General features: G+C 41.5%; 2 protein-coding genes across 2 annotated transcripts; both read right to left on the bottom strand.

The window, feature by feature from the left end:
* Positions 1-128: 128 nt before the first annotated feature.
* LOC126331994 (uncharacterized) lies at positions 129-15,840 on the bottom strand. Its single transcript, XM_049996539.1, has 3 exons — positions 15,774-15,840; positions 5,850-6,050; positions 129-407 (listed from the first exon to the last, which is right to left on the bottom strand). Exons 1-3 carry the CDS (start codon positions 15,799-15,801, stop codon positions 250-252), a joined length of 387 nt encoding a protein of 128 aa, XP_049852496.1. The 5' UTR covers positions 15,802-15,840; the 3' UTR covers positions 129-249.
* Positions 15,841-48,968: 33,128 nt separating this feature from the next.
* LOC126331978 (greglin-like) lies at positions 48,969-68,270 on the bottom strand. Its single transcript, XM_049996537.1, has 3 exons — positions 68,195-68,270; positions 62,515-62,709; positions 48,969-50,224 (listed from the first exon to the last, which is right to left on the bottom strand). Exons 1-3 carry the CDS (start codon positions 68,223-68,225, stop codon positions 50,028-50,030), a joined length of 423 nt encoding a protein of 140 aa, XP_049852494.1. The 5' UTR covers positions 68,226-68,270; the 3' UTR covers positions 48,969-50,027.
* Between the last annotated feature and the right edge of the window lie 3,819 nt (positions 68,271-72,089).

The raw sequence follows: 72,089 nt of genomic DNA, 5'->3' as shown, positions 1-72,089 counted from the left end.
GATATATCCGAGGAATGCCGTAATATTGTACTTCCAGCTACAAACACTACTGAGAATTGTATTCAAAGCTTGCACGGCTGTAGCTAACAAGGCGTTTCTAAAACAATTTAATACGCAACAAAGATTAGTTCATTTACATTTGCTATTTAATGGACTCCAGAAGTAAGAGTACTTCAGTTCTTCTGTACACAGAGTTGAACAAATCAGCCTCATTGTTTCGTTACGGATGAGACGGTTGGGGCGGCTGCGCTACTCTGACGAGTAAGCTTCGTCGCTGTTTTCCTGTCGCTCCAGCAACTTATGTTTCCAGCTGAGTGAGCGTGGCGGGATGACAGGAGGGTACATGGGACACAGGTCCCACTGCGCGTCTCGCTGCCGGCACACGCTCTTCTCCCGTACGGTCAGCGCTGAAACCAAAGCGGGCCACATGTCAGGCAGCAGACACCCTCAAAACGACGAGGCTTTTCTTAAAACATCAGAAGCTCTACATATCATTAATACGAAAAATATCATAACAAATGTGCTGATTCTAATACTACAAATAGACGAAGATGAAGCAAAGTTACCGAAATCAAATAAAAATAACATCAAGCTAGATATCATTAGGAGTACTTCAACCCATCCATCACACCCTTCCCCGTTCTTTCCATACAATTCGCATCATACACTAAAGGACCAAAACATTCGAGACTACTGTCCATCGCCAAACTGCATGCCGTCTCGTTGTGCCGCGCGGATAGAGACTCCTGGGAAATATTCTAGCGAAGATACGGGGCGAAAGTGGGGAAATACTCTGACATAAGTCACTTGGAAGAGGGCAGACTTTTATGGATCGGCACCAGGGAACTTGCGTCTAAGAAACTCCAGTTTTCTTCTCCCTCATGGTAATGCATGCTGGCCATACATTTTAGCAAGTTCATAACCGCAGTTACACGGCGAGAGTTTCTCCTGCTTTTCTTCGTGTTTGCCAAACCATACCTTGGCCATCAAGTTTTCCAGACCTCTCGGCAATTGAGAACGTTTGGAGCACTATGGGCACTGCCCCCCAACCAGTTCTGGATTTTGACGATGTAAAGCCCCAATTGGAAAAAGAATTTGGATCGATATCCCTCAGGAGGACATCCAACAACACTGTCAATCAGTGAAAAGCAGGATAACTGCTTGCATTAGGGTGAGAAGTGGACCAATTTGTTGTTGACTTCCTCCGTCTTTGAAGCACTTTCTGTAGATTAAATTATGCAATTTTTCTGACACTGTCTCATTTGTTTCTCTGTACATATACACACATCAAGAAAAGTTTGCATCACCTCGGTTCCGAGAGTTCCGGAAGGTGAACAAAAAAAAAAAAAAAAAAGGAATAGAGATTAACATAAATATCATTCCCGCCCTTTTTATTGCTCATCAAAACTACACATTGCATGGTGTACCACTGTACAGAGAGACCTTCAGAGGTGGTGGTCCAGGTTGCTATTCCTCAACGGTGATTCGGGGTAGATCCACTAGAGTGGTTGGTGGGTCACGTCGTCCATAAACAGCCCTTTTCAATCTATCTCAGGCATGTTTCACACGGTTCATGTCTCGAGAACATGTTGGCCACTCTAGTCGAGCGATTTCCTTATCTTGAAGCAAGTCATTCACAAGACGTGCAAGATGGGCGTGCGAATTGTGGTCCATGAAGACGAATGATTCGCCAATATGCTGCCGATATGGTTGCACTATCGATCGGAGTAGGGCATTCACGTATCGTACAGACGTTAAGTCGCCTTCCATGACCATCAGCGGCGTACGTCAGCCCCACACAATGCCACCCCACAACAGCAGGGAACCTCCACCGTGTTGCACCCCCAAGGTAGTGTGTGTTAGGCGTTTAGCCTGACTGAGTTACCTCCAAACAAGTCTCCGACGATTGTTTGGTTGAAGGCATATGCTCCTCTCTGAAGAGAACGTGAGCGGTTCACTCGGCATGTTGTTGGGCCCATCTGTACCGCGCTGCATTGCGTCGCGGTTGCAAAGATGGACCTTGCCACGGAAATCGTAAGTCAAGTTGCGCATCATGCAGCCTACTGCGCACGGTTTGAGTCGTAAAATGAGGTCCTGTGGGTGTACAGAAAGCATTATTCAACATGGTAGCGTTGCTGTCAGGGTCCATCCGAGCCATAATCCGTAGGTAGCGGTCATCCACTGCAGTAGTAGCTCTTGGGCGGCCTGAGCGAGGCATGTCATCGACAGTTCCTGTCTCTCTGTATCTCCTCCATGTCCGAACCACATCATTTGGGTTCACTCCTAGACGCCTGGACTTCGGTTGTCGGCAGCCCTTCCTGGTAGAAAGTAGCAATGTGGGCGCGGTCGAACCGCGGTATTGGCCGTGTAGGCATGGTTCATCTACTGACAACACGAGCGGTGTACATCTGTCCTGTTGGATTGACTGGAACTGGTCGCTGTCGGAACCCTCCGTCTAATAGGCGCTGCTTATGTTTACATCCTTGGACGGTTTAGTGACATCTGTGAACAGTGAAAGAGACTGTGTCTGTGATGCAAAATCAACAGTCAGCGTCTATCTTCATGGGTTCTGGGAACCGGGGAGTTGCTAAACCTTTTCTGATGTGTGTACATCACCACTACCGAATTCCGTCCCATTCGGTTATTCGATGGTGATGCGTCGTTTTTCGTGAACCACTAAGTAAAGTGCTTGACGGATTGTGAAGTCGGAATTTTGTCCGCTCTGTACAGTAAGATGGACGGCCTTCTGTGCCAGATCTGACGACAGAGTGCCATGTTGATGCAGGTGCAAGTGTTGCGGAGCACACTTTCAGTGAACATCTTTGTTCATGTAGCTACGCAGCATGTTGACATTATGATTCTTGTGGAATCATCGAGACTTGGCTGTGGATCACTGGAAGCGAGTCGGTTGGTGGGATGAATCTCGTTCCATGATAAACTTTGGAAATTTGTGGTAAGGTCGTGTTACACCAAACTGCTTAGGTCATCGGTCCGTAAACTTACACACTATTTAATCTAATTTAAACTAACTTACTCTAAGGATGACACACACCCTTTCGTAAGAGAAGACTCAAATCTCCGATGGGCGGAGCCGCACGGACCGTGACAAGACGCTCATACACCGTGCGGCTACCCCGTCCTGCTTGTTTCTTGATACACAGGTCGACCGTCGCATCCGGATAAGCGCCATCCAGGCAAGCGGTTACCCGAAACATGCACCACGCCTCAGGTGCAGGCCTATGTGGGCAGTTTTATGCTACAGAGGGCCTTTACTGGGGCTTTCATGTGACCTGTGGCAATAATCGAATGGTGGGGATCACGTGGGCTTTACTGCTGGCCACCTGCACTCTCCCTTTTTGATGTGGTCTCCGGCGGCTGTGGTATGTTCCATCTAGTTGCTGTAGGTGTCAACAGGCCAAAATTGTGATACTATTTTTATAAAATAATTTGGCCGCAGAGTGCGTCATTATGAAAGACTAAATCAACTACAGTGCCCACGTATGTAGCGAGCTTACAACACTCCTCATCAAAGCCACTGAGCAGTTATCCGCAATTAAAAGGTTCGTTGCAAAGTCGTTCAAAATGAGGGCATTTTCATGATTCTAGTGGGTCATAATGTCGCGGACCACTGGTTTAAATGATTTTGTGCACATTGATACTGGTCGTGTGATACAGTGATTTCAGGATCTTCATAGTTGATGCCTAGACCGTCACACACCCTTGACCTGTTCTCGACGGAGCACTTAATGTGTAGAAAAAGTGGCCCGTAATGTGTAGGAATTAAACATCGGGTGCCACGTATCTCCGAAAACCTACAAAGGAGTTGTCCAATCCATGTAATGCAGAATCGCTACTGTATTGCCTTCCGATGATGACGAAACACTCTATGTAGGAAGTGATCTTGATGTTTCGTCTTACCAGTGTATATTAGTACATTCTAGTCCATTCCTAAGGGTAGAAGAGGCAATAATGCCCGATATATTTAATGACAGTACGAAACGTTGAAATGTATGAAATTTCTCTAGGCAGTAGCCCGAGATATATTAATCAGACTGAGGGGTCTTCCGGACGTTACACGTTATTAGCACTGTAGAAGTAACTTTTAGTGAATTCTGCACTACACTCCGAAATAATACAGATTCAGGACACTATTTCCCAACGTAGTTAGCAAGTCTCTGTCACCAGTGGTCGGTACATTCTGACAGCAGGTCAGTATGACGCTGCCTGGTGACGGAACCTTCGAAAACCGCTATGTGAGCGTCCTCTTCGTTGGAAAATATGGTAAAGCTGTTCTTTCAGCTCACCAAAGAGATGAAAATAGCATGGTGAACCACCTGGACCTCAGGATAGATTAGTAGCACCTATAACTGTGCAGCCTTAGTCAAATTTTTGGCAGCAATTCAGTACTGATAACGCATCATTGGTCCAAATACCGCAACAATGTGTAAAAGTTATACGTTTTACCCACAAGAATCGAATGATCCTGCCTACGTGAGCTTTGGAGTATCGTTCAGTTGCCGCGACACTTCAGAAGCACACTCAGATGCACCCTTCATAAATACAGCAGTAGGGTTTTCTGCAGGAAGGCTGATACACGCAATCTCTTGTGGCCGTGTGCCACTCTTTTTGTGGTATGGTCTTCACGTGGAACAACATGTATACCTTACTTTCTAAAATCCCTACCTATCCCACCTTTTATTTCGATGAGTAGCCTTTTCCAAGTGGGTGCGAAGTGCCTTTAGACATTTCACAGACTAAAACGAATGTGTTAATTATTTGACATAATTACGAGCGAAGATACGGTTGACGTATTTAATTCTCCCATACATAACCACGAATTGTGACGATGTCAGATGTTTGGCAAGTCTGTCGTTTAGTGTTGGCTAAGGCACTCCATTTGAAAATGGCTCTATTGTAAAATGGATAGCTGAATATTTCGATTACCATAGTATTCATCACTTGTTTATGAAGCTCTTGTAAATGCTCTGTTTCAGATAAAGTCAGAAGATATTGTTTACGTTACTGGCGAACCTCGTATCCAGTAATGATTATCGTATCTGAAACAGCGACTGTGGCGTGAATTAGAGTTTTAACTTCTGTCATGAACTTTTGTTCGTTTAATTTTCCTTACGTCTTAACGTGTCCAAATGGTTCAAATGGCTCTGAGCACTATGGGACTCAACTGCTGTGGTCATTACACCCCTAGAACTTAGAACTGCTTAAACGTAACAAACCTAAGGGCATCACACACATCCATGCCCGAGGCAGAATTCGAGCCTGCGACCGTAGCAGTCGCACGGTCCGCACTGCACGCCAAGAACCGCGAGACCACCACGGCCGGCCTCTTAACGTGTCCATACTGTTTTTATAACAACAACAATCTTCGAAATGATTGTAGAAACGCTAATCAACAGATTGCTTAAAATTAATTTTCTTACATGATGTCCTTTGTAATAACAGCAAGCAATATTCGCAATACCATTTCCAGTATTCCAGGTATGAAACTTTTATTTCCGGTTTTTTTTTTTTTTTTTTTGGTAGAGACCGATGCAGTTTTAATGCACTTGCATGATTCATGATTTGAGATGCTATGTGCTATGTGTTTTGGCGTTAGTCTAAATTTGTTCTTGTCCGTTCCTGCTAGTCAAGTGGATCTTTTATTCGTATAATGTGCATTATCTGAAGCTGATGAATAAAAAAGAACACTAAATTTTTTATATTATCTCTCGTGCTTGCCCGCCGTGAATAAGGCGATGTTTTTAGAGCCAGAACTTAAAATTTATAAGACGACGCCAAGACGTTGATTTTCTGATGGTATTGCTGGTGTTATAAAGTCCCAAGAGACTCACACTTTCCCAAACGGCACTCGCACATGCGCTTGAAGCAGGGGTTGCTGAACCAGATGGTGTCACGGGGCCAGTGGCTCTCCGCGCACACGGCCCGGTGTACAGAGGGGCAGGTGTCGGGACACGGCTGCTCCGTGGGCTCCGCGCTGGCAGCGCCCCACTCGTCACTGCGGTCGGCACTGGAGGCAGACAGCAGTCCCAGGGCTGCAATAACACCGGAAAGCATCAGGCTGACAACCGTTCAGTGACGTACGTACCATGACAAATTTAAGTGCCCCGGCCGTGCGGTTCTAGGCGCTTTAGTCTGGAACCGCGTGACCGCTACGGTCGCAGCTTCGAATCCTGCCTCGGGCATCGATGTGTGTGATGTCCTTAGGGTCAGTTAGGTTTGAGTAGTTCTAGGTTCTAGCGGACTGATGCTCTCAGATGTTAAGTCCCATGGTGCTCAGACCCATTTGCACCAATTTTTTTTTTGCTGCTAATTGATTCATCTGTCTGTTTCAAAGCGAGTAATGAAGCAATTCCTGGACTACTGCAGGTACTATCTGCAATTTCTAGAAGACCTTTTCTTGAGATATTTAGCTTTTGTTACATATATGTCTCACATATATCATCAGCGCTGAATTGGACGGAGCACAATATACATGTGTAACGGGTTGACTATTTGAGTGAACTGTAACCTCCACTACATTAATGCCAGTAACTGGCAAAAAGTTATTATTCATAACTTATAGTATCCATATTAGAGCCTTTCAAATTGTGATGACAGTAATGACCTTTTGAAAACAATTGACTGACACATAATCGAATCGTTAAGTTTTTACCCCTCAGAAAATTTCATTTTAACCCTTAGGGTTTAATTACCCCCGGGCTGGGAACCACTAACCTAAACTGTAATTTTAGTTAACTCTCCAACACATCGAAAAATCACCATCTTCTGAACAATTTCTCTTTACCTTTGGAAGAATGGAGGAAGACAGGGTCACTTTCTAGCTTACGATCTCCCTAGTTCACAGGGAAAATGACTGAAATAGAAATACCACTAGCCACTGCCTACTGCCGGAAAAAACCTTAAACTTGGTGACTTCAATCCTGGAAGACAGAAGTATACTTTTTCGTATGTCTCACATCTAATGTCTTACATCCTACAATTATAAGTCGTCGACCAAAAGTTAAGTGCATGCCATTCGTAAATTTCCGTAGGATTGTTCTTGCCATGTTGTCGGAGGAACTAAAACCCAGCCCAACAAAATATTTGTAAAACGCAGTCTGTTTCGTAATGTTGTAAAGAAGCAGTCTCTCTCTCTCTCTCTCTCTACCAAAATCCCATGCAGCTGAAAAATAAGCTTTTCAAACACCAAGCAGTGGTTAATGATGCATAAGAAGGTGATTAAGAATTGAACAAGTGTTAGCGCTATGGTAATAGTCTTTCGCTGTGCTAAAGACATTTCCTCTATTGCATATCGTTAGTTGTAAGTTCCAAGGAATAAGTAAACCATCACAATCAAAATATAATGAATAAGTCGAAATTAACTTCTCATGTTCGGAGTTCAGTCATGCAGAGTTTTTTAAAAGATCTCGCTTCCATTGTAGAAATAATTTGTTTCACTGTTCCAGTTTTGGAGTTTGGACCATTGCGAATCAGCACTACAAAAGGTTTTGTTTCAGCACATGTCAGACTTTTAAACCATCGGACAGATACACAGCCGGCCGGTGTGGCCGAGCGGTTCTAGGTGCTACAGTCTGGAACCGCGCGACCACTGTGGTCGCAGGTTCGTAGTGCGGAGAGCCATTTGAACCATTGTACACGTGTCATCATCAGACTTCAGACAATGACAAGTAGCCTATACATGTCGGAGGATTTCGAAGCCTGACATGTGCTGAAGCTCAATGTTTGGCTGTACGACTTGATGTTGGCCCAAAGGCCGAAATTGCGATAGTGACTCAATTATTTCTGCAATCGACGGAGCAAGTGTTTTAATTTTTTTACTGTAAACTTCTTGAAGACTGCTGTATTAGCTGTAAATTTACTGCAGATGAGTGACACGAACCTCTTTAACCACTTTGGCCAACCGTTCACACAGTAAGTACACTATACTGCATAACTAACAAAGAGCGACTGGGTTTTATGTATAGATGTATCACCTAATGCTTTCACCGCAAATAATACGGAAACCGAAGGTGCTATTGATGTGCGGTTTTCACAGACTGGATTGGTAGTCAGAGGCTCGTATTGTTAGATAGCTAACATATTGTAGTAGTACTCAGCGTATTTTTTGTGTGAACATGCACTTTTTTAAATGTAACAACCCATATTGACATTAACAAAACAGAAGAAGCGTAAATTACAATGTCAGTGCTGTTTGTCGCAGAATTCTAGTGCGAGTCGCTTACGGGATATCGTATTTAGGAACATTCCCGCATTCACATTAGTACAATACCTGTGGTAGCACACACTAAAGCCCTAATTTCCGATATCTTATCTTCGTGTTCCTTACGCGCAATGTATGTTGGTGGCGGTACAAACGGTCGACAATCAGCTTCAAATGTCGGTTCTCTAAATTTTCTGAATAGTGTTTCTCAAAAAGAATGTCACCGTCCCTCCAGGGATGCCCTCTTAAGTTCCCGAAGCATCTCCGTACTAGTTACAAGTTGTTCTATCATACCTATAACTAATCTAGCAGCACGCCTGAGTTGCTTCGTTGTCTTCCTTCAATCCGACATGATACTGATCCTGAAGACTCGACAGTACTCAAGAGTAGGTCGCACGAGAGTACTACCCGCTATCTCCCTCACACGAGAACGGCGCTTCCCTAAAATTCTCCAAATAAACCGAGGTCGACCACTCGCCTTCCCTGTCACGATTCTCACATGCTCCTTCCACAGCATATCGCTCATCAGCGTTAGACCCAGATAATTAAGCGATTTTACTGTGTCAGGCAGGACACTAGTAATACTGTATCCGACCATTACAGCTTTAATCTTCCTACTCATCCGCATTAGCTTACATTTTTCAACATTTAGGGCTAGCTGCCATTCATCATACCAATTGAAAATTTTGGCTGTCTGGTACATGTATCTTCCAACAGTCACTCGAAGTCCACACCTTACCGTACAACACAGCATCGTCAGCAAAAAACCGCAGATTGTTGACCACCCTGTCCGCCAAATCATTTATGTACATAGAAAACAGAGGTCCCAAAACACTTCCCTGGGACACTCCTTGTTTCCGAGGAGCACACGCCGTCGAGGACAACATAATGGATTCTATAACCAGCACGTTGAGTGTTCCACCTATGAAAAATGGACCTATAAGCTGTGATTCACTATCCCACGCTGCACGTTTACACTCAATGGACTCAGGCGTATCACCTGAAGCCAACGAGAACTCTCAACAGACTAATAGTGCGTGTTTCGGCGGTTTACCTTGCCATGATTGACTGAGCAAGATACGTGGTACATCTAGAGTATTCTGTTTTAAAGCCCATATACAGAAGTTGATACGATTCTTACAATCGTTTCCACGCTCTCTTGATGGAGAGAGATGTGACAGGGATGGAACGAATGTCGACTGAGAATGCGTAGAACTCTCCTTTGACTCATGCCGCCTCCTCATGCGATTGCACGTGACCTAACGTTTGGAGGACTGTAACAGCAGAACGAACATTAATTTCCCCCTCTTTTGTCGTCACTTGTTTCGTTCTGTTACGTTATCTAGGTGTTAGATTTTTGCTTTGGTAAATCTCATCGTCCACTCACGACCTGTTGCTTAGGCCTTAGACTGTTACACACAGACTGGCGAGCATGCTGCAATGCACTCAAGGAGCACGCAAGCACACTAAGCAAACATGACAACATTGAGCGTAGCAACTACGCAGACTGAAAGGTTCAAAGAATTGTTTGGGTGTAGACTTTCCAAAATGCGGTATCTCGTTAACGACTCGCCCTAGAATCCTACAAAAAACGGTATTGACACACTATTTTTCTCGAATTTTATAACAATAAAATCCGTCATATCCATCGTTGCAGTACAAACAATGGATTTCACTGTTTGTAATTTCGGCCTTTGAGCAATCGTATTTTACTTTAGCACATGTCAGACCTTAAAATTCTCAGACATATATAGTTCACGTCCTATCGCCAGAAGCATTATGATGACATGTATACATCTCAAAGGATTTTGAGGGCTGACATCTGCTGAAGTAAAATATTTTGTATTACCGTCTGACAATGTCATAAAAGCGGAAACCGTAATGAGGAAAAAATAATCTTTTCAGTCAACAAAGGATATGATGTCTTTCATGAAATTTTACTTGGCTCTGAAATCGTACCATGACAAGTTGCTATACATACCGGGTGCAAACCGTCTAAGGTACCAAAACTATACTGACGGTACGTGTTGGTATGCCTGACAGAAAGGTCTAACGAAATATGGTTGTATCATGTTATTTATTTTGTATTCCTAAAAGACAGAAATTTGAAGGGTTGATAATAGACGCATTTCTGATTTCATTTTCAACTGATGTTTCAGGAGATTTCTTATATATTACCCACATTGACACGGCTGACCTGCAGTCATGGACTGTGCGGCTGGTCCCGGCGGAGGTTCGAGTCCTCCCTCGGGCATGGGTGTGTGTGTTTGTCCTTAGGATAATTTATGTTAAGTAGTGTGTAAGCTTAGGAACTGATGCCCTTAGCAGCTAGGCTCCATAAGATTTCACACACATTTGAACATTTGAACATTCTGACACGGCCGTCGAAGAAAGGTAACGGTAGGACCAGAGTATTGGAAACTTTGGACGTGTACAAGGACGCGGCGCGACGATCACGTGCAACCGAAACAAGCACTGTAAACAGTCAGTGGGTTGTCACGAAATTGTAATTAGTTTTCCGTGAACAATGAATCAAGTACAATCAGATGTTTATTCTTTTACAACATTACCATGACGAAGATCGCGTTAGTAAAGAAAAGCTAACATCAAATAAAAGATGTTTCCCTTAGCACAAACTCAACGAATTACCATGTAATTCGCTGAGCATTACTTCTTCTTTCCAGCACAATACAACACGAATTTTCCTTTTGTACAACAGTACCATAACGAAAATGAAACCTACATTACTTGTTCCCTCTTAAGCCAATTCTACACTACTGGCCATTAAATTTGCTACACCACGAAAATGACCTGCTACAGACGCGAAATTTAAACGACAGGATGAAGATGCTGTGATATGCAAATGATTAGCTTTTCAGAGCATTCACACAAGGTTGGCACCGGTAGCGACACCTTCAACATGCTGGCATGAGGAAAGTTTCCAACCGATTTCTCATACGCAACAGCAGTTGACCGGCGTTGCCTGGTGAAACGTTGTTGTGATGCCTCGTGTAAGGAGAAGAAATGCATACCATCAAGTTTCCGACTTTGATAAAGGTCGGATTGTAGCCTATCGCGATTGCGCTTTATCGTATCGCGACTTTACTACTCGAGTTCCTCGAGATTCAATGACTGTTAGCAAAATATGGAATCGGTGGCTTCGGGAGGGTAATTCGGAACGCCCTGCTGGATCCCAACGGCCTCGTATCACTAGCAGTCGAGATGACAGGCATCTTCTCCGCATGGCTGTTACGGATCGTGCAGCCACGTCTCGATCCCTGAGTCAACAGATGGGGACGTTTGCAAAACAACAACCATCTGCACGAACAGTTCGACGACGTTTGCAGCAGCATGGACTATCTGCTCGGAGACCATGGCTGCGATTACCCTTGACGCTGCATCACAGACAGGAGCGCCTGCGACGGTGTACTCAACGACGAACCTGGGTGCACGAATGGCAAAACGTCATTTTTTCCGATGAATCCAGGTTCTGTTTACAGCATCATGATGTTCGTGTTTGGCGATATCGCAGTGAACACACATTGGAAGCGTGTATTCGTCGTACTAGCGTATCGCCCGGCGTGATTGTGTGTGGTGCCATTGGTTACACAACTCAGTCACCGCTTGGTAGCATTGACGGCACTTTGAACAGTGGACGTTACATTTCAGATGTGTTACGACCCGTGGCTCTACCCTTCATTCGATCCTTGCGAAACCCTACATTTCGGCAGGATAATACACGACCGCATCGTGCAGGTCCTGTACGGACCTTTCTGGATATAGAAAATGATGGCCAGCACATTCTCCACATCTCTCACCAATTGAAAGCATCTGGTAAAGGGTGGCCGAGCAACTGGCTCGTCGCAATACGCCAGTCACTACTCTTGATGAACTGTGGTATCGTGTTTAGGCTGCATGGACAGCTGTGCCTGTACATGCCTTCCAATGCCCAGGCGGATCAAGGCTGTTTTTACGGCCAGAGGTGGTTGTTCAAGGTACTGATTTCTCAGGATCTATGCACCCGAATTGAGTGAAAATGTAATCATATGTCAGTTCTAGTATAATATATTTGTTCAATTAATACCCGTTTATCATCTGCATTTCTTCTTGGTGCAGCAATTTTAATGACCAGTACTGTACATAAGTGTTCAAAATTCCCAACATTCGATTCTACACGTGCTTCACTACGGAGAACCTAGATTCGTCACACTTAATCACGCAATTGCACATTTGCCTTTGTGGTGCTGATGTTACAGAAAATCCTCTGCTTAGGTTCATCCAAATTATTTACTTACTTAGCATAAGTAAGTTCTTTCATACAGCACGAAAAGTAACAACCCAGTTGATTTATATCATGACTGTGTGCTGCGCATTGGCTTCGACCAAACCGACCCGAAAATTGCCTACTCAGAAATCTTCTTACTCTGTTACCAACGTGATATGGCGCAACACCGTGGACGAACCACGTGTTTTGACGTACGGCTAACACAACCTCTTCTAATAAAGTTGGTAGCAGGGTTCCCTGTGGAATGTTTCGAGAATTGTTAAGTCAATCGTATTGTGGTAAAACATACGGTCCAGTAACGTAAACGTCTATTATACCCACCCATACTTAAACGCTGAAGCGGCGCTGAATGTGTGTCGCTCATACTTTGCGCGGATTGTGTGCAACCCACGTTTGCATGTTATGGAAAGTAATTATTCAGTGACGAGTGACATACGCTTCATCTGTGATGAGTATTTTGTTTACAAAATGATGCCGCACCCTTTCTAACAAACACTACTCTGAGAATTCCCGTCGTTATGAGAAATCTTGCTCTTTCAACACTTATAAATGTTGAATTTGTTAAGGCCACAGACGCTCCTCTTTCAAAGTGCTATGACCGAAAGCGTGCGGTGCACTCACTTGGCAGGTGACGCTGCTTAAAAAATGTGGAGAAATGGGAAAAGGCATCACTCCCGGAAGGAATGATTAGCATGCAGAAAAGTCAAAACACCGTTTGGTGAAATGAAAAACAATGGTGGTAAAACGACCAGAGTAACAGAAATTCCACAGCTAAATAGAGAGGAAAGAGACGATAGATGGGAGAGTACACTTAAGGGCACTACGAGAATAAAGATGAAGCAGGAGTAATTTATGAATTATATCTGAAAGAGCTTTTGGAAACTTAAGATCAAACAAGGTAGAAGGGATAGATGACATTCCGTCAGAATTTTTATAATCATGGCGAGAAGTAGCAACAAAACAATTTCACGCTGGTGTATAGATACGCCATCCGACTTCCAGAGACACTTCACTCACACAATTTCAAAGACTGCAAGATTCGACGTGGGTGAGAATTATACACAATCATTTTAACAGTTCGTGCATTGAAGTCGTTGAAAAGAATAATATACCGTGGAAGGGAAAAGAAAATTGAAGATGTGTTAGATGACGATCCGTTTGGAATTAGATAAATTAAAGAAACCAGAGAGCCAACTCTGACATTGCGGTTGGTAATGGAAGCACGAATAAAGAACAGTCAAGTACGTTCATAGGATTTCTCGAACTGGTAAAAGCGTTTGATAATATGAAGTGGTGCTAAATGTTCGAAATTCTCAGGATGAGGGTATGCGATATTGCGAGACGGGTAGTGTGCAGCATGTAGAAGAGCCAAGATGAAATAATTAGGCTGGAAGATGAAGAACGAAGGACTCCGGTTAAAAAGGGTGTAAGACGGGCGTGTAGTCTTTCCCCCCCTCCCCCCCCCTACCCCCCACCCCTCTGCTGTTCAATCTGTACAACGGAGAAACAACTATGGAAATAAAAGAAAGATTCAGGAATGAAATTAAAAGTTAAGGTGAAAGTATATCAAGGATACTATTCGCATAAAAACATTGCTATCCTCAGTGAAAGTCAAGAAGAATTATATCCTCTGCTGAATGGAAAGAGAAGTCTAATGAGCACAGAATATGGATTGAGAGTAAACCGAAAATAGACGAAACTAATGAGATGTAGGAGAAATGAGAACAGTTAGAAACTTGAGAGCAAGATGAAAATGAAGTTAATAAATTCTGATACCTTGGCAGAAAAATAACCACCGACAGAGGAGCAAGGAGGATATCAAAAGGAGTCTAATACTAACAAAAAAGGCATTCTTGGCCAACAGAAGTCGACTAGTATCAACATAGCGATTACTTTTAGAAAAACGTTCGGAGAATGTACGTCTGGAGCTCAGCGTGGTATGGTAGTGAAACATGGACTGTGGGAAAATCGCAACGGAAAAGAATTGAAGAATTTGAGATGTGGTATTACAGACGAATGTTGTAAACTAGGTGGGTGGATGAGGTTGTGCTCAGGATCAGAAAGGAAAGGAATACGTGAAATACATTCACATGAAGAAAGAACAAGGTGATAGGACACCTGTTAAGACATCAGCCGATTTTCCATGGTTTTGATGGAGCTGTAGAGGCCAAAAGCTGTAGACGAAGACAGAGACTGGAATGCATGCAGCCGATAAATGATGACAGAAGTTGCAAGTGATACTCTAAGAAGAAGAGTTTGACACGGAAGATGAATTCATGGTGGGGGGCATCAAACCACACTGAAGACTGACGACTGAGAAAAAATACTGTTGTCGACGCCAAGCGAAAAATCTGATAAAAGGGGACTGTCACTACCGTTTCAAGAATGCAACAACGGCGATGCAAGATATTTGGGCAAACACACCCATGTATGTTTATTTTACTACAGGGCATGCGCTGTTAAACATAAATTTGAGATCATGCTTATCTGAAACGCATGAGAGTACAATGCTATCTCTTTCGATAAAATGAAGGATTTATTTGTTTTATTTAGTACTGCATTGATTACTGTGAAGCACAATGTGAAATCTTTGATGACTAAAGGATAATGCGAAAATTTTCTCATTGTATATATCTATATAATCTGCTTCCAAGCAGGTAGAATTTTAGAAATTAATGTGCAGTTCTATACAGAAATAATTGTTTACCTGAGACAGTGATTTTCCCACGTAAAAATTGCCTTTATTTTAAATAATAGATTTATGAACAATTTACCTGTTTCACGCCTCACGAATAACCTGGTTTTGGCACATTTTTGTAGATGAGAGACATTTGTTTCACCCTTGACAGGGGATTATTGACAGTATTTACCTGTGTATCGTGTGTTGTGTGTGTGTTTGAGAGAGAGACAGAGAGAGGGCGTTGGGATGATTTACGACGTAGTGATTACAGTCAAACACCCTTTCAACATGTGGTTTGATTCTCTACTCAGCTGTCTTCATGTTAGCAAAGGGTCTGCGCATATCATTTCAGGTGGAAGCAGGCTCCTGCAGACTAACGCAGATCGCATTACGCATTGGAGTCATTACAGAACTATAGAATTATTCACAGCTTCATTAGCTGAGTACTGTTTACTGAACGAAAACAGAAAAGTTGATCGGATGACAAGACCATACCTTCTCTTACTGGACGATCTTGTCCGATATGAGACGTACAGATATTGAAGAAAACTTGCTACCTGAGAGATTACGTGCCGCGTCCAGCTCCTTACCTGCGACACACAGCAGTGCTAGCCTCATATTGTCCAGCTGTCGGCAGCGTGCTCGGTATCAGGCAGAGGTCGCTGCTTTTATGCAACAGCTGTTGGCCTCACCGTAAGCTATTTCTCACGAGGCAGATAACCTCTCATTTGCAGCAGACGTCGCTTGGCGTGAACGGACTGTGTTTCCGCTGCCTTATCAGTTCAAAGAGCCGCATTTGTGATTGCAAACCAGTAGGTGCCAAATACTCGCACTATAACACACATCACAGTTTCTCGTAATTCAATAAGAGATATAATGAAAAGAATGAGGAAGTCGACATTTCTTGTCAGTGTGACTACACCACACTTCACATTTTTTCCTAATTCATAACAGAAATAATGAAACGAACAAGTAGTCGTGTATTGTTCAAAAATGTATAGATATTCGAACTAACGTGTAGCAGGAGAGGTCTATAGGAATGCTCTACTAGGTGGAAGGACAGGTTTGTAGTACATCTACAATTTGTTCAGAAATATTTTGCTTTACTGTTTGTTGCCGATGAAGCATTGTCGACGATGTGACGATGTGACATAACTAAGACGAGGAACGTACTCCTGAATGACAAACTAGGGAAAACAAGTTTCAATAGTCAGGATCACATAAACTAGGCTTTATTGTCGACAACCAGCTTCGAAAATTGTAACTGTCATCTTGTGATCGAGAAACGTTTGCTATAAAACGTGTTCCGTTGTGAGTAGGTACCTCGCTCCATGTGGTGGGTAAAATATAGTACCTTATACTTAGGTTTGTCGACAGTAAAACCCATTTAAGTTAGAAAGCATCTAGTGCACATGGAAATGTTCGCATGCGTAGCACCCAGACAAGTTTTTTTTTTTTTTTTAAACACGCAGTATACAATGAAATGGAATTTATGTGATCTTGGCTACTGAAAGTTTCTTCCCAAGTAAAACATAGATCGCTCTTCCGAAGTTCTAAGAATGACAAAATTCAGTCTGAATGACAAACATAACAGTATATAAATGAAGACAACGCAGTAAGTACTTAATAGGAACTAATGTGGAGCTATAAGTCTGCACAATTATGAAGAGTAAGCGTTATTGTATTACCTACCTTACATAACATTATCTGCCAACAGGTAGTGGCGTAAGGCCATAGGTGCACAAATGCTGGTCCACCGCTTCTAAGGATCTCCGTAATTCTTGTGTGCTGTTCGAATCTAACGGTAACAAATCCCACATCCCGTCTCTGAATTGCCTCAATGCCTTTCTCTGTTCCGACCTCGCGTGATTCCCAGATATCTGATCAGTTCTCAAGAGCTCACCCTTTCATGTGTAGAGAACAACAGCGGTCCGTCACACTTCTCTGGTGCACTCCTGATAAAACCAGTGTGTATGAGGGACACTCGCCATTGAGGAAAACGTATTACGTTCTCTTACTTAACAAGCCTTCGATCCACTCATATATCTGGGCATATTTTCCAATCCTCGTACCTTCGTTCACAGTCTGCAGTTGGGCACTGTTTAAAATCCTTTTGGGAAATTTAAAAACACGGGATTTGCATGTTGCTCTTCACCCATAGTTCGCAATCTATCAGTTGCAAAATGACGAACTGAGTTTAGCATGAGCGACGCTTTCTAAAACCGTGCTGATTAGTGGACATAAGCTCACAAGATTTTAGCTCTCAAAGAAAAAGGATATGTTCTAGAATTCTACAGAAAACCTGCATCAAGGAAACTGGTTTGTCCTTATGAGGCTCCATTCCTGTACGCAGCAGACACGTGAATTCTTTCCAGTCACTTGGAACTTTGCGCTGGGAGAAAATGTCGCGATAAATGCAAGCTACGTAAAGGGCCAGTGCCGTAGAGTACTCTTCTTAAAACCGAACTGGGATTCCATCAGGACCTGACGATTTATTTATTTTCAACTCGTTCAGTTGTTTCTCTGCGCTAAGGATACTTACGACTACATCATCCATCTGGTAGTAAGTTCGATGATCAAACTACAATAGATTTTTACGGCTCTCCTGCGTCAGCGATTTCTTAAAAGCGAGATTTAAAACTTTGCCTTTCGATCTGCTGTCTTCAGCTGCAACACCATGCTGGCCAACGTGTGCATGGACGGAAGCTTTAAACCCGCTTAGCGGTTTGACATACGCCCAGAACATTCTCGAGTTCTCGCGCAGATCTTTTGTTAAGATATGACAGTGGTAGTTGGTGTAGATCTTCTAACAGGTGGACCAATCTCTACTAACCTTTGCTTGTCGTCATGTGCACGTTCGCTTTTGAACTTTTGAACCGAGGGTGCAAGAGCCTTTGCATCCTCAGAATTTCCAGAATTTCGTTGCTAAACCACGATGATTCTTTTTCTTCCTTAATCCAGAGTACGATTTACAATCTGTTTAAACTTTTCTCAAAATTCCTCTACGTCCATACACCGGAACTAAATGATGTCAGTTAGCATCGTCTAAAAGAGATGCTGACAACTGCTTATTTGCAGTTTCTAGCGGAAAAACTCTCCTAGCCTTCTTGAGTAATTTATTATCTTTCATAACTTCATAAGGCTGTAATTCCTGCCTCTGGACAGGCTCATCAGGCCGAGTTCATTCTTTCAGTAGGGATATTCTTTCACTTCTCCAGTGCAGTGGTTTTATTTGTGTGGCTTTAATTCTCTACAGGATCATTCTACGAGCTACCATGAATGGTTACACTTCAACTCACAAAACCCTGCTTCTCGACTCGTTCTGGGAATTACGGATATGATGTGAAATGTGAAATAATTAGCAGCAGGTCCGCTAAGTATGCTAGATATGTGCAGATAACTTGACAGTTTGTTATGTGGCTGGAAAGTAGCCGTGACGTGTGTGGGCCAGCTAAGCCAGACTTGGCTATGGACAGAGCGCTATCGTTATTGTAGCGAGCTGTGACGGGTCGTGCGATCACTCAATGGATTCCAGCGTCTCAGTGACTTGGAAACACTGAAGAGATAATGGAAGACTGTGCAGCTGCATGTTTCAGGACGTGACACAAAATGACCCAGGAAATGTGAATACTAAAACTGAAATGTAAAGGGGTCCAGAAACACTAAAGTTGCTTTGAAACATGCTATGAAAAGTCTACAGACTGCTTCACATTCACTATAGTACGACGGGTTCACTTTTAATATTACCATGTGCATAAAATTAAACATCAAGCAGTTTATGAAAATAAGAAGATATTAGAAAGACACATAATATAAGGATGTGACACACTATTAAGTAGACACACCATTAAGTAAACTCTAGCATCAGTTAGTAAATAAATATATTACTAGTATGTTGAAATAATAAATTATCTATTCAATACCTTGAAGAAGGATTGAAAAACAAAGATTTCTCTACATGTGCACAGCTCATCATCACCAGTATCAGAATGTTCCTCCTTTATCCTATGAATCCGTACACCTGATTTTGTCAACTTATATATAATTTAATATATGTAACATAATGTACAGGAATTACTTAAATATGTGTAAACATCTGAGTTCTGGTACTTTTTTTCTCTGTTGAACAGTGTCCCCACAAAAACGTCGCAAAATTTGTGACTTGATGTTTTCCGTGTGGCCGTACCGGGTGGCAATGTGAACGGTGCTTCTCTGTATAGATTTACCTTGATTATGCCACGTGCACTTGGAGATAGTAACCAACCTAAAAACGTACGACTTGTAATAGCTATTATTGTTAGTCTGCAAATAAATGTATACTGTTGTAACGTTGTTCAATACACCGCCCTCAGTCGCTAATAGAAATATCTGCAGTGCGCTGCCCCTGTGTGTTATTTAATATATTATGCAACTTAAACCTGTTGCACTAACGTGAATGAAGTCACCATGTTGATAAGCTTTTATGCAGTTCTGCTTTTGCGTGTAAAACTGAATAAAGCTACTAATACAGCTATGTTTGAAAGTGATCAGTATGATAGGTAGTTCATAATCAAATAACAGTATTTGGCGTACTTATTTGAACTATGTATATGTTTCAATATATCTATTGCCGCGAAGAATGGCGGTCAATTGTAAGCTGCTGCATTCAAAAAGATAGCGGTTCAGTGACCAAGTTTTTAAACAGGCAGGAAGAGGAAGCCTTGGTGACTTTGGTCTTTCGTCTTCGAATTTTCGTCTTTGTGTTCTGGTCGGTGAGGCTCGTTTTGGTAAAGTACTGCACTCCAGAAATTCTGTTGTTATTTGGACATCGAAATACTTTCAGCATGTGGCCTTTCAGGCCTTAGAAATAACTCAAAGTGTACCACTTCGAGACTTAGTGTTATAGATATTTGGAACTCAGCGTTGGGTTAGCAGTAAATATTCTACCGTGTTAGATTTGTTACTGCATCAAAAATACGTATACACAACTGCTGAAACTAGAGATTAGCCTGTTTTTTATTATTTTACTGTTCGACACCAAGCCTTCAGTATACATGCGCTGCTGCTCGGGAATAACCTAGTTATACTGCAGAATTAATCATTTTACCTTAACTTGAAACTACTGTATATTTTGCACAGCTACATCATATGTGGGACCACTATTCTGATAAACTTGTGTGTTATTTCAATAAAAAATAATCAAAATACTAACAGGTAAGGCACAGATAATTATCCTACGGGATCATTTTCTCAATATATGTATAATGATATGTTTAATTATATCACTTATTGTAATTGCCAATTAAGGTACTTCTTTAATATCGATGCTTGAAGAACGACTTAATACTAGGCCTCTGATTGTTATGTAGCAGCGAACTGAAACTGACTGGCCACTAATTTCACATTATCCTTACACAAAAAAACACCGTCCGTACTGGCGTTGAAGGCTCAACGCTACAGACCGGCCGCTGACTCATCCGTAGTCAATAGGCGTCAATGGATGCGGATAACGGAACGAAATGAGGTAAGCGTACCACTCTCCCGGCTGTTATCAGTTTTCTTGAGTGGTGCCACTTCTCCTCAACAATTAGCTTCTCAGTTGGCTTCACAAGGGCTTAGAGCATCCCCGTTGCCAACAGCACTCCGCAGACCCGGATGGTGACCCATCCAAGTGCTAGCCAGGCGCTTAACTTCAGTGATCTGACGGGACCCGGTGTTACAACTGTGGCAAGGCCGTGGCTGTCGTTACACAAACCCCCATTCCAAACAGACATGTTACAGGTTTAGGAAATAGAGGCTTTGACTTACAAGCAACAATTGTTACTTTATTTATAATTAACTGGTATATATATCTCCGAAAGTGCTTCTATAATTTGAAGAACCCTGAAATTCGTACGTACTGTTTACGAGCTTTTCATTGAAAGCTGTTCGAGTACACCTGATGACGGATCCCTGATTATGCCTATTGCAGTTCACTTTGTCTGCAGTACGAATGCTCTAAAATTGTCAGTTTCGTTGTAAACTGAATAACATTAAACAAATTTAGCGACATTGGAATTTCACAATACACTTAGTGATACGCAGGTTGTGGCTTTTGAGATACAAGAAAAAAAGGGAGTTTTGGAACGTACAACAGAACCTTGCGCATCAAATCTAAACCTTTAATTTATCAAAATTGAACCTTCCAAATTATTTATACTAGAAATGAACACAGTTATCTCTGCTGTGCATCTCATTATTTACTGATCGCCGGCCGCGGTGGTCTCGCGGTTCTAGGCGCGCAGTCCGGAATCGTGCGGCTGCTACGGTTGCAGGTTCGAATCCTGCCTTGGGCATGGATGTGTGTGATGTCCTTCGGTTAGTTAGGTTTAAGTAGTTCTAAGTTCTAGAGGACTGATGACCACAGCTGTTAAGTTTCATAGTGCTCAGAGCCATTTGAACCATTTGTTTACTGATCAACGTTCAACCCTGTTAAAATACACTTGGGCATGATTCAACTAATAATAGATCAACCAGTGCGAAAATAGCGAAAGCGGTTTGTGTAAAGATACCGTCAATTATCAGTTGTCTATGGTTACTTACACACCATCTTCTGTGTAGAATTATCTCTAAATAATAGTAGAGCTTTTCCGATCTTCAGATCATCATTTGTTTTAACGAGTGTTAATATCAGTATTTCTAATTTCCTTGATGAGAATTATTACACGTGTTTTCAAGAAAGAGAACGGGGTTGGGTTACATAAATATTACATAATTATAGCGAATCGTGAGTTGCAGTGAAACATGTAATGAGTTTGCATTTCCTGCCAATGTACAGAAGAGGGCATACTGCTTCGCAGGAACTGGTACAAGAAGAAACGAAATAGACAGTCCTTTTTATGGAAGAGTTACCGATATTACTTTGATTTCGAGGCGTCTCTTTTACTTCAGTTCACGCCAAATGTCGCACAGCTTCCGACGTCAGCCTGCTTTCCTGCTGCCAGGAGACGGCCGACCAGCCTTGGTGCCAACTGTTGCCTTGCGAGAAACTTTTGTGACCTCCTCCGTTATTAACTTGATCGCTTCGTCGTCTGATGTCACTATTTCTTTATTTTCTCGGTCAGAGACAGCAGGGGCCGCTGAAGTTCCTCTTTTCGTCTGGCGGGGCTCATGACACTGGCCGCTTTAGTCCTGACACTGCTGTTATTACCCTAAATTTTCGACATCTAATACGGACATTCAACTTGGAAGGCAGCTGTTAATTTCTATCGAAGTACCTGCATCCGTGAAATAGTAATGCCGATAAATACCGTAGATACAATCTCTTTCCACTCTGTTTCATACCTTCGCGAACAAGTTATCTGTCTCCATTGCAACCATACGAAATCCTCGTGAATGCTGATATATACTCCTCGCCCACAGTCATTGTAGCCGTGTCTTTTAATAATAAACTCTGCCACTGCCGGTCCCAAGTTCGGGGTTTCATCTCACAAGTGATGAGGAAGGAGGAGGGTGAGGAGTAACACCTCGTTCAAAACCTGGGTCCAACTGGCTTGGGATGGTAGTACCCTGTGAGCGCCCTTGCCTAGGGTTGCAGGTGAATCCCACCCAACGGTCTCAAAGGCGGAAGAGGAATCCTAGTTCCAAATGGCAGAGGAAGGGGAAGAACATATTGGAGAAAACTGTAAGAACTTATCATTTCGCACTAACAATCCAACCTTACGTTGGAATTTATTTTCTGCCATGCGCTATGTACAATTTCAATTGCAGAATGGAAAACCAGCTAGAAGAAAGCACTACCCTAGGTGGTAACTCGAAAGTGGAATCCACCAATGTTTTATGGATTGCATCGGGACCTTGGGTTCTCGGGAATCCCAGCATCTGCAGTAAGGATGAGTTGGATCATCCTAGGTATCCTTCCAAACTCAAGTTCAAAAGGAAATTCTTTACAGGCACCTTGAACGTAAACTCATTACTAAAAATTGGTAAATAAAAAGAACTTGAAATTCTCTTAGATAAGCATGAAATACAAATTTTAGCAGTTGAAGAAACAAGATTTTTGGATTAAAATGTTACAGAAACCAAAAACCATAGAATTTTGAAGGGTAAACCAGTAACGAAAATCATGAAAGGCATGCCAATACTTGGTATCGTTGTCTACGGTGACAAAAATTTTATAGATAACATTACAGAATTCAAATCTAGTTCAGAAAGACTACCTCTTCCCACAGTTAAATGCAAAAATAAACAGTATAACTTTCTTAATTACCATGCGCCAATCAATGATGAAAATAAGAAAAATCCGAGTAAAGTAGGATTCTGTAAACTTCTGGTAGAAGAAATATCAAAAATTCCAAAATCAAACGTTATTATACTAATGGGGGTTTTAATGCACAAATAGGGAGGGAAAATCGTTTCGAAAAATAGTAGGACATTATCCAGCACATAAAAGAACCAATAAAAACAGCACAACACTAGTAAGTCTTTGTAGAACGTTTCAGTTGAAGGTAATGTCTACCTCCCCCAAAAATTAGCAAGGGAGGCAAAAACATGGATCTCTCCGAATCCAATGCTTGGGGAGTTCCAGTTAGATCACGTGGCTATTTATAAATGCAATTTTAGAGAAAAATTGAATGTAAAAGTAGCAAGAAACAGGAAATTTGATTCTGATCATTACCTGACTAAAATTAAACTGAAACTTCTTCCCAACAAAAACCAAAAGAGACAGCACAAATTAATTAAATATAATAGAGACAGGCTGAACATCACTAAAGAGGTAATAAAAAAATTTCAGGAAGAAATTAAACTAACTAAATCAGGGAAACGGAAGAAATATCGAGAGAAATCAACAGGACAGCGAAAAATGGAAGGAGAAAGTCTGGTGGAATTTAATCTATGAAGAAGCAGTTACAGAAAGAACAAAACAGTGGAAGAGATGAAAATGTTCCGGGAAGCTTGAACACCTTGATGAATTTAGAATGCAAATGAAAGAAATAGCAGTAATAATAAAGAGTGCTAACTGATGTTTTGAGAAATCACAACGTCTTGGCGTACAAAATAACTTAGTAAAAAATGGCTCCCTGAATTTCTATCAGATGTTTAAAAGTTATCTAAAGGGATACCAAGCGCCAAGTATTTGCTTCACAGATGAAAATGGTAAAGTAGGCCTAAGCAACAGCCATAGTTGTGAAATACCACGAAAGTAGTTTGAAAAATTGTTGAACTGTGAAGAACTAAACTGCAAGCTAGAATTTCTAAATCTCCAAGAAATACATACGCAGATCAACCACCTACAGTTGAAGGAACTAAAATGGCATGAAGTACCCTGAAAAATAACAATGCCTGTGGAGAAGACTCTATTACAGCCAAACATATTCAATGGTTTCAACCAAAAATTATAACTAACCATCAGCTCGAAGACTGGAAAGTGACTCTCATCCATCCCTTGCACAAGAAAGTTGCTAGGCAAAATACAAATCTTTGTTGACAGTGGGTTATAAAATATTTTCAACAATACTAGTAAACAAGGTAGAAGCAGCACTTGATAACCATTTAGGAGAATATCAGAGTGGATCTAGAAAGTTCAAATCTTGTTCAGACCAGATTTTCAACCTAAAGTCCATAATTCGTCACATACCTACAAACTCCTAATATATAATTATAACAATTGTAGATTTTAAAAAGGCTTTTGATTCGGTTGACAGGAAAAAACTAGATAAAGTGATCAGAGAATTTGGCATTACAATTAAATTAGAAAACCTTATTCGTGAAACACCCACAGACTCCAAATCAAAAGTAAAGTTTTGGGGTGAGATATTGAAGGCATTCAGCATAAAAACAGGTGTAAGGGACGGTGATGGCCGGTCTCCACTCCTCTTTAATTGTGTACTAGAGAAAACAGTAAGAGAATGGAAACAGAAACTAAAAGAACAGAAGCTATTACCAATGAGACTGGGAATTAAAAACGAAGCTATTGAAATTCAGCGTAGCATCTGTGGATGATTTTTCCATTCTTTCTGAAAACCTAACTAACGCTGGAATACAAATTAATCTCTTATAAGAAATATCCTACAAAGCAGGTTTAAGAACATCTGCAGAAAAAAATTATGACAAACACAAAAAGTACTCTGGAATCCCTAGAAACAGATATTGGTCGGATAAATAGGGTAAATAAATTTAAATATCAGGGAGAAATTATCCGGGAAAATGGCTTAGAAAAATTCGCTGTAGAAGAAAAGTACATAAAATGGAGAGAGTTCGTGGAATAACTAGAAATGACTACATCAAAAGGTGAGTGTCTAAAAATTTTAAGGTACAGCACTACAATACAGTAATAAAAGCTTAAAGTCTCTATGCAAGTGAACGTTTAGTGCTGAAGCAAAAATTACACAACTTGGAGTCATAGACAAAAAAGTATTCGAAAAATATTTGAGCCACCAAAAAACACAGAGGTATGGAAATTATGAAGTAATGGAGAAGTTTATCGCAACATAGGAAACATATATAAAACACTACGAAAGAGGCAAATGGTATTATTTAAGCACTTATACAGAATGAACGTCAACAGGGTAACTAAACATATTTTTAAATATCTTTTGGATAAGAAGTCAACAATAGCCTGAATTCAAGAAGTTAGGAAAGATTTGGAAAGAAACAACGTAAGTGAAAAGATGCTAAACACAGAGAGATTTTCTAGAGGAACGTGTTAAAAATGGAAGGATTCCAAGGTAGGAGGGAGAAGAAGACAGAGTCAAAATGGTCCAAGGAAAGAAAAAGGATACATGGTGAAAAGGTGTAAGATTACTGGAGGAAAAAGAAAGATCAATAATGAAGGAAGTATTGAAATTGGCTCGTGCTCCTTAGATGAGGCAAGCGAAGAAAAAAAGGAGAACAACAATAATAATACTAATTTTACTCACTGTGTGAAGCAACAATTCCGATTTTATATGTTTGGATCTCTGTCCAAGATCCAGTAATAATTGGTCTGTTCAAGACTTAGGATGATTAGCTGTAAGTATTATTCAGAAATGCTGGTTTTAAAAAATGAGAAACGTCCAGCAGCGATGGATGTTAACCCCCGATGAAATATATCGTAACTAAGTAGAACATTACTAACGAAAGTTTTCTGTTTTCTTTAATTGTTACGAGCGGTTTAGAGATGTTACAAACAATGCTACTGTACTTCATTAACTCTTATTTAAAAGTGCAATAATCGTTTGTATTTCTGTTGAATCTAATGAAACTGAACTGATCTTCATATCAAAGAAAAATAAAACGAAATCATTGGGTTCTCCAGCAGGGGAAAGGAACTCTCGTTTCTGTACCCTAACCGAACTCAGTAACCGCTTTAATACATAATTTGATCTTGTGCTGATCTCGTTCGTTTCATAGTTCAGGTTTAGCGTAACGCGCTAGTAAATAACAATCAATGACATCAGTTGAAAGTTCCTATGAAATTCATAGAAACGGGATGGAGTTGTTTGAGTTAATGTGAATAATCCTATTGAAATAGAGAATCACCGTTCTTTGCCTCTCCAGCATGGTGGTGGTGGGTGTTGGGATGTTTTAAGGGGGACTAAACAGCTAAGGTCATCAGTCCCCCATCTCCAGCATGTTTTAGTTATACAGAATAATGAAGGCAAGAGCAGTTCAGTTATCTAGGCTCACTCATGCCAATTTATATTTACAATAGTCCACTTATTGTAAACTGAAAGCGTGCATAAAACACCAACACAGAGGTATAAATAGTTTGCCTAAAGAGCTTCCCCACCTAAACCAGAGTTAATAGTGATAAGTGTTCATCTGCTCGTTTCATGCAGCATATTTTAGTTTTGTCACTTGTGCATCATATTGTGTTAAACTTTATTAAGCCTCTGGAGAACTATAAACCAAGCTTTTATTTCATTTCACTTGTTCAAGTGAACCTGTTTCCGTATATTCTGATTTCCATGAATGATTGCCGTTTGAGAGGAAACTGTCGGAGAAGAAAGAGGATGGGAAAGCTAGGCACGGAGCGAGGAATCTGGTTGCGAATTTCACAGGAATCGAAATTCCACCCATCACTTTTTACGCAGAGAAACCTGTCTCTAGCCAGCGTCGTTTTACATATGAGACAAGGGAAAAAGGAATTATAAGAATGAAAAAAGCCAAGCATGACGCGAGAAACCTGGTTGAACATTTCAAACCTTTGCTCTCCACACCACTTTTTGAACAGAGGAAGCAAATCACTAGCAGGAGTGATTTTCAGACTTCTTGGGTGGTTCGGTAAGTTGACAGATGTGCTTCTCAGAGCGGTCGTTTCTTGTCTTGGGAGAAAAACACCAATATGTGTTAATTCTGTAATTTAGTTTATCTTATGTTTGTTTAGTTATTACAAGGAAGTGTCAGTTGTTATTTATCCAATTTTAACGGTATTGTGAGTTCTTAATTAGCCAAACCGACTCGCATCGATCAATCGATGGCTAGATGGCGGTAGCGTGTACAATCTATGGAGGTTCTCCACCCAAGGATCATCGATCAGCACGAAGGATAGCTAGAATCTCCTGGCCGAATTAGAAGGAGCACTTGCAGGGGGTTTACCTTTGCCATCTGGAGTCGATAGTCAACGACTTTTGCAGATAGAAGACCTCGTCCCTCGAATACTGAGTTTTGGATTGGCAGTGGGGACGATGTGATTCTGGAAATTTCACTGTGACGAGCTTATGCAGATTTTGAGTGCCGCTTCTCTACCGATTCGTCAAATATTTTGGTGAGATTCTTTCTGAGCCGTGCATTGCTCGTGTTCCCGCCATATGGTATTTTAATACCTGTTTTCTAACGTACTTCCACTTCACTACGTTAATTTAAATTACTAGTCACTGAGTTGCTGCTTTGTCTGACCGCGAGCGACGTTAGCAGCATGTATCGATATATCCCCTCTCATAGTGTCTTTGCTCGACTGCTATTACTTCCAGGTCGTTGTCTGTCGTAAGCGAGTTCGGGTTGCGAGTTCGGGCCGTCAGTCGGTTGGAACGCATCTGGAGCGCAGTCCGGGTCTGCCAGTCGGGGAGTTGCAGTGCGGCACTACTGCACTCGGGTTGGAGCAGCAGTGAGGTCTGCGTCGACATGGCTCGCCCGACCATTGCCACCATGCATCACTTGAGCCTGGCCACGGTCTTGGTGGATCGTCGGCCGGTCGTCCTACCGGACGACGCGATTTGGCTCGCCGATCGTTCGTGAATCGGCTGTATGTGTGTGCATCGCCTGCAGATTTGTCTTCGTGCATGCCTAGTTAGTGTTGTGTTTCGTTCAGGTCTTCGTGCAGTGTTTGTCAGGTTGCGTGTGTAGTTGGCGTTATATCCACTGGCAACTATTTTAAATGTTGCCGTCATTATGAGGGAGTCACTCGGTTGCTGCAGACCAGGGAAGTTATCTACACGCGGTGCAGTCGGCTGGGCCTGCTGGCCATCCCTGCGCAGTGTCGGAGCGTGTGTGAAACTGTCGGATCGCTACGAGCTACGTGGTTCACCGACCCAGGACGTCAAAATTGACTTGTGGTTTCAACTACCCAAGCCACGTCCATTAACGTTGTGGTTAGTTTCGGTGGTTCACTGTTGGGCAGGTTTATCTGTGAGCAACACCGAGTGCTTCTGTTGCTCAAACTTATCCGCAATGCGGTGCAATTAACTATATTGGTTGATTACAATTCAAGTTCACCAGCGGAATTTTCTGCCTTTGTTGCCATTAGTGTTTTGTTACCTGCCCTGGCCACTAACCGAATTACAGGCAGCGTCCTTTCCTCACCTGTTGTCGCTGTCGAAAATGGTGTGTAGTTCTACGTATTTCATTGTGGATAATCTCGTTCGTAACCTTTTGTGTTTGAGTTCTCATGTACCGATTGGTGGAAAGCAAGTCGTTTGTCGGTCAGTCCGTTGCTGTCTCCTGGTTGGGTTCCGACGGATAAAGTGTAGTGGCGCCTACCACCTGTCTCAGAATAGTAAACAAAGTTTGCCATCTGAGATTCAGTTGCTAAGCTATTTCAAATAGTGGATTTTGCCTTAATAAGAGCTACCCGATTCGTTACTTATGGATAGTGTCTTATTGCAAAACTTGTTTTAAGCCATCAAGTTTGAATTTTCTTCCATTTCAAAATAGTGTTTAATGATTGTTCCTTCTGCATATTTGGTAAGAGTAACTGTCTACCAATTAATATTGGGGGAGAATAAACTTTATTAGTTTCGTCATTCTTGTAATAAGTGTGCTACCCAGTTGATAAGTGCTTTGTTACTTATCACCATATTCTGTAATGATTGGGCAGATGATTGTTTCTTTATCTATTTATTTTTGACTCATGAACTGCACTATTATAAAATATGTGTCGCCCTCTGTTAAGCAATGTACTATTATTAGTTTTCTAAGGTTAGTTCTTAGCTATTGTAGTGCACGTTCTGAGGGACCTGCGCCATCCATTAGCACGCCTGTGGGTGGAGAGCTGACACCATCAATCCTGCCTCTCGCGAGGCTGAATTGTATCTGTATCACTACTACTTGTTCTGAACTTATGTCACCAATGGATATGAGGTATCGCTTGGAGGACTGTTAATTGCTACGACATCTGCTGCAATGATCTAAAATTTTGTATTTAAAATCCAGTTCCAAAATGATGTAACAGTTAAGGTTTTGGTTATTAAGATATAACTTGGCTGAATTCATACATCTGTTAACGTTTAACGAATTGCCAGGTTTCTTAATTGTTTAAAAAAGTTATTTCTCATTACTTCGTAAATATTCGATAAGTTGTGTAATCTACTACTTGTTTTTAGATGCTATTTAACTGACGTCACAAGGTTATTAAAATCCATTTACATAAATTATTATACATGCTTTCAACTTTGAACGTCACTTTCTTGCCTTCTGGTCAAGCCGTACCACTCAACAGCCTATTAAGCTGGTAAGTTGCTTTAGCATAACGACACCCACTTTACTTAGGAGCATGTCACGAGGGAGAGTTCGATCATCACAGTAATCAGTCGTAGATGAGTAACTCTTGCAGCAGATGATATTCTGGGATCCCTTATTGCAAGTTTTGTGGAAATAAACCAGTCTTGCGTGTGAAAATGATATTCTTGAATGTGCTCTCTATTATTATTCGTTATGCTCTGATGCTACTACCTTTTGTCACGATGCAGTGGTCAGGATATAGGTCATAGTGAGTACTTTTATACTTACGGAATTTCACTAAAATACTGGTTTCTTCAGTTTTTACTATTTACGTGGACATCCAATTTCAACACACCCAGTACCTACTCATAATTCAGTCATCACAATATACCTTAGTGAATAGTGAATAATAGGACTGCGGGATTTCTGTACAAACCATAAATTAACTCGAGAGAATAAGAGCCCTTTATCAGAAGCAATTACCTGAGTCCCTCGGTTATGTGTGAAATTGCTCTCATTTTAATTCACTGTCCCATGTCCCACTAAATATAAACCATTGTCTGTTTGTGGACCACTTGATGTTTTTTGTGAATGTTCTTATAATCACATAAAGAAGAGAAAATCGAAAATAGTAATTAAAAACTACAGAAGGTTTTCACTGCATAAGTAAAGCATAAATTCCTAATTTATATTCGAGACCACACCGCGTCTAAACAGAAAATGGAAGTGGGGCTACATAACAGTGTCCTTTTAGAGTTCACTCACATGAAAATTGAAGTACGTGGGGTAGGTCCAAATTTGTATGTGGTATGTTAGGTCACTTTCTATAACCTGTTGCTGATTTCACGCGAAATTATATTAACAGTTCTTTGGGCCGACAACATGACCTTAGAGAGAAGAGACAAATGTGGTTCAATTACGAAGCTTTAATCTTTCATCTGGCGACTCTGCCAGGATGTATTGCTCTGTAAACATACGAAGCTTTCATCTAACGACACTGCCGGGATCTCGCATTCACAGGAATTTTCTGTAAAAGAGGGGAGCTTTAGGAAGCTCAATAACCTATAATTTTCTTTCACGGTAAACTCAATTCCTTTAGTGGCAGAATCCAACATTGTGTATTGGTGTTGTCAACGAAATAGAGCATGTGTAATGACAGAAATGAATGTTACTGCAAGATCAAATACAAAAGTCTTAAGCACGATGGACAGTCAGGAGCAGGCTGCAGCCTAATGGACCGTCCCACTTCGCGAGGGCGGAGAGAACGACAGCGGTGACACTGAGCCAAAGAAAGGAAGATGCATACGAGGCCAAGTGAAGACTCTTAACTCGGCAGAACAAGGGCTTCAAGGGGACACGGATGCAAAGACACATTATTTTATGCCAAGGGTGGAGTCTGTCCAGACAGTCAGCAACCACTGTTACATAGCCACTGCAGCACGCTTACTAACCGAAATATTCATGCGGTTGTTACAGGGACTCCGAGCATCAAATAAAATGACGAACATGGTAAACAAGGAGATAGACTGTACTTGCGGAGAGTGGGATATCAACGAATCCACATTTCAAGGGGTTATCAAAGTTAGGAAGGAGCTTAGTGTGATCACCCAATAGAAAGATCTAGCGATAGAAAAGGTTAGTAAGATTAAAGGGAACCTGAGGGAGTAGTCAGAATGCACTGGAAGTATAAAAGTGGCGACAGAATAAGAAGTGATAGTGAGACTCATTGGGACAAGAGCAGACAGTGGTCAGATCAGAGCTGTAATTGTGGAGGTATATTACTTAGACCGGGAAACTGTCGTACGATTCTGCAAACAAGTAACCCGCGAGGAGACTGTCACTAAAAGCTGATGGTGACGATACCTTCGTAGTGTGGCCTCATGGTAGGGAGAATTTGAATGTCTTTCTAGAACATCTGAACTCGATCCAGCCGAACATTCGTTTTACGATGGAGGTGGAAGAGGGTGGTTGCCTTCCCTTTCTTGACGTGTTGGTTATGAGGAAGGATGATTGATCATTGGCAAGAGCAGTCTACAGGAAACGTACCCACACCGACTTGTACTTACAGGCTAATAGTTGTCTCCACCTGACTCAGCGTGAAGGGGAACTTCGTAACTTGGTACACAGGGCACATGTCGTGTCTGACGATGAGACTTTTCCAGCTGAGCTGTCTCATCTTGAAGTTACATTTCGTCAAAATGATTATAGTGACAGACAGATGAAACTTGCGTTGCGCTATCGACCAACTGTACATCGAGTGATTGATGATAATTCTGAGTCAACACCTATGTCTGCTGCCTTTTTGCCTTACGTAGGAAACATGTCCAACAGGATCGCTCGTATTTTACGGAAATACGATGTGAAATGTGTTTTTCGACCTCCATCTAAAATTAGAACATTTATGAGTTCCGTTAAGGATGATCTTGGACTGCGCAAGGCGGGTGTATATCGTATTCCCCGTAGCTGCGGCATGGCATATATTGGTTAAAGTATCAGGACCGTGGAGGACCGATGTACTGAGCAGAAACGGCACCCACGATTACAGCAGCCAAGTAGATCTGCTGTTGCCGAACATTGCTTGGATACTGGTCACTCCATGTTATATAATAACACCGAGATATTGGCATGCACGTCCAGCTAAGGCAGTTGAGATTAAATTAGCGAGCAACATCGTTAACAGGGATGGAGGTTTCTGTTTAAACTCTGTTTGGAATCCGGCTCTCTCCCTTGTCAAAAAACAGAGGGACAGAGTCAGTGCTACCTCACCTGCGAATTCATAGTCTCACTATCGATAGCTCTGACTTTGGTCATCTTTGGTGTCACTAGTGTTCAGTGTGTGTGTTATCTTTCCTGCTACAGTCCGAGACCCGAGGTTTTAAATTTGCATGTACGTCGCCTGTCCGTTGCAGTCTGCCTTGAAAATGGCGGGGTGTTCTCCCGCCGAAATATCGGCGGAAGCTGAAAGTGTTACCTGGCTGAATTCCTGGAACTTATTTGAATGATGTTGTAGTTCACAAGGCGGTGCATCTATTTTTCAATAGATGCACCAGCGGCAAAAACAGAACAAATTTCTTTAATAAACGGAGGAGGGACAGACAGAACACAGAGAATGGCTGTAGAAGAGAGTGAAGACGTGCAATCCCTATTATATTTTAAACAAATTGATTTTGGTATTAACTATCGAAACTGGAAAACACTGCAATATATTTTGCAGATGCAATCAGAAGAGAATGAATCTGCTGGGGATTTGCAAAGAAAATAATGTGATAAGTGAGAGAAACTGTGGGAACTTGAAGATCTCAAGGAAAGACTACGGGACCTATCTCATTCTCTGGAACCCACGTATCCATTTGCTTGGAACGTAAGGTTGATTGCCAAAAACACTTCGTTTTGGTGCTAAGTTATTTGTTATTCCCAGTATCAGAGGATCTAAGAGGGCCGGCCGCGGTGGTCTCGCGGTTCTAGGCGCTCAGTCCGGAACCGCGCGACCGCTACGGTCGCAGGTTCGAATCCTGCCTCGGGCATGGATGTGTGTGATGTCCTTAGGTTTAATTAGTTCTAAGTTCTAGGCGACTGATGACCACAGATGTTAAGTCGCATAGTGCTCAGAGCCATTTTTGATCTAAGAGGACCAAACTGAACATTCTGTCAAATATGAAATACGTGTGCAGACAATTAAGAGAGGAAGCACCTGCGATGAGGCAATTTTCAGTAGACCACTGCAAAAAATAATTTGCCAGTGCATTTTTGAATAAATTCTTGCCTAGTAGGCATCAGGATTGTGAGAAATTAAGTATCCAAATTGTGGATAACTACAGTAACATGATGGAATACAACCAATATTTCAGCTATTCAAATGGTATGGCAGATCTTATCCATATTCTCCCAAAACGCTGCTACGAAAATAGTAACACGAAATTTTAAGTGTGTGAAGAAACATAGAGAACGTTTACACGTTTTAGAATTTACTGCAAGAATTAGGACATGATCGTAGGTCAGAGAGATGACAATATGTGAATTTCAGGAGGATATACTCCGCCGGACCGAGGAAACAATGATTGAAGAAATTGGAACCCAAGGTTTTCACTAGTCTGGAATAGTGCGTGTTGGCAGAGAAACCACATATATGTTTCATGAAATACACATCGATACAATGACAAGGGGTGGCAATTCTATGGGGTTGTGTTGCCCAGTAACAATGGATGGTCAAAACATGCCGTAGGGATGTGGTCAGCTCGGCCGCAAATTAACAAAAGTCGAGAGAGATGGCCTGGAAACTTTCAACATCGATTAGAAGGCACAACAGAGAGTCAAGGTGCTAAATGACGGAGATCATTAGTACATCCATCACCAAAGTATTAAAGAACTTCTGTTGGAAGAGGATGAAGCACTAGAATCATTAGATCTCCCATTTTTAATATCAGTTAATGTTATTGTATAATCAGTGTTCGTTATGATCCCATGTATTCTTGACTATGCAGCTGAAGTTCCACCTGAAGAGAAGTCGTGTACAAGGAATGATGGTACTGAGAAAATGACCCAATGCTCCCACAGCAGAAAATGAAATTTCGCAGAACATTCCATTGGAAAACTGTATAAATCAGGCTACTGTTACCACTCTAATTTGTTTGGAAAGCACTCATTTGATGTGAACTCTTTGATTGGCATGGGACTGGTAGTGAAAGTGAACCTCAACTTAGATTCCTTCAATTTGCGTTACGTGGTTCTTCATATGAGAGAAAATTATGGCATTTTAAAAGCAAATGGCCACACTGCAACGATAACTTTTGAAAACTGTATAACCAAGATTGATTCAGTGCCAGAGCCACTCATATTATAGTGAACTTCAACGCTCCATAAAATAAAGTTTTAGAATAGGCCACTACGATATCTAGTAAATGAACAGCATTTTCACCCATCGGACGAAGAGAGACTGTGTAACTATCATCCACATCAAAAAAGTAAGAAACGGTATTAAGTGCAAGCAGAAGGGGGAGTTACGTCAGGACAGCGCAAGTCCTTGCCAAGTCACACAGAGTATCAAACTTCTATGTAACAAGTTTTCATTGTGAATTTTACTAAAAAAAAAACGGTTACAAGGTCTTACAATCCAATCGTCAAAAGACAGAAGATACAAATTGGTAGTACTTTCTTGTTTCGGTCTAAGGTGAATATACAAGCAGCTGGAGAACTTAACGCTTACACTTACTAATATCTAATAACCGACTCAAAATAAGCAAGCACATGTCTCGGCTTATCCGCAGATACTCAACCAATTCTGAAAATATTACGGTGAATGTTTTCGATGTACTTTAGATGACTTTTAGCGCGCGATATTTGCAGGTGAAATGGTACCACACAGGCTAAAGTGGAGCACTGTCACCTTTGCAGCCCTTGTTCGAAACCTGATTACTGTTTTTATTTATTTCATTTTAACTTTTGATTTATCTACCCGTGTCCGTAGATGGTCATTACACGCATGTTTCTTATCAGGGTATACATTCATTGTGTAATATATGTATGATGTTTACAGGAGAAGCACCTTTTTTAAATTTTCATGTTCTTATGTTTCATTCTTATATTGTATTCTTTCGTTTGCTTTGGAAAAAGTATTTTTGTGCAGTCACCCGAACAATTTAATATATCCAGAATGAGATTGTCACTCTGCAGAGGAGTGTGCGGTGATATGAAACTTCCTGGGAGATTAAAACCGTGTGCCGGACGGAGTCTCGAACACGGGACCTTTGCCTTTCGTGGGCAAGTGCTCTACCACCGAGCTACCCAAGCACGACTCACGTCCCGTCATCACAGCTTTACTTTTGCCAGTACCTCGTCTCCTACCTTCCAAACTTGGCAGAAACTCTCCTGCGAACCTTGCAGGACTAGCACTCCTGAAAGAAAGGATATGGTAGAGCACTTTCCCGCGAAAGACAAAGGTCCCGAGTTCGAGTCTCGGTCCAGCACACGGTTTTAATCTTCCAGGAAGTTTCATATCAGCGCACACTCCGCTGCAGAGTGAAAATCTCATTCCGGAAACACCCCTCAGGCTGTGGCTAAGCCATGTCTCCGCAATATCCTTTCTTTCAGGAGTGCTGGTGCTGCAAGGTTCACAGGAGAGCTTCTGTAAAGTTTGGAAGGTAGGAGACGAGGTGCTGGCAGAAGTAAAGCTGTGAAGACGGGGCGTCAGTCGTGCTTGGGTAGCTCGGTGATACAGTAGTTGCCGCAAAACGTAAAGGTCCCGAGTTCGAGTCTCGGTCCGCCACACAGTTTTAATCTGCTAGGAAGTTTCAATTTAATATATATTCTTTATCGTGTTCGATTGATACAGTCGTTTTGAAGAACAAAAACGTAGTATGTCAATGTATTAGCCTCATATATTAGAAAATATTTGTTTAGATAAATGAAAACAAAAATAAAAATAATAATTGAATTTCGAACATGGGGAGCTGAAGTGTGAAGCGGTGACGCTATCCACTTCAGTTGAACTAATTACGCGCACAGAGGAACATAAAGTAAATTTTGGCGGTCGTTTTCCCGGAAATGGTGGAATATCTACGCATACGTCTTGTTCGCTCATTTTGAGCCCTCTTCCAGAGAGCGAAGTTTCTGGAAAATCGCTTTGTGGCAATTGCAGTGTTCTCCTCGTGAATGAGTAGAGCACACCGCCTCAAACCAGCACGTGACGCTCAGATTCGTGCGAACTCTCGCAACTCCCGGATTCCGCATGCTGCACCTCGCTCAGGAGACATACTCGGGTTGACAACGCTATTGTGACACCAGCCGTACTCCCGTAACACGAGTGGTCGCTTAATGACTGCATAGCTTAGTGATCCTGCTTTCTATGCGGATGGAATGTGATGCAACTGTATTAAATCTGGTTCATGATGTTGGGGGCAACATTGAGTTGTGACTATACAGGGTATATCAAAAAGATTCATCCCATGTGACCCTTTCTATATTTCTAAATGTAATACACATATACAATGAATTTTGTTTTATTGATGAGCGGTAAAGTGAAAAAGGCTTTTTTTCATACGCTTTCATAGGTGTTTAATACACCCCTATTGAGCTGCACGGCGTGTATGAATTTGTTATTCAAATAGTTCCCACACTGCAGCGAGCATCTCTTGAATTACGTCTACCACAGTTGCTGTCACGGGGTGTCTCTGTTCATTCATTTTTGTAGTAACGGAGGCACATAAACAGCGCCTTTTATAAGCCCCCACAAGTAATAATCATATACAGTCAGATCCGGTGACCTTGGAGGACAGAAATGTAAGAATGAATTATTTGGTACAATGCGATCTATCCATCGTTCCCTAATCCCTTGATTTAAAATTTCCCACACTTCCAGATTCCAGTGGGCGGTGCATGATTCTGTTGGTAAATGGAATTGTTCGAATCAGTCTCCAACTTGGGGAAAGAAATGTCTCAAGCATATCGAGATATGTGGTTCCTGTAACATTGCTCTCGCTAGAGAAAAAGAACCATATACGTTTTCCCTTGAAGCTGCACGAAACGCATTAAATTTTTGAGTGTTCCTCTCAAATTGTACAACTTCATGTCGACTATGCGGCTGGTCCCAGAAGAGGTTCGAGTCCTCCCTCGGGCATGGGTGTGTGTGTTTGTCCTTAGGATAATTTAGGTTAAGTAGTGTGTAGGCTTAGGGACTGATGACGTTAGCAGTTAAGTCTCACAAGATTTCACACACACACAACTTCATATGGTTGTTCCTAGTCCATTTTCTCACATTATGACGGTTTACCTTTCCATTTAAGTGGAATGTTGCCACCAAGCGCGGAAGAAAACAGTCATCCGTCTTGTCAAGAATGAAATTACGGAACTCTACACTTCCTTTTTGTTAGTCACCTCCACGAAGAGCTTTCAGTAGCTGAATGTTGTATGACTTCATGTTATGAGATTTTTAAATCGGATGATTCTTTTTGATACTTGCTCTATAACTTTTATCTCATTTAGGCCAATCATCAAGCATTCGATTAACCTATAACAATGTTCAGTGGGGTACTATTTTTGAAACGTTAAAATATGATTATGTCAATGAGTCCACTTTCGGCTATGTAAAGAGAAACTTTGAAATATCTTCCTCTGTACCAATGGTTCTTTCACTGTTTTCATATCAGATACTTTTCTAGCTTACAGTAAACTGTAGAACACGATTATTTGTGAGTGAAGCTAATACTACTTTTGTAATTTTTCTTGCTGGGCGTATTTAAGACTACTTAAAATAATTACAAATTTCCGTATGACTATTTCCTTCATTCTGTTAGTGAATGATTGTGTTCTCGCTTGAAAAAAATGATTTGCGACCTTCCTATATGATGGTAAGATTTGGGTTCTATATAACACTGTTGTTATTATGAGCAGTATTACCTATCGTCTAACCTAATTCTTTCCGGTACTGCTATAACGATAATAGTTTAACGGACAAATTATAAGGAAACGCAGTGAAATATTCTGCAGGAGATGGTTAAGTAATCGCTATAGCTAAAATCTACTAATACCAGTATTTTTGGCCCTGTTTTGATCACAAAAGAGATAGAATCTACCTACACATCGGTCAGGGGCCTGAAGATGGAGTAGTAAAACACTGAAACTGGATGCCAAATAAAATAAGGATGGGAACTAGACGGGTGAAAGGTGTTTAATTTGAAATCTTGAAAACGGTTAGGGCTTTTCTTTCAGCTGGACGTATCTCCGGCTTTAGTCCGTTTTCGGTGGGTATTACGGTTTGAGGATGAGAATATTCTACTAGCGCTTGGAGCTCTGTTACTTATAATCTTTATACCGATAGTTCCTACATCTAAGTTCTTCCTGTGTTCGACTTGTACCCTTTGAGACGGAAGACCTTTTTTTGTTTCCCCTAGACCCTCTAACATAAAAGTAACACCCAGTGCACACCACACAGCCCCTGCCTCTTGCGTGTAATGGACTCCTGATCTTTTCAGCGGAACCCAAAACCCCATCATCTTATGGCACAAGTCGAGGTATCTGTAGCCTACATGGTTGCAAAACCGTCAGAGCCTCTGATTCAGGCCCTCCACTCGGCTGTAAACCAGAGGTCCTCAATCGGTACTGTCGACAATACTGCAAATGGTAAGCTCTTGAGTCATCTCGCAAGCAAGGCTGGCAGCCTTTAGTTCAGACTTTCGATTGAAACCTGAGAGAGTGTCTTCTAATAACAAGCGACACGCATCATTGGTACCGATGTGAGCCACCACCTCCAGCTATATGCAACCTGTGCTCTTCATGATTTCCGGAAGGACCTATTCCACGTTTGGAATGACTCCGCTCGGTATACATACTGGCTTTTCTCCCTTATTTGGCAACCATGTCCCTAAGAGGTTCAAAACTATCAACTCTCACTGTTGTTGCTGTTGTGGTCTTCAGTCCTGAGACTGGTTCAAATGGCTCTGAGCACTATGGGACTTAACACCTATGGTCACAGTCCCCTAGAACTTAGAACTACTTAAACCTAACTAACCTAAGGACATCACACAACACCCAGCCATTACGAGGCAGAGAAAATCCCTGACCCCGCCGGGAATCGAACCCGGGACCCCGGGCGTGGGAAGCGAGAACGCTACCGTACGACCTGAGACTGGTTTGATGCAGCTCTTCATGCTACTCTGTCCTGTGCAAGCTTCTTCATCTCCCGGTACTTACCGCAACCTACATCCTTCTGAATCTGCTTAGTGTATTCATCTCTTGCTCTCCCTGTACGATTTTTACCCTCCACGCTGCCATCCAATGCTAAATTTGTGATCCCTTGATGCCTCAGAACATGTCCTACAAACCGGTACCTTCTTCTAGTCATGTTGTGCCACAAACTCCTCTTCTCCCCAATTATATTCAATACCTGCTCATTAGTTATGTGATCTACCCATCTAATCTGTAGCATTCTTCTGTAGCACCACATTTCGAAAGCTTCTATTCTCTTCTTGTCCAAACTATTTATCGTCCATGTTTCACTTCCATACATGGCTACACTCCATACAAATACTTTCAGAAACGACGTCCTATCTCTTAAATTTATACTCAATGTTAATAAATTTCTCTACTTCAGAGACGGTTTCCTTGCTATTGCCAGTCTACATTTTATATCCTTCCTACTTCGACCATCATCAGTTATTTGGGTCCCGAAGTAGCAAAACTCCTTTACCACTTTAAGTGCCTCATTTGCTAATCTAATTCCCTCAGCATCACCCGACTTAATTCGACTACATCCCATTACCCTCGTTTTGATTTTGTTGATGTTCATCTTATATCCTCCTTTCAAGACAATGTCCAATCCGTTCAACTGCTCCTCCAAGTCGTTTACTGTCTCTGACAGAATTACAGTGTCATCGGCGAACCTCAAAGTTTTGATTTCTTCTCCATGGATTTTAATACCTACTCCGAATTATTCTTTCGTTTCCTTTACTGCTTGCTCAATATACAGATTGAATGACATCGGGGAGGTGCTAAAACCCTGTGTAACTCCCTTCCCAACCACTGCTTCCCTTTCATACCCCTTGACTCCTATAACTGCCATCTGGTTTCTGTACAAATTGTAAATAGCCTTTCGATCCCTGTATTTTACCACTGCCACCTTCAGAATTAGAAGAGAGTATTCCAGTCAACATTGTCAAAACCTTTCTCTATGTCTGCAAATGCTAGAAGCGTAGGTTTGCCTTCCCTTAATCTAGTTTCTAAAATAACACAAGTCCCACTCGACTACGGTTTAGGGGTCAGCATCAGTGCGAGCAGTAACTGGGCTGGTCCACGGGTGCGGACCGATCGGCGTACTCGTGTTTTATATATTTATATATTTATAACACTTATATATTTATAACACTTACAGACCATAATTATTTACATCGGGTAACTATTTCGGTCTACGATGACCATCTTCAAGACCAGAGTAGAAACAATTTTTCAACCACATCGAGCCAAAATATGTAAATTTGGTACAGTCAAAAAGTACTAAGGCAAAAACTTCGGCGTTTTATGTAAAAATGTAAGTACCACATACGAACTATTAAACATACACGTTGACTCTCTTAAATATCTCAGCAGCTTCTAATCGTTCCATTTCTGCCTTCCTCATAGACCACGTTTCTTAACTGACCGCTCCATAAATACGCCATGCCCGCAAACAGTTCTCACCCGATTTACAAAAGTTCAGCGCACACTGATTTCCAATTATCGGTGAAACTAAAGTCAGTCGACGGAATAATCGGTCATGCGCAACTAGCCTAAAGATTATACATTAACTTAATTTTCTAAAGTTACTATTCACGCTACTTATCAACGATGTAGTAGATAGCTTCTTTGGTAGAAAGGAGGGTTGTCGAGCTCGACGTCCGTTGAATGCTGCCGGCCAGTCCACAGCAGTGATGTCCATCCACTGCAGCCTCAGGCTGTGTAACCAAAGCCAACACATCCCGGGGCTGATAACGCAGTGTCATCAACTCATCTCGCATCGGCAAACAGCAATCACAGCGGCTACGCAGGCAAAGAAAACGACCATCGACTGGCGCTGTGGAAATCCACTATAGATACTCACAAAAACGCAGGAACTGTGTCTAGCGAATGCGATTAACATGCAGAGATTCAAAAATTGAACTGCCAAAGCACACAGGTGAGACCGGATAATTCGCTCCTTGTTAGGAACTCGTAAAATGTCACAAAAACTTTTACTTTCCGACAAAAACGAAAAATTCAGTAACTGTGTCTAGTAAATATTAAATTAGCATGCAGAAGTTCAAAAACTAAACTAATAAAACACATTAGGTGAGACTAAATAATTCGCTACTGTTAACGAACTCTTAAAATGTCACAAAATCGGTTACTTCTCTGTTTCTGGTGTCGCTCGGTCGGCGGCTGTTGGCACAGTGCATGACACATGGACACCGATATGTAAGTTTCACTATCTGCTAATCCCTGCAGCTGCATATCCCCACTTCCTGCCATACATGGTAGTCCTTATACTAGCTAAGATCAGCTGTGAGTGAACTGGAGGACTATCTTATTAAGTGAGAATACTAAAAAATTTGTAGTTGTACTAGTATTTAAAACAGATTACACATATCGAAAAAGGCCGAGGCCAGATAAGGAGACAGTTTGCTTGCTGATAATTCTTGTGGTTATTTTATTGCTGAAAATCAAATGCTAACAGTATTTGTCAAGGAGCATCGTACTCTACGTGGAACATACAATTTCTACGTGCAGTCGTCTCACATAGCACTGGACTCAGACGCTACAGTGTAGTTATTGAAACAACCCACTTCTGGTCGACCGCTCTTAATGACAAATTCTGGGGTAAGGGAAACGACGAATATTTACGCAATATCCTACTCGTCCAGTAATTACATATACTTTTGTCATAAAAGGTTCCAAGGTGATTTTTATGGTGTTACACAAGCGTAACTTGTGCGCTAATTCGAAATACACTGAAACTTTACGTTGTACACTAGACTTTAAACACTATATTACCTCTAAAAGTAAGTGAGTTAAATGTCGATTAAAACTATAACGTATTTGCAGCTGAAATCTGTGGGACACAATTTCTTTGGTGTTTGCATTTTCTGTTTATTAGCTGTAATAATAAGGGATAACGTCTCTGAAACGGAGTACCAAGAGGAAATCGACTTGAAAACCGATGCATAGGTCTTGAAGAATAAAAGTTCGTGTCTCACGTGCTAACTTATATTTGATGGTGTTATAATTGAAATTTGTTGCAAATAATTTACAGAAAAGACAATTTAAAGAGCTGGATGAGTTTGAGATACACCCTTCGCAAAATAATCATTGCCAAGGTCATAAGTGGCGAGTAAAAATGAGGAGCAAGAGAAGGATTGTCCCATAATACTGATCGACTGATATAATCAAGAGGAAAAGGATTGAGTACATTCTATGCTACCCAATGAGTATTTTTCCCTTTGGATGACGAGCCAGCCAGCCTGGATGTGGTGTATAGGCGCGTTGCCACATCTACACAGGATGAACGTTAATAAAACCGACAAACTGCAGGGACGGATCCCTGACTGTAAATGAAGGGAAAAAGGTCTGATGAAAATGTGTTCCGAAATGCATCGTTGAGACTGTAGTTGGGTCTCACCCACAACAGTTCCTCTGTCCTCGGTTGGTTGACTGGTAGGTTGGTCCGTCGAAGGGACTAAACCGGTCTTGTTGGATTATGGAAGGATGGGGAAGGAAGTCGGTCGTGTGTTTCTTCCGTGTTACAGGTGGTGCTAATAGTAATGGTTTGCATGCAGGCCACACTTTGGCTTACACTATGTTGGCGGGCCATTTGCCTGGAGGTTGTACTAGGTTTCGTGTCAATATCCTGTGGACCTTGGTACTCCTTACCTGGTGTACGCACAATCCGCCGCATTCCTGCACTTTCGTTTGTCTCTAGGGACCCATGATCGAAAAGACGCCAAAAAAGGGCCAGACATATTGCTTGTTGTGGCTGGTGTCCGTGTGAGTACTTGTCTTGGGATAGCCGTGCAGCCTCTCAACCATCTACATCTGCTTGGCCGTGCACGAACACCATTTCGGCTTTTTCCGGACATCGCGCAGAATCATCCATTCCCGAAAAATCATCAAAACTCGAGGTCTACGACGTCCTTCAATACTAAGCACCTCCAACAACCGTACACGAGGTTCCAAGACATCGTCACGATACCCCCTGACTTGCCAATTCACCCGTACAATTTCATAAGGAGGTATTCGCGTCTCATTATTAGCGATCCTCCTCTACATCTGTCTCTTTCCATAACGTTCGGGTCTCGAAATCATGTTTCACATTCCCTTCAGATGCGAATCCGTCGAGCATCACCTTCCAGACCAAATCGGGATACACGAGTGAAAAGAACATTTTCCTGCTGTTGGACTCTCTGGGGGGCATGCCGACGACTCCACTCTAGACGCTCCCTTCTGTGAAAACCCGTAAAAGGCAGACGTGCAGCAGGTCTCTGACAACAAAGGCCTCTCTGTCGATCTACTACTTTTGCCTCGATACAACATATCTAATGGATACTGCTAGGTCAGATGTCAGTTGCTGTGCGGCCTTAAGGCGGTACAGTTGTGCTTCCTTTCTGATGTCATGCGGCCCTGCACTGGTCTTCGAAATACAGTTGCGGTCTCCATAAATAGTCACCAAATCCGAGAAACAACAGAACGATTCACGTTAAGCAACATGAATTTTCGACTGTCCTGCTTCCATTCTTCCTATGGACCTCAACTGCAGATTCTGGTAGGCTCAAAAATGGTTCAAATGGCTCGGAGCATTATGGGACTTAACATCTGAGGTCATCAGTCGCCTAGAACTTAGAACTACTTAAACCTAACTAACCTAAGGATATCACACACATCCATGCCCGAGGCAGGATTCGAACCTGCGACCGTAGCGGTTCCGCACGGAAGCGCCTAGAACCGCACGGCCACAGCGGCTGGCGTCTGCTAGGCGTCTTCTCTATGTCTCACTGCACTGTCTGTGACTGCGTACACAGCTTCTGTGGATGTGGGGCATCTGTTGTCAGTTTGTATGATTATATCGTGAATTAGACACAGTATCGGGAAATACCGGTTTGTTGTTTTAATTTTTGACACCATTGTACGTACCACATCAGCTACTTGCGAAAAAATGATGTAGAGAACGTGCACACACAGGCACAGAAGAGCACATCTATACAATACTGAATATTATGCTACCTAAAACAAGACTACACCATTTTTTTCATGTTTATATAAATGCACACGATTAAGTGAAGAACGCTGTATGTATAAAAATTAATTTTATTAAAATAATTCCACGAATCCATAAGCAATTGATACGTAATATATGTTAACAAGGAGCACTTGATAGGAAGAGGAAAGTGTTATAATTTGTTATGTATACGTTTCTGACTTCTGGCACTAGCCTGAAACAATACATCTTCGCATTTTATTTTTAAATGATGGCATTTACTATTCCGGATGTTAAAAAAATTACTCTGAAAAATTCAGCTTTTTCAGTAAGCGAAACAATATTCCATCGAATAACATGTTCTTAAATATAGGATCAAATATTGCACTGACATGGAAAAGTGTTAAATTAATAATGTTTGGTCAATAGTTTAATGAAGTGTCTCTAATGGTCTTTCTGTTACATTATTACTCTCCAACACACCAATAAGCAGCAAGTGAATCAAATTAATTAGAAGTACTACTAAAAAGTAGAATACGTCTTGAAATACATCCCATTGGATAATAGTACAAATTGCCATTTTCAGTACAGGTACAATTGTTAAGGCATTATGGAAAGCTCAGTTCATTTCCAATTATCAAAGATTCCATTGTAAAAATCCCTCTTCCGTTTCAAGAGGGACGACTTATGACTTATGACATAACTGACCACATGTTATATAGATAGCCAAAAAAACCTATAGCATTTACTCCAAAAAAATGTTACACCACACATAAATGTACGGAACGTGAAATGTTTACAGATCCTGCATAATAAACATTACATGTCCGTACTGAAGTACAAGTGGGTTTTCAATAATCATGACTCTTCTTTTAAAAATTCAGAACTGCACGCGAATAATTTAAAAGAGTCAAATTTCCATTTCCTTTATCTTTGTATAATCACATTCATGCTCACAAATCATGTTGGCGTGAGGCTAACACCAGTTTGCATAAGGGATAATTTTTATACTTGACTTCAAGATTGTGTGGAGGGCTAGCAGCAAGAGGCAGTCTGAATACCGTTTATGAGGAGGTGTCCTTGGCTGGTTCAATAGGAAGGCGTCCACCATCGACTCTCGACACCTCAAAATGTTATTAATAGTCAATTGTTTCGAACTCGATATGATACCAATATATGTAAAAATAGATATTAAATTATGCAGTCTTCATTAATGATTATAATCAATACTATTCTCATCTCAGGTCTCGTAGTCTGCATTTTGTTTATTACTGCTTCATTGTGCGCAGTAATTCATTTTCCATGAATATGCTTACGTCTTTATTACACCGGTGGACGAAACACATCATTGCGATGATTTTATTGCCATGAACATATAAAAAATCTGGAATCCGTGCCACAGTATCAGAGGCATTGCAAAATCTCAGCGTGTAAAGTCGTCAGTTGATTATTTTACAATAAATATTTACTATTCTGTATCTTTTGGAACGTTGTTAATGTGAAAACAGGTAACAAAATGAAAAAAAGTTTTTCAATTAAAAACAGTCTAAGATAGCAAGTAAGTCGTAAGAATTTAAGTTTAATGAACCAGGTGACCACGCTTAGTAGCGCTACATATGGGGCTGCTCCACGCCATACTCCCTCCGTATGTTATTATGGAGTGCTAATAGTCTGAAGATGGTCCTATCACGATCGAAATCAGTCCCTTCACTAAAATATTTAAAATTTTAGCAATCTACATGCGATCTTACCCTTTATATTTAAAAGCTTTTATTTAGTATTTTTATATTATAACTCCTTGTCCGTTTCAAATACGTTTCAAAATGAGATACAGAGAGATAGTGAAGCTTCAAATATATGTTGTCTGACAAGAAAGTAAAGCCCCCGCACGGGAAGATCGGAGTTCAATGTAAATTCGTGTACGTACTCACCGTAGGCGAGTATGTAAATAAGTAGAGACGCAATTCCCCGTGACAGGCGGAACGGCCACCAAACAGTCCGTGATTAGTGTTATTACTACTACTAGCAGGTACTAGTATTAGCAGGTACTTTAAATAAAGAGCGTGAACAGTGTAAGATGATGAGTGATTACTATGAAGAGCACAAAGATGCTACGTACTTGTGTGACACAACGTTGTCAGCTCCTAATGGGGTTAAAGCGTCCTAATTGCGGGTTTCCATTGCACCGACTGGTCGAATCGTGCAATATCCGGATTTGTGGCGCATCGAGAAACAATAGTTGACCACTATTTGACTGCATGGGATCATGAGGGTAGGCAAATTTCCGATCGACGTCTGATAACCACAATGGGGGATTGCCGTATTGTGCACCTTTGCACCACGCACATCACAACACCCTCAAATCACCGCATGCCATCCGAGAACTAATGGACATCCTGTAACATTCTGTCTCATCCGCATCATTGGTCGGAGACTATCAATGCCCGACTGCTCTATTATCGTTTCATACGACGACTGCCGTTTACACCACCTGCTGAAAGGTAACGTTGCATTGTATTCAACGATAATCACACTTCTGCGCCACCGTAGATGACCGTCTTCGACAACTATGCCGGCGACCTTAGGGATGATCCCACTACTACAATGTTTTGGAGCGTGCAGTGGTGTTACTTCTGGCTTCGTGGGGTTGGGAGCTGGTCACTAAGGGAACTGTAATGTTACAATGGAACGTCGCTGGCATACTACGTTATGTGTTACCGCTCATGAGACTGTATCATGATGCCAGTTTTCAACAGGACAATGCTTGTACACACGTGTCAGTGTCTCTGCGAACGCTCAGGGAGATGTTGAAGTACTCACGTGACCAGCAAGGTACTAAGATCTGTCCGTGATGAAACGTGCTGGAACCAGCTGTGATGTCTATTTAACAATGAAATTTGCCAAAAAGACGTGCAAATTGAGAAGTTCTTTTATTTTATTTTCGCTTCCAGTTTCGGCAGTTCATTACGTCGTCTCCAGAACCCATATGCATCTCTCAAAAATAAGGTGCATAAGGAGGCCGAAGATGTCATTATGAATTTCCGAAATTGGTAGCTTAAATAAAGCAAAAGAATTTCTCACTTCGCAACTGCTGTTTGGAGAATTTCCTGGTAAGTATTTGACCAGCCGCTGCCCTGTCCCACATTGGATCAGCCGACACAGAAGCTGTGACGTCCGTCGGATGTTCGTCTTAGTGCTAACATCCAGAACGTGAATGAGCACGTACAACAACAGTGAACCAGACTGCCTGAAGAGAGCGTTCTACCGCCTAACAGCATAGATGCACGTATCCAGGACAGAAGGGGAGTAATGTCATCCTGATAAGTGGGCTCATACTCCAAGTTCTGTTTGCTTGATTTGTAATCAATCGGTGTATGACAAATGCAGAAGGCAACCCCGTATGAACAGCACCACCATTTCAAAAGTATAAACACAGATTAATATTATGTATCAAAGTATTTGAAAATGTAACATTCTGCTTAAACTACCGTTATTAATTGCGCAAGCCAACATTGAAAATGTAATTGGTGATAAATTCTGCTACGTCTGCGGACAAGCTACTCTGACCAGAACAAACTTACGCTGCTCGTCTATGTCGCTGGTCTTATGTGTCGAGTCTTTATTCAAGCCATATGTTTATCGCTGGTAGTGAGTAACTTGTAATACAGTCTCATAAAAGTGTCGCTGAAGTAGTTGTAGTTTGCTGTTTCTTTCTGTTGATACATCTTAAAATATATGTGAAAATGTGCGTGACTGTGGTCCATGTAAAGACTAGGAACTGCGCATTAATTACGATTATGAGAAAGGGGTTAACTGTTCCCGAATAGTCATGGAGGCGATTTACGTTTGGTATCCCTCTAACATAACCAGGACCGAAAGACTTTGGAGGTCGGATGTGAGTTTGGAGTGCAATTTCGAATCTTCACGGTAAGGAGTACGGGCAAAAATTATGGTACATGTCGCTACAGGGGGGACCACAAACGTATAGCGACAGCATGCCTGTTTGCAGGTAGGACAAGTTTCCTATATCACCCATCTTACATTATCTTTCCTCGTCTTACAACCAAATTTGGAATTTACGCTATTTTTGCAAAGAATTAACAACATATGTGTCATCCTCGACTTCAATATCAGACGAGTGGTCTTTATGGGTCCTCAGGAACTATCATCAAACAACTACAGGCGTCTATGTAAGGTGTTTTAGAACAAAATTCAGTGACAGTTACTCAGACATTTTTATTTCACTTTACCAGTTCCTACAAATTAATTTCTGAGCTTCAGAATCGTACAGAATTAGGGGTATTATAAATCATTAGACTTTGGCCATACTGTTAGGTAAAATATAAGAAGTCTGTTACAGAAACTTACATAGTATTAATGTAGCAGATGTCAGTACCTTATTCACGGAAAGATAATGCCACCATGGCATGACCAAAACTATACATGTTGTATGTAATTATTGTAAACACAGATTGATAGACTAAAAATTTACATTAAATAAATTATACCTATGTACACGTAAAGCTGTTTTGTCAACAGCAAGGAACACATATAAAACCACATAAAATATAGCTATGTTACACAGGAAGCTGTATAGAATACATTTGTAGAACATGCCACACAGTTCTAATACATAAAGGGAATGAGCTGGTATTCACATTTTATAGGAGGCTATAAAATCAAAATGGGTTATATAAGTGCAAACAATCTTTCGAATTTAGGTAGCCATGTTTAAGTATATGAAATTCTTGTAAACGTTTATTTTGCAGCCCTTGTCAACTATACACTAAATTTTCATTTTAAGCAAGGAAGGACGAGGAAGTGTGTATTTCTCAATTTTGAGATGTTAGTGTGAGAGAAACGTTAGCCGTGTGTCAGCGTGTGTAAAACTTCATTAAGTACGCTCTGCAGCCTCAGTGACGTGTAAAAGCAATTGTGGAATGCAACCCACGACATAGTAGTGAATCCCTGTGCTAATATTACCGACTGAAACTTCTGATCAGTTTGATTAAAAGGAAGCGTTTCGTGATATTTCCATACAGACTTCATGCGCTAAGCAAATTAATTACAAGGAGCAGAAATCATACTTTTTATTGCATACCCGTCTTGATTCAGCCTAACTGTAGTTCAATGAAGGTGATATGTGAAATAAAACTTAGCGTTTCTTCCTATAAATTTAGTATATTTGTCTTTCGTATACTGATCTTTTACAGAAGTTGCTATTTATTGCGAAAATATTTATTAAGTGGAAGACAAGGCAAAACTTCGATTGTGTCTAATAAAATTCACGTTCACGTCGCACAGCATTTTTCCGCAGGTGGGTGGCTTTCATGGAATCAGCAGAAGAATCAGACTGCGACTCGTCCGAGCTGTCGTCGTTGTCGAGTACCACCGGCTCCTGCTGGAGTGCCTCCGCCAGGGGACAGCCGGGCGCGTCAGACGGGCAGCGCTCCAGGGCCACCTGCCGCAGCCCTGTAGCACAAGAGCCAGCTTACATCAGTCACTGTTTCATCCCTTTGTAGTATTGTTTACTTGATGACAACCGTTAAACCTGCCCTCTATCGAAAATGGATAATCCTCACTTGTTAAATTTACAGTCATCAAATTACATTTGTGATGAATAATTACATACAGAGATCCATCTACCGAGAATGTTCCCCTGTGGTGTCAGATCACGTACCCCACTGCAGCGTACCAATAGTGATGACGTTTGATTGGACCACTTTTTTCTCACCTTCTTTCAAGATCGCCTTTCGGTTTTCCATTGTATTTGCCTGTACATTAAATAGAGTGTTGGAATGACTCCATTTAAAAGGACACGTCTGATTCCCCTTCTTATTTTCAATGAAAAGTGAAATACATTCTGCCTGTGGGGGAATTTAAATGAAATTTTCTGTACAATTCTTTATGTTTCCTTTGATTTAAATATGGTAATATAATTTTGATGACAACTACTTTGAAACCCATGCATATTAAGCAGCATACCTCCCAGAAAGATAATTATGTAGTCTTCTAATATCCATATCAACCAGAATGGGAAAAGGTTCCATAGCAAAATTCCAAGTACATTTTTGTTTAAGTATCCACCCAAATGTTACTATTACACTAGCAAAAATAAGAAGTAACAAATAAAAGAATACGGCAGAATTTGTTGATTAGATGAAGTGTAGAAAAGAAGCCCACTAAAATTTTAGTTATAATGATTTACGTAATGTAAATTCAATCACTAATGTCCTGTTGTTGATATGGAGAAATCGGACTATAGTTAATAAACAAATCAATAACCTCAACTAGTGGTTTAGCATTTAGTTGAGCAATGTGGATCTTACTCAACAGCCAAGATGAGACAAAATATACTAGCTGTTGCTCAAGGTGTGGACGCCTGATGTGACCAAGCATTTTCGTGTATGTGTGTGTTTGACTTTGTGTGTGTGTGTGTGTGTGTGTGTGTGTGTGTGTGTGTGTGTGTGTGTGTGTGTGTGTGTGGGTGGGTGGGTTGGTGTTTGCCAGTGTTCAAGGCTGGACGAGGATAACAGACAGTAGATAGGAGTCAAGACTGATTATTGTACCTCAAAAACCCCGATCATTAGCTACTGAACATTTTTATTTTATGTAGGTAAGTATGAAAATGGAATGAAGATGTAAATGATTGTCAATTAAGCAGTCCATCGGTTGGCAGAATGCGGAATTAGGTCACTGTGGTAAATAATAAGGTACGTCCGAACAACATACCACTTTATTAAACTTCGTCGTATTGAACATAGTACACCTTGACAGCCCCGTATTTGAGAGACAGTTCAGTCTGGCCACTAAGAGAAGATACAGCGTCAAAAAGGGAATCTGAGTGACACTGCTGACATATTTTTAAACATTTATGTGCGATAATACTTTTCCTTAGACACTCGTAAGTTCCCCTTGTTATGCAGACACGGTTATACAAACGCAAACATGTTTTCAGCCTCTTTGTGCCATCGTCAGTCAAATCAGTGAAACGTGAACATGATTGAAGTATTAATTATTCTACGAAAATTAATCCTAGAAACACTGTTAACGCTTGCTATCGTTTGCTTAATTTTGTGCATTATTGTGTTATGTAGGACCCTCTCTTCATTATCGGATAGTCGATACTAATTCCACTTCTGTGACTTCTTCATCTCAGAGTAGCACTTGCAACCTACGTCGTCACTTATTTGCCTGATGATTTATTCCAATATCTGTCTTTCTCTACAGTTTTTGTCATCTACAGCTACCTCTAGAACCATGGCGGTCATCCTCTGATGTCTTAACAGATGTCCTATCATCCTGTCAATTCTCCATGTCAGTGTTTTCGACGTATCCTTTTCCTCTCCGATTCTGCACAGAACTTTATCATTCATTGCGTTATCAGTCACCTAATTTTCAACAATTATCTGTAGCACAACATCCCAACCGCTTCGATTCCCTTCTGTTCCGTTTCTTCCACAGTCCACTTTCCACTACCAAATAATGGTGTGCCCCAAACGTACATTCTTTTCGTCAAATTAAGGCCTATGTTCGATCAGACATCTCTTGGCCAGGAATGCCATTTTTGCCATTGCTAGTCTGTGATCCTTTCTCTATTCGCCTTTCGTTATTTTGCTGTGTAGTAGAATTCCTTAACATCATCTACTTCGTATCCATCATTCCTGATGTTTAGTCTCTCGCTGTTCTCATTTCTGTTAATTCTCATTACACTCGTCTTCCTTCTAGTTTACTCTCAATCCATATACTGTATTCATTAGAGTATTCATTTCATTCAGAATATCGTGTAATGCATCTTCACTTCCAATCAAGATAGAAACGTCATCAACGAATCGTATCATTGATATCGATATCCTTTGACCTTGAATTTCAATCCTGCATCTGAAACGTCATTTTATTTCTATTATTGCTTCTTCGATATATAGCCTGAACGGTAGGAGGGAAAGACTACATCCCCACCTTACACCCTTTATAATCCGAGCACTTCGTTCTTGGTCGTCCCCTCTTATTGTTCCCACTTGGATCATCTACGTATTGTATACTACCGTCTCTATCTGTAGCTTACCTCTTATTTTCTCAGAATTTGGAACCCTTTACGCCATTTTACACTGTGGAACGCACCTTCCAGCTCAACAAATCCTATAAACGTGTCTTCACTTTTCTTTAGTGTTGCTTCCATTATCAACCACAATGTTAGAATTGCCTGTCTGCTGTCTTTAGCCTCCTTAATGTCAAACTGATCATCATCTAACACACCCTCGATCTTCTTTTCCATTCTTCTGTATGTTGTTCTCATCAGCGACTCAGATTCAGGAGCTGTTAAGCTGATTGTGCGATAATTCTCGCATTTTTCTGCCCTTTCAGTCTTGGGAATTGTATCTATGATATTTTTCAGAAAGTCATATCTTATGTCACCAGACTCATACATTCAATACATCAATGTAAGTAGTTCGTTTGTTATCAATTCTCCCCATTATCTTAGAATTTATGATCAAGTGTTATATTTCCTTTCCACCCTATTTTGATCTTAAGCGGTCCAAAGCTCTCTTAAAACCTGATTCTAATACTGGATCCCCTATCTCTTCTAAAGCGTTTCCTGTTTCTTCTTCTGTCACATCAGACAAATCTTTCGTCACATAGAGGTCTTCAATGTACACTTCCACTTTTTCATTCTCTCCTCTGCAGTTAACAGTAGAATTCCCGCTGCACTGTTAATTTTACCACTGGTGCGTTTAGTTTCACTGAAGGTTATTTCAACTTTACTACATGTTGAGTCAGTCTTTCCGAAAATCATCCCTTCTCAATTTCCTCACATTTTTCTAAGAGCCATTTCCTCTTAGTTTTCGTGCACTCCCTATGAATATCATTCTTCAGCGATTTGTATATCTGAATTCCTCAATTTCCTTTAACATTTTTGCACACTCTTCTTTCATCGATCAACTGAAATATTTCTTCTCTTATCCATAGTTCCTTCGCAGTTACCTTCTTTGCATCTACGTTTTTCTTTCCATCTATGATTCCCCTGTTTAGAAATGTCAATTCCTCTTCAACTGTACTGTCTACTACAATATTTCTTATTGGTGAATCTGTTGTTGTTGTTGTTGTCTTCAGTCCTGAGACTGGTTTGATGCAGCTCTCCATGCTACTCTATCCTGTGCAAGCTGCTTCATCTCCCAGTACCTACTGCAACCTACATCCTTCTGAATCTGCTTAGTGTACTCATCTCTCGGTCTCCCTCTACGATTTTTACCCTCCACGCTGCCCTCCAATGCTAAATTTGTGATCCCTTGATGCCTCAAAACATGTCCTACCAACCGATCCCTTCTTCTAGTCAAGTTGTGCCACAAACTTCTCTTCTCCCCAATCCTATTCAATACCTCCTCATTAGTTACGTGATCTATCCACCTTATCTTCAGTATTCTTCTGTAGCACCACATTTCGAAAGCTTCTATTCTCTTCTTGTCCAAACTAGTTATCGTCCATGTTTCACTTCCATACATGGCTACACTCCAAACAAATACTTTCAGAAACGACTTCCTGATACATAAATCTATATTCGAAGTTAACAAATTTCTCTTCTTCAGAAACGCTTTCCTTGCCATTGCCAGTCTACATTTTATATCCTCTCTACTTCGACCATCATCAGTTATTTTACTTCCTAAATAGCAAAACTCCTTTACTACTTTAAGTGTCTCATTTCCTAATCTAATTCCCTCAGCATCACCCGATTTAATTTGACTACATTCCATTATCCTCGTTTTGCTTTTGTTAATGTTCATCTTATATCCTCCTTTCAAGACACTGTCCAGTCCGTTCAACTGCTCTTCCAAGTCCTTTGCCGTCTCTGACAGAATTACAATGTCATCGGCGAACCTCAAAGTTTTTACTTCGTCTCCATGAATTTTAATACCTACTCCAAATTTTTCTTTTGTTTCCTTTACTGCTTGCTCAATATACAGATTGAATAACATCGGGGAGAGGCTGCAACCCTGTCTCACTCCTTTCCCAATCACTGCTTCCCTTTCAAACCCCTCGACTCTTATTACTGCCATCTGGTTTCTGTACAAATTATAAATAGCCTTTCGCTCCCTGTATTTTACCCCTGCCACCTTTAGAATTTGAAAAAGAGTATTCCAGTCAACATTGTCAAAAGCTTTCTCTAAGTCTACAAATGCTAGAAACGTAGGTTTGCCTTTTCTTAATCTTTCTTCTAAGATAAGTCGTAAGGTCAGTATTGCCTCACGTGTTCCAACATTTCGACGGAATCCAAACTGATCCTCCCCGAGGTCTGCATCTACCAGTTTTTCCATTCGTCTGTAAAGAATTCGCGTTAGTATTTTGCAGCCGTGGCTTATTAAACTGATAGTTCGGTAATTTTCACATCTGTCAGCACCTGCTTTCTTTGGGATTGGAATTATTATATTCTTCTTGAAGTCTGAGGGTATTTCGCCTGTCTCATACATCTTGCTCACCAGCTGGTAGAGTTTTGTCATGACTGGCTCTCCCAAGGCCGTCAGTAGTTCTAATGGAATGTTGTCTACTCCGGGGGCCTTGTTTCGACTCAGGTCTTTCAGTGCTCTGTCAAACTCTTCACGCAGTATCGTATCTCCCATTTCGTCTTCATCTACATCCTCTTCTATTTCCATAATATTGTCCTCAAGTACATCGCCCTTGTATAAACCTTCTATATACTCCTTCCACCTTTCTGCCTTCCCTTCTTTGCTTAGAACTGGGCTGCCATCTGAGCTCTTGATATTCATACACGTGGTTCTCTTCTCTCCAAAGGTCTCTTTAATTTTCCTGTAGGCAGTATCTATCTTACCCCTAGTGAGATAAGCTTCTACATCCTTACATTTGTCCTCTAGCCATCCCTGTTTAGCCATTTTGCACTTCCTGTCGATCTCATTTTTGAGACGTTTGTATTCCTTTTTGCCTGCTTCATTTACTGCATTTTTATATTTTCTCCTTTCATCAATTAAATTCAATATTTCTTCTGTTACCCAAGGATTTCTAGCAGCCCTCGTCTTTGTACCTACTTTATCCTCTGCTGCCTTCACTACTACATCCCTCAGAGCTACCCATTCTTCTTCTACTGTATTTCCTTCCCCTATTCCTGTCAATTGTTCCCTTATGCTCTCTCTGAAACTCTGTACAACCTCTGGTTCTTTCAGTTTATCCAGGTCCCATCTCCTATTGCCTTAGAAAACTTCAAACATATCTCTTCATTCTTTACTACTTCCGTATCCCACTTCTTTGCTTACTCACCCTTTCTGACTAATCTCTTGATCTACAGCATACTTTTCATTATTATTACATTGTGATCTCAGTCTACATCTGCTGCTGGGTATATCCGAGAATATAGTAACTGATTTGGAAATCTTTGTGTGGCCATGATGTGATTATATGAAATCTTCGTTTATCCCCGAGCCATTTTAAAGTATACCTCCTCCTCTTGTGAATCTTGAACAGAATATCCGCTATTTACTAGTTGAAAAGTACTGCATTCTAGTCGCCAATGACTGTTAAATTTTTGTTTCCCTTTACGTACTGCATTATCCTTTCAATACTCTCATATACTTTCTCTATTTCTTCATCTCCAGTTTGCGACATCGGCATGTATATCTGAACTACTCTTGTCAGTGTTAGTTTGCTGTCGATTCTGATAGAAACAACCCTGTCATTGGAGCATTGGAGTGTTCACTTAAACACACTCTCTACCCTACCTTCCTACACATAACGAATCCTACTCCCGCTATAATATTTTCGCTGTTGTTGGTATTACCCTATACTCATTTGACTAGAAATCCTTGTTTCCAATCACAACTGGACATGTGCCCTGTAGCTGAAAACGTGTCATGATGATCGCTCCATTGGGAAACGATTCCGGAACAATCTGCTGCCATTCGGATCTATGGAAGGGGACTGCTAAGGATTAGGTGACCATGAGAAAAAGGTTGAGTAACCAACAAAAGGATAACGTTCTACATGTCTGGGACATCACGATCGGACAGAGATTCCGAAATCAAATACTGGATCTTAAGGCTAGCAAGGAGCAGGTACAGATTCAGATCACAATGTAGTAGTGATGAAGAGTAGATTGAAGTTTAAGAGATTAGTAAGGAAGAATCAGTACGCAAAGATGTGGGATACAGAGATGCTAAGGAATGACGAGATACGCTTGAAGTTCTCTAAGGCTGTAGATATAGCAATACAGTTAAAGAGGAATGAACAACTCTAAAAAGGGAAATTACAGAAGCTGGAAAGAAAAACATACGCACAAAAGAAAGATAACTGAGAAGAAGCCATGGGTAACAGAATAAATACTTTAGTTAATCGATGGCAAAAGAAGTACAAAAATGTTAAGAAAAATTCAGGAATACAGAAATAAAAGTCGCTGAGGAATGAAATGAATTGGAATTTCAGGGAAGGAAGACGAAATGGCTACATGAGATATGTGAAGATATCAAGAAAGGCATGATTGTCGGAAGGACTGACTCAGCATACAGGGAAGTTGAAACAGCCATCGGTGAAATTAATAGCAAGGTTGGCAATATTGGGCAACGGGAATTCCACTGCTAAGTGCAGAGGAAAGAGCTGATAGGTGGAGAGAGTGCATTGAAGGCCTCTACGAGGGGCAAGATTTGCCTGATGTGATAGAAGAAGAAACAGGTACTGATTTAAAGGAGATACTGGTCCTAGTATTAGAATCGGAATATAAGAGAGCTTTGGAACACTTAAGATCAAACAAGACAGAATGGATTCATAACATACCATCAGAATTTCTCAAGTCATTGGGGCAAGTGGCAACAAAACCCTCATTCACGTTGATGTGTAGAATGCATTAGTCTGGCGACATACCATCTGTCTTTCAGAAATATATCATCGACACAATTCCGAAGGAATCAAGTGCTGACAAGTACGAGAATTATCGCACAATCAGCTTAACATCTAAGGCATCCAAGTTGCTAACAAGAATAATGTAGCGAAAAATGGAAACGAAAATTGTGGAGGTGTTGGATGTTGAACAGTTTGACTTTGAGAAAGGTATAGCACCATAGTAGCAACTCTGATGTTGCGGTTGATAGTGGATGCAAGAGTAAAGAAAAATCAAGACAAATTCATATTGTTTTTCCACCTGGAAAAAGCGTCAATAACGTACAATGGTACAGAGTGTTCGAAATTCTGAAAACATAGTGCTAATCTATATTGAGAGACGAGTAATGTACAATATGAGCAAGAGATAATAGAGATTAGTAAGACTGGACGACCAAGATCTAAGTGCTCGCATTAAAAAGGGTGCAAGACACGGTGTAGTCGTTCTCCCCTACCAGTCCACCTGTACATTGAAGAAGCAATGATGGACATAAAAGAAGGTTCAGGAGTTGAAATAAAATTCTAGGTGGAAAGATATCAGTGACACTATTCGCCGATGACATTGCTGTCCTGAGTGAAAGTGAATAAGAATTACTTGATCTCCTGAATAGAATGAAAGGTTTACTGAGTACCGACAACAGATTGAGAATAAATCGGAGAAAGATGAAGTAACAGGAATGAAAACAGCAAGAAACTTAAAATCAGTACTCATGGTCACAAAGTATATGAAGTAAGGAGCCCCACTACCTAGGTAGCAAAATAACCAATTAACGGACGGAGCAAAGAGGACATCAAAAGTAGACTATCAAAGGTAAAGTCTGCTGGTATCAAACATTAGCCTTAATTTGAAGAAAAAGTTTCTGTGAATGTACTTTGGAGCAAATCATTCTATGGTAATGAAAGATAGGCTCTGGGAAAACCGAACAGAAGCGAATCGAAAGATTTGAGATGTGTTGCCGCAGAGGAACGTTGAAAATTAAGTAGACTGATAATGTAAGAATTGAGGAGGTTTTGCGCAGACTCAGAGAGGAAAGGCATATGTGGAAAAGTCTGAGAAGAAGGAGGCAAAATATACGATATTTGTTAAGACATCTGGGAATGACCTCCAAGGTACTATAGGGAGCTATAGATGGCAAAAGCTGTAGAGAGAAACAGAGACAGAAAAAAAATACAGAAAATTATTTGCAAATAACAGTTTGCAAGTGCTACTATGAGTTGAAGAGTTTGGCACAAGAGACGAATTCGTTGTGAGCTGCATCAAACCAATCAGAAGAATGATGATTAAAAAAGGAGTGCATTGGTTTCCACTGCATTCTGCATCCTCATCAGGTTGATTATTGCTGATCCTTCCGCATTTTCGTGGGAGTTACCTACCCCAAGGACAAGAGATTGGCCTAAACATCTGTTCGCTCCTCTGTTCCCATTGACAAGACCTTTGACAGTACGATCGTGACTTCTTTTGCCGCAAGTCTTCAGCCGCCAAGCTGATTTATTAATCAAAGTTCAAGAAATGACAGGTTTCGAACCCGGCACCAGGGACTTTATGGTTACTAATGAAAGACCCTACCCCTTGACCACGGATAAAGGAAATTTAATTAAACTGTCCAGAACACTTCAGAGGTTTTCGAAGTATCAGCTGCGAGAGCAAATCTGCCCAACTACACATGTGCTGGCCATCTAATAACTCACAATCGTAATTCAACAAAAATAGATTTAAAAAATACTAAAATCCAGCATTGAACATACATTAATTAAGAATTTATAAAGTTTCCACTTGTAGAAGGCAATTGCAGATGGAAAACAATACACTACATTGAAAATGGCCCACTAGTTAACACATCAAAAAATTTTACAGAAAAAGCGACACAATCAACAAAACACACGTACATACATGCGGACATTAAAGGGAGGAATGTTGGAATGTACATCGCGTACACACACACACACACACACACACAGAGAGAGAGAGAGAGAGAGAGAGAGAGAGAGAGAGAGAGAGAGAGAGAGAGCTAAATTGAAAAGAGTTATTTATGAAACGAAGTTCCTCGAAACATGTGTAGTGTATGTTTGTAATTGTCATCCAGGGAATGCAGATAAGAAATGGGTTTTTAGAAAGCTAAATATAGGTGGTCGGATATAGAATGTGATCCTTATTAACGTGTGCAACCTCCGAACCGACGTAGATGACGCAGAGACAGTAAATTATGAAAAGATACACGGGGAGATAATTGTGGGGAAACTAAGACGAAATGGCTGCATGAAAAATGTGAAGAAATCGAAAACGAATGATCGTCGGACGGGCTGACTCACCATGTAGGAAATTCGAAATAACCTTCGGTGAAATTAATAGTAAGTGTGGTACCATTAACAGTACAGTGGAAATTCCACTGTAGAAAGCATACGAGAAAGAGAGAGGATAGTTGGGAAAAGGGAATATTTATCTGAGGTGACTCAAGGAGGAACAGAAGTTGACTTAGAAGAAATGGGGGATCCAGTATTAGAATCAAATTTTAAGAGAGATTTGGAACTCTTGAGATCAAATGAGGCAGAAGGGATAGATAAAGTTTAATGAGAATTTCTAATGTCTTTGGGAGAAGTGGCAACGAAACAACTATTCACGTTGGTGTGTAGAATGTATGAGGCTGGCGATATTCCATCTGAATATCATCCACACCATACCGAAGACTGCAAGACCTGACAAGTGAGAGAATGCCACAAGTTAATTACAAAAGTTGTACATGTGACGTCACCAGATGATGTACCCCACCGCATGTGCAGCGGTTGAGCTTATCGGTCTGTGGGATATGATCTTCCCAAGACAATGCAATATTCACCGCTATATGGCTCTAGGCTCATTCGCGAGACCTTAGCCCATGGAGCTCAGGGTTCGTGTCTTGCGTTTTCCAGGATTTTTTATTTATTCCGTTAGACAAAGTCGCTTTTACAACGATGTAAGATTTATCATTATACACTACTGGAAACAGAAAAAAGAACACATTGACACCGGTGTGTCAGACCCACCATACTTGCTCCGGACACTGCGAGAGGGCTGTACAAGCAATGATCACAAGCACGGCACAGCGGACACAACAGGAACCGCGGTTTTGGCCGTCGAATGGCGCTAGCTGCGCAGCATTTGTGCACCGCCGCCGTCAGTGTCAGCCAGTTTACCGTGGCATACGGAGCTCCATCGCAGTCTTTAACACTGGTAGGCCGTCTTCCGCTCACGCCCCAACATCGTGCAGCCCGCCTCCAGTGGTGTCGCGACAGGCGTGAATGGAGGGACGAATGGAGACGTGTCGTCTTCAGCGATGAGAGTCGCTCCTGCCTTGGTGCCAATGATGGTCGTATGCGTGTTTGGCACCGTGCAGGTGAGCGCCACAATCAGGACTGCATACGACCGAGGCACACAGGTCCAACACCCGGCATCATGGTGTGGGGAGCGATCTCCTACACTGGCCGTACACCTGTGGTGATCGTCGAGGGGACACTGAATAGTGCACGGTACATCCAAACCGTCATCGAACCCATCGTTCTACCATTCCTAGACCGGCAAGGGAACTTGCTGTTCCAACAGGACAGTGCACGTCCGCATGTATCCCGAGCCACCCAACGTGCTCTAGAAGGTGTAAGTCAACTACCCTGGCCAGCAAGATCTCCGGATCTGTCCCCCAATGAGCATGTTGGGGACTGGATGAAGCGTCGTCTCACGCGGTCTGCACGTCCAGCACGAACGCTGGTCCAACTGAGGTGCCAGGTGGAAATGGCATGGCAAGCCGTTCCACAGGACTACATCCAGCATCTCTACGATCGTCTCCATGGGAGAATAGCAGCCTGCATTGCTGCGAAAGGTGGATATACACTGTACTAGTGCCGACATTGTGCATGCTCTGTTGCCTGTGTCTATGTGCCTGTGGTTCTGTCAGTGTGATCATGTGATGTATCTGACCCCAGGAATGTGTCAATAAAGTTTCCCCTTCCTGGGACAATGAATTCACGGTGTTCTTATTTCAATTTCCAGGAGTGTATTAACCATTCCTGCTGTTTCCGCAGGTTTATTTCACAGCGCACTACAGCAAAACCCTACCGTATTGCGTCACAAGTAAATGAGTGTAAGCTTCCGAAGTTCGTCATTACCAGTAGATCGTGTACGTTTTCTTTACTAAATAATTTCTGAAACAAAACAAGAAAGGATAGAAGCAAAGAAACAGAAGATAGAACAGCTTTCTCTTGATTACAGTGATAATAATAACTTGGTAAATTCTATGTTTACAACAGGTCGCAATTACAAATGGTGCTCCAAATTTCCACCGTTGCCTCGAATGCAATTATCGCATCACTCAGGCACCCCTTCACGCCCAAGCGCATCCACTGCACGTGCGGTGACGTACGTCATCTGGTTACATGATATGTTCAACACGTTTCATCCATTTTTTGAGTTTTTGCCGACATTTACGATCCCATGTGCCGTGTGTCAAATTATTTGTCTCAGCGTCGTCTATACTGCTTCGGGATTTTCTAAAAGTTAATAGGAATTACCTTGTAGAGTAGCGAAATATTTTCGCGTGTCAAAATTACGTTTATAGATAATTTGATGTGCTAAGTCGCCAATCAAAACCACATTGACGTCACTTATTTGCAGATTACATGCTACAAATATCCGAAAGTTCAGCTGGTCTTGCATAGCTCATGTAAAAGAGTTCATGTCTGTTTTCGTAGGAAAAGTATGACTTAAACATATTCACATTTCACAGATCTGAGTTATGAATATTCAATGATGGCGTCACAGAGGTGGTTTATGTGAAAGAACAGTGTATGCGTAACAGGCAGACCTTATTAACAGCACCTAAAGCTAGAAGTGAACGTTTGCGGTACACTGAAGTACTCACGCATTCTACAGCCACACATGCGCATTAAGCAGTTGTTGTCGAATCTGTAGAGGTGACCCCTCTTGTCCTCGGCACAGACAGGTATGTATTCCTTGGTACACACTCTGGGACATGGCATCAGCGTGGTGGTTTGCCAGTACTCTTCAGATGCCAACTCGCCAGACTCCGCTGAATACGCGCTGGCGACCGCCGCAGCTGGAACAAACGATAGCTCTCAGTGATCTTTCTTTCCTAATGTCCGCTGAGTTTGACTTTTGTTATAAATCATAAGTCTGTGTTACCACAAGACACCCTATTAAATTGTCATCGCTGTGCAATGAGGCAGATACGCCGCAAATGGTTATACAGGGTGGTTATAATTACACTTTCGCTCCTTGAAAGAAGGACCCATAGAAGACGACGGATCTTAGGACTGTGCAAGTTTGTGGAAACATTTGTAAGGGCATATGGAAGGAAAATAACGAACAAACTATCGGAAGGATACATTTCAATGTGAATACAAGAGGGAAGCACGTGTTGTATGTGTACCGTGCTTACGTTTCAGGTTGGAAATGCTGCTCAGTGTAACGACCATCTGCATCCACGACTTGCTGGGACCGTAAGAGATGCTATTTCCTGACAGTTTGCAGCACTTTTCGAATGGTGTTCCATAGAATGTTCAGTTGCCGTGACACAGCTCGTGCACCCCTTCAAGATCGCCCGTGGAGTGGAGCATTCTCAGCCATGGTAATTGGTAATACCCTCATCAATTTTTAGCGTAATTGGACGTTGGCTTCTCCCGAGACCAATTCCAAAATCGCCAAATAATTCTAACTTCCGAATCACATACTGCAAGCCGGCCGCGGTGGTCTCTCGGTTCTAGGCCCTCAGTCCGGAACCGCGCGACTTCTGCGGTCGCAGGATCGAATCCTGCATCGGGCGTGGATGTGTGTGATGTCTTAAGGTTAGTTATGTTTAAGTAGTTCTAGGGGCTGATGACCACAGTCCCATAGTGCTCAGAGCCATTTGAACCATCACATACTGCAATTCCGGTGCAGAAACAATACCTCTCCATACTCCTATAATACATCTACATCTAAATCTACATGATTACTCTGCAATTCACATTTAAGTGCTTGGCAGAGGGTTCATCGAACCACAATCATACTATCTCTCTACAGTTCTACTCCCGAACAGCGCGTGGGAAAATCTAACACCTCAACCTTTCAGTTCGAGCTCTGATTTCTCTTAATTTATGTTGATGATCATTCCTACCTATGTGGGTTGGGCTCAACAAAATATTTTCGCATTCGGAAGAGAAAGTTGGTGACTGAAATTTCGTAAATAGGTCTTGCTGCGACGAAAAACATCTTTGCTTTAATGACTTCCATCCCAACTCGCGTGTCATATCTGCCATACTCTCTCCTCTATTACATATAATACAAAACGAGCTGCCCTTTTTTGTACCCTTTCGATGTCCTCCGTCAATCCCAGCTGATAAGGATCTCACACGGCGCAGCAGTATTGTAACAGAGGACGAAAGAGTGTACTGTAAGCTGTCTCTTTAGTGGACTTGTTGCATCTTCTAAGTGGTTTTCCTTTTTTTTTCCTTTTTTTTTTTTTTTGGTCATCAGTCTACTGACTGGTTGGATGCGGCACGAATTCCTTTCCTGTGCTAACCTCTGCATCTCAGAGTAGCACTTCACTTGCAACCTACGTCCTCAATTATTTGCTTGACGTATTCCAATCTCTGTCTTCCTCTACAGTTTTGGCCCTCTACAGCTCCCTCTAGTACCATGGAAGTCATTCCCTCATGTCTTAGCAGATGTCCTATCATCCTGTCCCTTCTTATCAGTGTTTTCCACATATTCCTTTCCTCTCCGATTCTGCCAATGAAACGCAACCTTTGGCTCGCCTTCCCCACAATATTATCTATGTGGTCTTTCCAACTGAAGTTGTTCGTAATTTTAACACCCAGGTACTTAGTTGAATTGACAGCCTTGAGAATTGTACTATTTATCGAGTAATCGAATTCCAACGGTTTTCGTTTGGAACTCATGTGGATCACCTCACACTTTTCGTTATTTAGCGTCAACTGCCACCTGCCACACCATACAGCAATCTTTTCTAAATCGCTTTGCAACTGATACTGGTCTTCGGATGACCTTACTAGACGGTAACTTACAGCATCATCTGCGAACAACCTAAGAGAACTGCTCAGATTGTCACCCAGGACAGGAACAGCAGAGGTCCCAGGACGCTTCCCTGAGGAACACCTGGTATCACTTCAGTTTTACTGGACGTTTTGCCGTCTATTACTACGAACTGCGACCTTCCTGACAGGAAATCACGAATCCAGTCGCAGAACTGAGACGATACCCCATAGCCCCGCAGCTTGATTAGAAGTCGCTTGTGAGGAACGGTGTCAAAAGCTTTCCGGAAATCTAGAAATACGGAATCAACTTGAGATCCCCTTTCGATAGCGGCCATTACTTCGTGCGAATAAAGAGCTAGCTGCGTTGCACAAGAACGATGTTTTCAGAAACGATGCTGATTACGTATCAATAGATCGTTCCCTTCGAGGTGATTCATAAAGTTTGAATACACTATATGCTCCAAAACTCTACTGCAAACCGACATCAATGATATAGGTCTGGAGTTCCATGTATTACTCCTACTACCCCTCTTAAACACTGATGTGACCTGCGCAATTTTCCAATCTGTAGGTACAGATCTATCGGTGAGCGAGCGGTTGTATATGATTGCTGAGAACGGAGCTATTGTATCAGCGTAATCTGAAAGGAACCTAATCGGTATACAATCTGGACCTGAAGACTTGCCCGTATCAAGCGATTTGAGTTGCTTCGCAACCCCTAAGGTATCTACTTCTAAGCAGCTAGCAGCTGTTCGTGTTTCAAATTCTGGAAGATTCCATTCATCTTCCCTGGTGAAGGAATTTCGGAAAACTGCGTTCAATAACTCCGCTTTAGCGGTACAGTCGTCGGTAACAGTACCAACGGCACTGCGCAGCGAAGGTATTGACTGCGTCTTGCCGCTTGTGTACTTTACATGCGACCAGAATACATGGATACTAGCGAAAAGCAGCACCACTACTGCTGTTGTTTTCATAAAACAACATTACGAGTAGATTCCTGCTCACCTTGTCCTGCCTCATGTTGACTGTCCGCAACTGTAATGCCCACTATACTTGTGTTTCAGCCCTATGCCGCCATGTCAACATCGTAGCCTAAAGACGAATCATGAAACTAACGCTACTAACGAATCAAATCCTGAAGCGGGCGATCTGAACATCGTTCCTATAATTCAAGGTGCCCATTCCGTAAATAGTTTTCAATCTACACTGGCTCCAATAGCGAAAGTTTCATAATAACTATCTATAGAGTGTCAAGAAGGACAGGGGGGATTACTTGGGTAACACAGAGTAGGGGTTTGGTAAAACCATGAAATATTTGTAAAGAAAATTTATAATAAAACATATAACTTAACAGTTTTTCATAGTTTATTATTTTCTTTTTCATAATTGGAAATACTTACTCCCAAAGACATGGAATGTAAATGCTAAGTCTTCTTTCTAAACTTAGCATCTGACTTGTTATAGAGGCATCCTGGCTTATTTTTTAAGGCTATCAAATAGGAAGTAGCGCTGCACAAAAAGAAAGTAATTTGTCGTCACTATGGTCGTGGTATCAGAACATCTACATCTACACTCCGCAAGCCACCCAACAGTGTGTGGCTGAGGGCACTTTACGCGCCAGTGTCATTACCTCCCTTTCTTCATCCAGTCGCGTATGGTTCGCGGAAAGAACGACTGCCGGAAAGCCTCCGTGCGCTCTCGAATCCCTCTAATTTTACATTGGTGATCTCCTCGGGAGATCTAAGTAAGGGGAAGCAATATATTCGATACCTCATCCAGAAACGCACCATCTCGAAACCTGGACAGCAAGCTGCACCGCAATGCTGAACGCCTCTTGTGCAGAATCTGCCACTTGAGTTTGCTAAACATCTCCGTAACGCTATCACGCTTACCAAATAACCCTGTGAAATGGCTCTGAGCACAATGGGACTTAACTTCTGAGGTCACCAGTCCTCTAGAACTTAGAACTACTTAAACCTAACTAACCTAAAGATATCACACATAACCATGCCCGAGGCAGGATTAAAACCTGCGACCGTAGCGGTCGCGCGGTTCCAGACTGTAGATCGTAGAACCGCTCGGCCACCCTGGCCGGCTGACATCGGAAGACAGTGTGTATTATGATACACTGTATAGAGTGTAGCGTGTGCAGCGACTGGTAGTAAGAAATTAAGAAACTCGGGCCTTTTACGTTGTTCAGTAACTATTTTGTAAAACAATATTGCGAAATAGGGTTAAAACGAGTGATGTAGCAAGTACCATTTCTAACAGAAGTGCATGTATTCGTCATGGTGGAGGCTTCAGTCTTCATGCGGCCAGCCGTGGTTTCCCTGAATTACTTAAGGTAGACGCAGGGATAGTTCCTATAACAAGGTCACGACCGAGTGCCTGTCACAAACTTCTCGAACTAATCCTCGAAGTATGTAAATGCTTGTAAATATTTATTCTGCTATTTTTGTTGTTCTTAAATTATATAACCAATACATGTTCAGTATGCTTGCAAAAGTAGTCTACGGACAAATAGACTACTACTGCCACTACCGATCAAACTCAGGTTGTTGAAGTACCCAGACCATCATATCACGTGCTTGCTTTCCAAGTGTGTCTCGTCGCAAGCGTTAAACATTCGGTGACGTCAATGTAGGCATTCATTACGAAATAGTAATTACTTGAGTTCAATGTAATACGAATTATACAACGCTAAATGCTAGAGAGCCTAAACACGAAAGTAAATGTATGAAGTCTGTTGTCTTACGTATTGTCCGGCAATTGTTAAGATTCATATGGTGCTACGAAAGATTTCGATTTAGGGGGACTTCAATCTGCGGTACGAGTTTAGTTAAGCAATTTCAGCGGTTCCCAGGTTTTAAAAATAAGATAACTTCCTGCTGTGTTTGCTAAATTGACTATATTCTACAGTTTCCTCCAGCCAAGTGTGTAGCGTGATAAATACTTGAATATGGCCGTTTACTCAAAGTATTTACATTTCAGTTATGAAAAAAAATATTACGTTTTCGTCCATAAAACCTTCTAAATCTAATCAAATACAGTCCAAAAAGTCTGTCAATTCAAGTTAAAAAGAAATGTGTCAGTTTCAGATATTTGACATATGGAGGAACCATTTCTATCCGAATTACGTGATGAAATAAAAAGGCTTGGTCTAAATGGAAATTTCTAGAAAAAATTATCTGGACCCTTATTATTGTATTTAAAAACAGTTGTTTTGCTCATATCATTCACCATAAAACAAAATTCTCATTTCAGTATAAAGTTTGTTAGTAAGTGAAACTTAGTATTCCATAATGACTGTCATTAACCGAGGTTTCTATGCGTCATGACCTGTGTGAGACTGATTGGATGTTTGCAAAACGAACGGTACCTCTCTAGTACGTTGACTTCTCGTACGTTCCTTCAGACTGTGACACACGGATATCGAAGACAAGAGACGGAAAAATTTTGTCGCTAACCAGGACATGTCCGTTAACGAACTGATCACCATGTGCTGCCAGCTTTACTAATGCTCCAGTAAATAAATACAGCACTTACCGGCCAGAAGTAGCAATACTGGTCTCATCATCTCGTTTACTGACCCACAGGACGAGGCGGTGACGGCTGAGCTGGTTTTATAAAGCCCTTTTGCTGCATCAGCACCATCTGCAGTCACATAAGTTATCAGTGAGTGCTAAAAGTAGGTCACTTTTCTGAGCGACTTGGCGCTTTACATTTTGCATCAGTAAGCGCGCTCTCTAATCTTAACACATTAACCCATTATTCAAGTGGTTTTCTATCACAATAAAATGCTTCTCATTACCAGTAGCTAAAAAGCTAAATTTTCTCCTGGACTTAAAAGTAAGCACCTTCCAAAGCGCCACTATAGAGGAGCCCTCTTATACCTCTTACTTTATTGTTGTAATGTATGTCGACAATGCATAACCAAAACATTCGTATTTTCCAAATGATGCAGCTCCAGATATTTTTAAAGTGGATATGGCGTGTATCATGACAGTTCTGATTTATTACATCATTTCTCAATGTGATACTTCGTGTTGGTATTTAAGAATGCGATAAATTAATTTTGATGCTGTATCCGTGCTCTGGGTTCAAATGCTTCAAATGGCCCTGAGCATTATGGGACTTCGCATCTGAGGTCATCAGTACCCTAGAACTTAGAACCACTTAAACCTAACTAACCTAAGGACAGCACATACATCCATGCCCGAGGCAGGATTCGTAGCTGCGACCGTAGCGGTCACGCGGTTCCAGACTGAAGCGCCCAGAACCGCTCGGCCACCACGGCCGGCTCGTGCTCTAGGGGTAACGTCTTTGAGTAACAATCAAAACTTCCTATTTTCCGGTTTCGAACATCGCCATGCTTAAATTCCGAATAAAAATTATCACCAAGACTTCCGGCACACGAAGTCACCTTCATTCTGCCAACGGCCATCTCAAAGAGGGCGAAGGAGCAGACAGACCTTTAGGGTACTTCTGGTTCTTAGGGGTAGGACACTGATTGTAAAAGACGAAAGAAAAGGCAATCGTCAACGGCATGCGGATGCAGAAGGCATATGTAAACACTACATTAAGGAAACGTAATTTGTATACAAGAACATTTGGTCTGTAATGGAAAATAGTGTCGTGACGATTTCTCCCTTGGTAAAATATTCCAGGCTAGTCTCCCATTCGGATTTTCGGGAGGGGACTGCCAATCGGGAAGAACCCCGAGGAGAAAGTTGAATAACCAATGGAAGGGTAACGTTCTACGATGCAAGGCGTGCAAATGTCAGGTGTTTGAATGTGGTAGGGAAGCAAGAAGAATTGAAAAGAGCACTGCTAAGACTTAATATAGATACAGTAGGGTTCAGTGAAGTGAAATGAAAAGAGGACAAATATTTCTGGTCGGATGAGTAAGGGGTAATATCAATAGCAGCAGAAAATGATATAATGGAAGGATGATTCATTATGAATAGGAGTGCATGATGCTAGTGATGTACTGTGAGCAGTTCAGTGGCAAGGATTTTCTCATCGGAATCGACAACAAATCAACACAGAAATCTATAGTTCAGCTATACAGAGCAACTTCGCAAGCAGAACATTAAGAGATAGAGAAACTCTATAAGCACATTAGGCGTGTAATTCAGTACGTAAGGGAAGATGAAAATGTAAAATTCATTGGGGTAAGAATGCGGTTGTGGAAGGAGTAGAATAAAAGATTACGGGAGAATATGGGCTTGGTACTAGGATTAGAGAATAGAAACACTAAATGAGTTCGACGGCAAATTTCAGCTAGTAGGAGGAGGCATACTTGGAAACGACTGGCATGTACAGGAATGTTTTTGGGAATTTGTGGTAAGTTCCTGTGGGGCAAAACTGCTCAGATCGTCGGTCCCTAGGCTTACAAACCACCTATTCTAACTTAAACTAAATTACGCTAGGGACAGCACACACACCCATACCCAAGGACGGACTCCGACCTGCGGCGGGGGGAGCCACGCGAACCGTGCGAGGCGCCTCTGACCTCGCGGTTATCAGGCTTGGCGGGCACGAGAAGATTTCACTTAGATTACCTCATGAATCAGGCAAAGATTCGGAAATCATATACTGAATTGTAAGGCGTACCCAGGAGTGGATATGGGCACAGACACCAATTTAATAAAGACGTAGATTAGAATAAATTTTAAGAGATTTGTCCGACAGCGCAAGTGAGGGAGGAAGTAAGATACTGAAGTTCTGAGGAATAACGAGACGTGGTTGAAGTTCTATAAGGAACTGGATACAGCAGTGAGGAATACCATTCATAGTTCTGTTGAAGTGGAGTGAACAACTCAAAAACAGCAATCAGAGAAGTTGGAAGGACAAACCTAGTTACAAGGAAGGCAACAATGAAGAAACTATGGGTAACAGAACAAATACTTCAGTTGATCGCCGAAAGAGGGAAGTACAAAAATGTTCAGGGAAATACAGGAACACAGAAGTACAAGTCATTTAGGATTGAAATAAAAAACAAAAATTGCAGGGAAACTAAGGGGGATATGGGCTGTATGAAAAATGCAAAGAAGTCTAAAAAGGACTAAATATCTGGAACATTGACTCAGCATACAGAGATATCAAAACAACTTTCGATGGAATTGAAAGCATGAGTGGTAAAGTTAGGATTGGAATCAGAATTGCATTATTAAATGCTGAAGACAGATCACATAGGTGGAAAGCGTAGGCTGAAGTCGTTTGGGGGATGACGGAGAACGTAATTGAAGAAGCTACAGAAATCAGTAGCAAAGAGAAACTGGATGGTCCATAACAATCGCAATTTAAAAGAGTTTTAGTTGACTTAAAGTCAAACAAGGCAGAAGGCATAGATAACATTCCATCGGAATTTTTAAGATTATTGGGGGAAGTGGACAAAACGAGGACTATTCACGTTATTCTCTAGAATACATGAGACTGGTGATACACGATCAGACTTTCGGAAAAGCATAATTCACACAATTTCGAAGATCGAAAGGTCCGAAAATTATGGCCTTTATCTTATAATGAACTTAACTGCTCATGCATCAAAACTCTTGACAAGAAACATATTCAGAAGAATAGAAAAGAAAAGTGAGAATGTGTTATATGACGATCACTATAGATTTAGGAAAAGTAAAAGTACCAAGCAGGCAATTCTGACACTGCAGTGTAGCAGGGAGCAAGACTGAAGAAAAGTCAAGAGACGTTCATAGGTTTTTCTACCTGAAAAAAGCGTTAGACAGTGCAGAATGCTGCAAGATGTTCGAAATCCTAAGAAAAGTAGGGGGAAGGTATGGGGAAATGCGGATAACATACAAAAAGTACAAGAACCTAGAGGGAACAATAAGAGTGGAAGACCAAGGACAAAGGCTCGGATTGAAAAGCACATAAAACTTCGATCTGTTCTTCCACCCATACATTTCAAAAAAGGCTCTGAGCACTATGGGTCTTAACTTCTGGGGCATCAGTCGCCTAGAACTTAGAACTACTTAAACTTAACTAACCCAAGGATATCACACACAACCATGCCAGAGGCAGGATTCGAACCTGCGACCGTAGCGGTCGCGCGGCTCCAGACTGTAGCGCCTAGAACCGCTCGGCCACACTCCGGCCGGCCCATACATTTCAATCTATACATCGAAGAAGCGGTGAGAGAAATAAAAGAAAGCTTGAAGAGTGGAATAAAGAATCAGCGAGAAAAGGATGTCAGTAATAAGAGTGGCTCATGACTTTGCCATCCTTAGTGAAAGCCAAGAAGAATTACGGGATCTGCTGAATGGGACGAATAGTATCATGTGTACAGAATATGGACCAAGAGTAAATCGGAGAATGACGAAAGTAATGAGAGGCTACGGAATTGAGAATACTGATAACCTTAACATCAGGACTTGTGATCACGAAGTAGATGAAGTTAAGGAATTCAGCTAACCTAAGCAGC

Source organism: Schistocerca gregaria, chromosome 2 (assembly GCF_023897955.1).
Source record: "Schistocerca gregaria isolate iqSchGreg1 chromosome 2, iqSchGreg1.2, whole genome shotgun sequence".
NCBI classification, from domain to species: Eukaryota; Metazoa; Arthropoda; class Insecta; order Orthoptera; family Acrididae; genus Schistocerca; species Schistocerca gregaria.
The sequence above is the reverse complement of the archived record's forward strand: the minus strand, read 5'-3'. Positions and strand labels throughout refer to the sequence as shown.

Coding starts and splice junctions, on each gene's coding strand:
- LOC126331994 (XM_049996539.1), bottom strand. CDS start 15,801: ATGAGGCTAGCACTGCTGTGTGTCGCAG. Junction 6,051..15,773: donor AGCACTGCTGTGTGTCGCAG/GTAAGGAGCTGG, acceptor GTGTTATTGCAG/CCCTGGGACTGCTGTCTGCC. Junction 408..5,849: donor CGAGTGCCGTTTGGGAAAGT/GTGAGTCTCTTG, acceptor CTTTGGTTTCAG/CGCTGACCGTACGGGAGAAG.
- LOC126331978 (XM_049996537.1), bottom strand. CDS start 68,225: ATGATGAGACCAGTATTGCTACTTCTGGCCG. Junction 62,710..68,194: donor AGTATTGCTACTTCTGGCCG/GTAAGTGCTGTA, acceptor CGTTTGTTCCAG/CTGCGGCGGTCGCCAGCGCG. Junction 50,225..62,514: donor CATGTGTGGCTGTAGAATGC/GTGAGTACTTCA, acceptor CTTGTGCTACAG/GGCTGCGGCAGGTGGCCCTG.